Source organism: Lotus japonicus, chromosome 3, assembly GCF_012489685.1.
Source record: "Lotus japonicus ecotype B-129 chromosome 3, LjGifu_v1.2".
Taxonomy (NCBI): Eukaryota; Viridiplantae; Streptophyta; class Magnoliopsida; order Fabales; family Fabaceae; genus Lotus; species Lotus japonicus.
This window is the reverse complement of record NC_080043.1, coordinates 35,523,656-35,577,590: the sequence shown is the minus strand read 5'-3', so window position 1 is coordinate 35,577,590 and position 53,935 is coordinate 35,523,656. Positions and strand designations below refer to the sequence as shown.

Sequence of the window (53,935 nt, the reverse complement as noted above, 5' to 3'; positions counted from 1 at the left end):
TGATGAACAATTCTTAAACAATAAACTGAATTCACTCAGAGTTTAGAGAAATAGAATAGACTTATCCTGATGTGAATAGTTTATTTTGCTTATTCTGAATCCAAGTCACAGCTTGATTCTGAGCATAGCTTCCCCTGAATCTAAGACTTAATGAAAACGTTAGAAATGTCTAGATTCTGAGCTAAATAATATAAGAGTTCAGAGTGAAAATACATGACATAGATGAATTGAAATAATCAGAGCGCATAAGTATTCAGAGTCAAATAGAATCACTTCAAAAGAAGTGAAATGTATTCCTTGTATTTGCCCAGTGACACATCTATGGTCATAAAGGTGGAACTCTTAAATTCTCCAAAAGAAAAAAATCACACTAACACAGCTTACACATCAAAAACTTGGTGTACTCCCCCTTTTTGTCATAAGCAAAAAGCATGGCGTGTGAAAAACTTAGCTTGAAGTTCAAGGTACTCCCCCTTAGAGAAGGTCTAAGTTTTAAAAGGATGGAGATATAAACGATGCAAAATTAAGCGAATTAAAGAAGGGAGTTAATGCGAGTGAGAACGTTTACCACCGGCCACGGGAGTAAAGAGAAGCTTCAGTTACCAAGGACTTAACCTCGAGAAACTTGTGGAGCAATAACTTCCAAAGAGAGAATGAAGCTTATATAAGGCGATTAAGAAAAGGGTAAGCTTCACAACTCGATCAATTACGAATAAGAAAATGGCATCGTACAGGATTGCACTAGAAGAGCTTAGAAGGAAAGCTTTTGAGGAAGATATGTTCCTCAATATTAGGCACCCTGATGGTACAAGGACCATACAAGAGCTGACGAAGACACTGCTTGAAGAAGATCTTGGTCCAGAGTTGGAGAAAGATCTGTAGGAGTTTCTCTGCTTCGTGGAGGAGATTCAAGAGCTGTGCCAGCTGGAACTGAATCTGCTGGAAGAGAAAGAAACAGTGGAAAAGAGACTCAAGACGATGGAAGATAGTCTGGAGAGAGATGAGCTGAGCATCAAGCTCGGCAACATAGAGTATACACTGGATCGTCTAGAGAGGGAAAGAGTGGAGCAGCGCCAGGAATGCAGAAGAATGAGGAAGGATCCTCCATTCTAGATAGGAAAAAAAATGTATGATGTAATAAATATGATTCATATGAATAAAGAAAAGTTTTGCAAACACATATTATAAATAATGCAATGAGAAACAGAGAGTAAACAAAATATAACACATAAGGCAAATATCTTAAATAAAAAGTAAAATAAATTAAGGAAGAAAAACGAAAGAAATCCTAATAACTAGGGCTTTTCAGAGCGACGCAGAAGTTCTTGAATAGCTCGATTCATGTCCATCAGCAGAGTCTCATGAGAGTTGAGACGTTGTTCCAAAATGTCAAGTCTTGAAGAACTTGGCTGTGTAGAGGTAGAGGGAATATCCTGAGCAGAGTGAGGAGCTTGAGTGGAGTCAGAATCAGCATGTGTGAAAGGCACGGGTGCAAGAGCTTGACATCTGAGAGCTTCAGCTTCAGCTTGTAGCCTTTCAGCTTCTAACCTTGCATTTTCAATTTCTGCAGCCTCTTGACGTGCAGCTTCTTCTGCTTGTTCTTTCTTTCTTCAACAACCTCCAGTAGCTTTTCTCTAAGCTGTTGTTCATGCAGAGCCACTCTTCTGTTGAACCGCTGCCTAGCAGCCTCAATCCTCTGATCCCTTTCCGCAGTGAGAAGACTCGTCATAAAAGGAACTTGAGCAATTATCCAATCACTCAGACGATTCCATTCTTCAGCAACAGAGTCAGAATTCTCACTCAGGTCAGTGTGACCTTGCACATTGCGAATCATCAGTGATGCTTCATGATTAAAGACACTGATGCACTCAAGAAGAGAATTTGGCTTGAGGTAGGTATAGGGAACGATGGAAAGATTGGTTTCAGGAGAAGTGGGGTGGTTGCTGCTATTGGCCTCAGAAACACCTTGAGGAGAACCAACATCTAAGGTTTGGAAATTTGAGGTATGGGGCTCAAGGTTTGGCTCAGAGGTTTCAACCTGAGGGATTGGTGATCTAACTGGGGAAGGGTTAGATACTGAGTCTTCTGGTTCTGGTTGAATGGGTTGAGCTGAAGGGTCTACTTCATTCAGAGGGTCAACTTGGATAGGATGATCTGGGTCAACTAGACGTTCTGGTCTAGGTCCAGGGTATCTCCTTGGGCTAGGTACTGTGTGGTAGTACTCTGGAATGGCAGACTCTTTCTCCTTCGCAATTTGAACAAATTTGCGAACAAATTCAGAGTTATTGGAGGGTGAGGAGTCAGCAACATTGGTGGGAAAAGATACAGAGGGACAGGGTGTTATGGATTCTGTATCAGTGGTTCTGCGAACAGGACGTTCTGATGCTCTAGGGACAGAGTGATCAGAAGTTCTGGGTTCAGGTTCAGATTGTTCAAGGATGATGGGTTCAGAGGTTTGTGGGTTGTATTGTATGGTTATGGGTGAGGTAGGTTCAGAGGGTCTTGAAGTTTCAAGCATGTTCCAAAGAGGTGCTTCTTGTTGGGAAGGTTGGAAAAATGAAGACCTAGGTGAATTGGGTGGAAAAGTGGGTTGGTCAGCTGGTTGAGACTCTGGAATAGGAGCGAGTTGGGTGGTGGTGCGGTTAAGGAGAGCAGAGATGGGGAGTTGTTGGTCAATCTGCAAGTGTACAGAATCTACCCGGTTTTAAATATCGAACCACAGGGATTGTGAGTGACTTAATTCAGTTTAAGCTTTGAGTTTGAAGGTTGGTTTTATTGAATAAGAGATATGTTGAAGCAGTAATTAGGAAAAAGGAAAATAAAAAGACAATTCAGAAAATAACATGCTTAGGGTTCTTGTTCAACTAGTCAATCTAAGCACATCATTCTATGCACATGTTCTCATGGATCTCTCCTTGATGATATAGCCTAGTTACTCACTTATTGATTCCTCACATAAGCAATTCTCTCATACTAAAAGCTAAGCCCAGTTCCTTGTGTACTTAGTCATTTATATGAGGTTTTAGATCATGCAATTTCTGGTCATCAAACCCCAACCCTTCCTCTATTCCTAGTAGCAAGAATAGAAGGGGTAATCCCAAATCGGTTCCCTAATCTATAACAAACTTCCGTTCTGATTATAGAATAGTATAAAGCAAGCATGCATACAAGCTTAGATTGAAATTTAGAAAATGGGATTCAAGGGAAGAAGAAGAACATGTGGGAAAGAACTTAAGATTATAACTTAAACATGAAAAGTCTTACATGAAAACCAAAGCATAAGAAGAGAAATTTCATGCTTGGCTAAGAACCTGAATTACAAGCTTGGAAGCCCTCTCACACTCTCCTAGATGCTCCTCTACCTCTGAGTTTATGTAAAAATGAAAGTAGTATCCAAAATCCCCAAAAGAAAATGACTAAATCCTATTTATAGGCAAAAATCACGAGTTTGGGCTGTTCTGGGCGCTCAGGCGCCAATTCAGAGCGCCTGAGCGCTAATTTCATGCTGAAAAAGTGCCTCTGGAAGGTAATTGGCGCCTAGGCGCCAATTCAGAGCGCCTGAGCGACAATTCAGAGCGCCTAGGCGCCAGTTCCAATTTCTGGAACAGGGCAATTGGTGCCTAGGCGCCGATGGAGCATGCCCAGGCGCTCAGACTCGCTGGAAAGTCCCTTGATCTTCATTTTAACTCCTCTTTATGCCTCTTTAAGCCTCCCTTCAATTCACCAAGCTTCTTGACCTTCCTTCTTCTTCAGTTTCAGACCTGATTACCCTCATCAAAGCTCAAGGAAAAATATCAAGAATACCAACCATTTAATTGCACAAGGGACTCAAAACTAATAGCAATTAACAAAAGACTCAAAACTAAACTAAAATGCAACTAAAGTATTAAATAACTACATAATTACTAAACTAATGTAAATGCACAAATAAAAGTAAAAATGCATGAGAATGCATGAAACACTACATGAGCCATAAGAAAAAGACTCAAAACCTACAAGGAAAAACCCTAAAAACATCATATAAACCCGGGTCATCAGGAGTGCATCAAGTGAATTTAACTCATCATCAGAATCTATAATAGCAGACTTACTTGATGATCGCATGGCAGACCGAGTAACTCTGGCAGAAGTCTCCATTCTGATAACTGCAGCAGCTGGTTCCACATGGGTTGGCTTCTCCACAATCCTCACTTTCTTCTTTGTCTTCTTTGGAGGAGGATGAGCATCATCATTATCACCATCAGATGGAGCATCTGGCTTGGTGGTTTCCTCGTGCTTCCTCTTAGGCTTGTCAGCCTTCTTCTTCTTCTGAGCAGTGTCAGAGGGATCAGACTCTTCAGGGGATTCCTCCAAAATGATTTTTCTCTGAGTCTTCTTCTTCTTTGGAGGAGAGTCAAACTCTGGAGCTGGTGGCAGGTCTCTGAAGAACTCATCCACATCTATCTCATACCCTTGTCTCCTCAAATCATCAATGTAGCACAGAATTGCAGTCGGATCATCTGCTTGAGACCACAGAGGGAAGTCATCCAGAGGGATTCTTCTTTGTCTCACTTCATCAGAAGTGTCTTCATGAAAAGGAGCAACCTTTGTCTTGATTAACCCCATCTTCTTCAAGGATGTAAAGGTGAAGACATCATTGGCAATGGTTGACAGATCCTCTGTGCATCCTGCCTTAATCATATCTTCTATGAATTTGCTCTCAATGAATAGATCTGAAAGCAGTCTGCCAAAAGGGATGTACTTGATAGCAGACTTCAGAGAGGCAGTGGTTCTGGATTTCCTGATGCACTCTTTGAGGTAAGAGAACAGGAAGAAGGGAAGGCCGATCTTCTGATGATCCTGAATGAAGAACAACATCACTTTTTGACAAAAGTTGATGTAGCTGGTGAGCTTCCCTTTGGCCGCTGATTAATGCAATGAAGTAGAATCTTGTGCCATATCCTCAGCTTTGGATGAAGATCCACTACCTTGTAGTCACTTTTACCAGGCTTATATGTTGTGTATAGAGCCTTGTTGGTTTCTTCCTTTGTCCTGGGTTTCACCTTTGATTCCGACAATTGAAATTTGTACCCAGTGCCAGTATATGCACCCAGAAGATCAAGAATCGACTTTTCTGTGATTATGATTCTTCTGCCAGCGATGTAAGAGACCACCTGTGTGTCATCACAATCGGCGTGTTTCCAGAATTCCTTGACCAATTTGACATAAACTGGACCTCGAAGCCTGTTAAAGTACTCTTCCCAACCTTGAACACGAACTTCAGGGCGAAGATCATATCCATTAGCGGCTATGTTGTCCAGGTCAAATCTCCATTCAGTAAGAACCTGGAGTTATTCAGGAGCATAGACACAATGCACGGCACAACCCCGTTCTGCAATAGGAATCATCTTCCCTTGAGTTTGAACTCGAGCTTCTGGTTGATTTCTTTGATTAGTAGAAGCAGATTGCCCTGTAATTTGACCTACTTCCATAACTGGAAATCTGGTTCCTTCAGCAGTTTCTCCTCTGTTGGATTTCACCATTTTGAAGCGGTTGAAGGCTTTGGGTAGAAAGGAAAAGAATGAATAGAGAGAGAGAGAGAGATCGTGGGAAATAATGATTTGAAAATCGAAGAGAGAGAGAGTGAATCCGGAAGTGATGGAGAACGTGTGTGTATAGTGGGTTTTGGAAAATAACCGTTGTTGATCAAAAAGCAAAGTAAAATCAACGGTTAAAAATTAAAGACATTATAGCAACAGTTAATACACATATCACACACAGGAGAGAAGCACATCAACACTCATTACAACAGACTGTCACACGGGCACAAGGAACTATGTATCATAATTACTGACACACGTTTACTGTCTCAGCTTCAGAGTCAGCACCAATGGGTATTTATCCTCTGATAGAGTTATCTTCTGAACTAGACATCTTCTGATAAAGAAGCATCATAGTCAAAGGTTCTGATCCATCTTCATGCTGGACAAAAGTCCATATTCAGATTTTTCAGAATGAAATTAAATCTATCCTCTGCTAAGGGCTTTGTAAAGATATCTGCCCATTGATGGTCAGTATCAACAAACTTCAGAAGAAGTACGCCCTTCTGTACATAATCTCGAATGAAATGATACTTTACCTCAATGTGTTTTGCCCTTGAGTGTAAGATAGGATTCTTACTCAATGAGATTGCAGCAGTGTTATCACAATAGATTGGGATATTGCTCTCAAGGATTTGATAATCCTCCAACTGATGTTTCATCCAGAGCATCTGAGTGTTGCATATTGCTGCTGAGATATATTCTGCCTCTGCAGTAGATAGTGCAATGGTTGATTGCCTCTTGCTTGCCCATGAGACTAAATTGCTTCTCAGAAATTGACAATTTCCAGAAGTGCTTTTTCTCTCTGTTCTATCTCCAGCATAATCAACATCACAATAACCTGAAAGCTTATACTCTGATGTTTTCTTATACATCAAGCCAAGGTTAGTGGTGCCTTTCAGATATCTCAGGATCCTCTTAACAATTGTTAAGTGGGTTTCCCTCGGATCTGATTGGAAACGAGCACATAAATGAACACTAAACAATATATCTGGCCTAGATGCAGTCAAGTATAGAAGTGATCCTATCATACCACGATAGAGCTTCTGACAAACTTTACTACTTGCATCTTCTTTCTCCAGAATGCATGTAGGATGCATTGGAGTCTTGGCAATTGTAGATTCCAGCATGTTGAACTTCTTCAGAAGTTCTTTAGTGTATTTACTCTGATGGATATATGTTCCTTCTGGTGTTTGATCAACTTGTATTCCCAGAAAGTACTTGAATTCTCCCATCATACTCATCTCAAATTCAGCCTGCATCATCTTAGAAAATTCTTTGCATAGAGATTGATTAGCATAGCCAAATATAATATCATCAACATAAATTTGCACAATTAATATATCATCTTTGTAAGTTTTGCAAAAGAAAGTTGTATCTACTTTACCCCTTACAAACTTATTTTCCAGAAGGAATGAGCTGAGTCTCTCATACCATGCTCTGGGAGCTTGCTTCAGACCATAGAGAGATTTCTTCAACTTGAAAACATGGTCTGGGTTCTTCTCATCTTCAAAACCTGGGGGTTGATGAACGTAGACTTCCTCTGATATGTATCCATTTAGGAAGGCACTCTTAACATCCATCTGATGAAGAATTATGTTGTGATTCACTTAGAAAGAGATCAGCAGTCTGATTGTTTCTAGTCTTGCTACTGGAGCAAATGTTTCAGTGTAGTCTATTCCTTCCTGCTGACTGTAGCCTTGAGCAACTAACCTTGCCTTGTTTCTGACGACATCACCTTTCTCATTCAACTTGTTTCTGAACACCCATTTGGTTCCAATCACATGAACACTCTGAGGTTTCTTCACTAGGCTCCAAACGTCATTCTTGGAGAATTGATTCAATTCTTCTTCCATAGCCAGAATCCAGTCCTTGTCCTGAAGAGCTTCATCAATTGACTTGGGTTCAATTAAGGACACTAATCCTTTCAGACTAAGTAAGGTCCCTTCAGAGGGTCTGAAGGCTGATCTAGTTCTGATTGGTTCATCTTTGTTGCCCAGAATCAATTCCTTAGGATGAGCCGCATTGATTCTGCTCTTCTTCTGAGATTGTGAATCAGAGGGACCAGCTTCTTCTGGTTCATCTTCCTCTGGCTCAACTTCTTCTGGAGCTTCATCTTTGTCAGAAACATTTATGCTTAAATCTGCAAACTTCTCAACTAGCTTTGACTGATCAGAGTCAAGCTTATTATCAAATCTAACATGAATAGATTCTTCAATTATTTTAGCATCAGTATTATAGAATCTAAAACCTTTAGATCGATCAGAGTAACCAAGTAATAAGCATTTAGAAGATTTAGCATCAAACTTATGCAATCTATCCTAAGTGTTAAGAACATAACAAACACAACCAAAAGGATGAAAATAAGAAATGTTGGGTTTTATATTCTTCCACAATTCATAAGGATTCTTATTCAGAATTGGTCTCACAGAGATTCTGTTCTGAATGTGACACGCTGTGTTTACTGCCTCTGCCCAAAAGTGCTTGGCCATGCCAGTTTCTTGGAGCATGGTTCTAGCCATCTCCTGAAGAGTTCTATTCTTCCTCTTAACAACACCATTTTGTTGAGGAGTTCTAGGACAAGATAAATCATGTGCAATTCCATAGGAATCAAACAGACTCTCAAACTTTTCATTCTCAAACTCTCCACCATGGTCACTTCTGACACGCACAATCCTACAAGCCTTCTCGTTTTGCACTTGGGCTATGAAGGTAGAGAACACAACATGAGACTCATCCTTGCGGGTTAGAAATTTTACCCATGTCCAACAGCTATAGTCGTCAACAATGACCATCCCATATCTCTTGCCACCTATAGACTCAGTTTTCACTGGTCCAAACAGGTCGATATGCAGAAGTTCCAACGGCCTTGAGGTTGATACAACATTCTTTGCCTTGAAAGAGACTTTTGTGAATTTGCCTTTCTGACATGCTTCACAAAGAGCGTCTGAAGAGAACTTCAGAGTGGGTAAGCCCCTGACAAGGTTGAGCTTACTCAGCTGAGAAATCTTTCTCATACTGGCATGCCCTAACCGTCTATGCCATACCCATTGCTCTTCATTAACAGACAGAAGGCACTTCACATTCTGAGCCTCCAACTCAGATAATCTGATCTTGTAAATGTTGTTCTTCCTCTTGCTGTTAAACAGAACAGAGCCATCAATCTGACTTACAGCCTGGCAGGACTTTTGATTGAAGATAACATCATAACCCTTGTCAGCTAATTGACTTATAGACAATAAGTTATGAGTTAAGTCGTCTACCAATAAAACATTGTCAATGCATTGACTACTATCTACACAAATAGTACCAGTACAACCAATTTTACCCTTTTCGTTGCCACCAAAGCCAACTTCGCCTCCAGGCTTAAGTTTTAGCTCTTGGAACATACGCCTTTCTCCCGTCATGTGACGCGAGCATCCACTGTCCAGATACCATGATTGGTGTTTCAGTGGAGCTATCAAGGATATCTGCAACATAGATAATCTTATCCTTAGGTACCCACTTTTTGGGTCCTCTCTTGTTAGTTACCCCAGAGGTTCTGATCACCTTGGGTTTCTCAACATGGTAATGTAAAGGAATTTTTGCATGATATTTAGACATGGAGAAGGATCCCTTTTTGAGAGGGGGTTTAGCAACTTCAGCAGGTAAAGGGTCAGGCAATACAGTACCAGAGGGAACAAAGCATTCATATAAAGATTTAGCTTTAGGCATAGGAGGCTCATTTCTAATTGGTTTAGAATAGCCAATGCCATGCATTCCATTTCTGCTTACGCCATAGATCATTGAAGCCATTAAGGTTATGTCTACGCTTTTAGCCAGGAATCTTTGAAAGGATTTTTCATATTTAGATTCATGCTTTCTATCAGAGGCATCACAGGCAATAACTTCTTCTAACTTAGCAATTTGGTTCTTAAGCACAGAGTTAGAATTCACTAAAGCATGGTTATCATTTTTCAAATCAGAAATAATTTTCTCATGTTCAGAAGGAGTCTTAGAAGCAGCAGATAAGTCCTTTTTCAACTTTTTATGCTTAGACAATAAAGAGTTATACTTATCCATAATATCAGACAAAGCATGTTTCAGTTCAGAGGTTGAGAAAGAAGCGAATACCTCATTTTCATCGTCTGAGTTAGGATCTTCTTCTGATGCTGAGTCAGAGTCAGCTACATCCTTTGACTCTGCTCCTTTGTCTTTGACAATAGCCATGAGTCCTTGAACTTCACCATCAGAGTCAACATCCTCTGACTCTGATTCGTCAAAAGTCACCATCAGACTTTTCTTTGTCTTGAAGTGCTTCTTTGGTCTCTTGTCCTTTTTCAGTTTTGGACAGTCACTCTTGTAGTGCCCTTATTCTTTGCACTCAAAGCATGTGACTTCCTTAATTGAGGACTTCTTCTGGCCTGAGGATTCAGACTTTCCTTTGGCCTTTCTAGAGCCCTTGTACTTGCTCTGCTTGTGCTTCTAGATACGGTTGAGCCTTTTTGAAATCAGAGTCAGCTCATCTTCATCAGAATCTTCTGATGCTTCTTCAGATTCTTCTGCTTCAGCTTGGAGAGCTTTTGACTTCTCAGATTTAGCCTTCTCAGATTTGGATTTCAAGGCTATAGATTTCTTCCTCAAATCTTGCATCTCCTTGCGCTTCAGCTCATGACATTTCAGTATGCTGATGAGTTCTTCTAAACTCATACGCTCAATATCTCTTGTAAGCTCTATTAAAGTCACTAAAGGCATCCAGCTTTCAGGAAGACTTATGATGACCCTTATGACATGATCTTTTGTAGTGTAGCTTTTGTTGAGAGGTCTTATTCCAGCTACCAGCAACTGAAATCTGGAAAACATGTCCTCTAAAGACTCGTTGGGCTCCATGATGAAGGACTCGTACTTCTGGATCAAAGACAACACCTTTGATTCTTTCACTTTCTTGTTTCCTTCATGAGACATCTTCAGGGATTCAAAGATGCCCTTGGCAAACTCACGATCTGTAATCTTCTGGTACTCTTCATAGGAAATGGCACTCAGAAGAATAGCTCTAGCTTTGTGGTGCTGTGAGTAAAGCTTCTTTTGTTCAGCAGTCATCTCTGATCTAGAGATCTTCTTGCTTTCTTCATCAACTGGACGCTCATAGCCATCCACAATAATATCCCGGAGATCTGCATCGAAGCCCAGAAAGAAACTTTCAATTCTATCTTTCCAATATTCGAACCTTTGACCGTCGAACACGGGGGGCTTTGCATTGTAACCATCTTTTTGCGTTTCACTGGTGGTAGCCATTTGTATTTCACACCGGCCCGGATCACTGAACACTGTTAGGTGTGGTAATCAGAACTTGCGCTCTGATACCAATTGAAGGTATGAAAAACGGTAAAAAGGGGGGTTTGAATAACGTTTTCAGAATAAAACTTCCACCTTAAAGATTTTAACAAATCTTTCGAGAACAAAGTGCTTAAGATAAGAGATAGAAAAGCACACAAGGATTTTATCCTGGTTCACTTGATGAATTACTCAAGCTAATCCAGTCCACCCGTTAAGGTGATTTCTTCCTTCTTAGAATGAAGGCAATCCACTAATCAGGTACTTGTTACAACTGCACTTGAAACCTACAAGTGACTAACAATACACTGACTTAGCTCACACTAAGATTCACTCTCTTAGTCTTCTCTAGGATCCGATCAACCTTGATCTCCTAAAGGTAACTAAACAACTGTTTTAAGAAAGAATTTTTACAAAGAAATTGCTTCTGAAAAGCTAATGGTAAACACAATGAATTCAAGATGAAAGAATGCTTAGAAAGTTTGTATATAGCTTGCGCGTGTGAGATTCTTCCAACCGCATCTTTCAATCTTCAGCCTCTATTTATACTCCAAGGATTAGGGTTTGAACGCTGCATGGGAATGCTACCGTTGGAGGGCAGTTCTGGAAATTCCAGCTTCTGTTGTGGCTGAGAATGATAGGTAGGTCGTCAGGATAGTACATTTGCTTTTGTACTTTGGATAGTGACTTGACCTTTAACCTAGTAGACTTCTGATCAGAGGAATGCTTCATGTTGGAACTTGTGAAGCTCGTTGATCAGAGTCAGAGGGAAGCATGGATCCTCTGACCGTTGTACCTTCTGAATCTGAATTCAGCGGGAAGTACTTGGTCTTCAGAGCCATCTTGCTTCTGGACTTCAGAGTCTCCACTTTTCAGCTTCTGGATCTTCAGAGTCTTCTACACCATCAGAACATCTGAACCTTCAGAGTGTCTGGGTTGTCAGAACGTCTGGATCTTCAGAACTTCAAGTGACTGAGTCCATATCAGAGCTTGTTTGACTTCAGATCTTCTGAAGCTTTTCTACTGTTCAGAGTGAACATAGAGATTGCGAAAGCGTTGCTTGGGACACTCTTTTAGCATAGTGCTTCTGATTTGTGTAAAATTGAATTGAGGTTAGAGCCTGTAAATAGCACACTCAGAAAAACACGTTAGAGTACCATAATTGTTCATACTAAAATGTTAACTTGTAATCATCAAAACATAGAGTTGTACTACTCGATCAAAACTTGATCTTACACGGAGATGCCTCCAAACATGGCCTTCATAGGATTAAATGGAGTAAGTTGTCCTGTAGTAAAGTGGATGGTGGGCTTGGTTTTAGGGATTCTAAAGCTTTCAATACAACGCTTGTGGCGAAAAACTGGCGGCGTCTATATCGCAACCCAGAACTATTGTTGTCAAGGGTGTACAAGGTTGTGCACTATCCAAAGTGTTCTTTGTGGGAGGCGAAAAAAGGCAGTAGTCCAAGCTATACTTGGTCTAGCTTGTTTCAGTCACGTTGGCTTTTGGATGATGAGGTTCGTTGGCAAGTTTGGAGTGGTGTAGCCATCGATATTACTGATGAGCGATGGCTTCCACTAGGTTGCCCACTCATTTACAGAGAGGATTTGGCAAATGATCTGGGTGTCAAGACGGTATCAAACCTCCTCCGACCAGGACATAACCAATGGGACCGTGAACTGATGAATTTTCTCTTTTGGCCAACTACGACTAATTGTATTTTGCAGCTGCCTATCCCTCAGGTACAGCAGGATGATCTCTTGTACTGGCCCCATGTATCCAATGGTGAGTATGATACCAAGTATGGGTACGTCGTGGCTCGAGCAAGGGCAGATAGAAGTTCTCCTTCTTCATCATCTACTCACGAGCTCCCCTCAAGTTTCTGGAAACAGTTGTGGAAGGCCCCTGCAATTCAGCGTTGTATTGAGCTAGTGTGGAGAGGCTGCCTGAAAATTCTTCCGGTGCGGGAGGTGCTACGGGCGAGAGGGATGGATGTAGATGTGCTATGTCCCTGGTGTAAGGTGCAGCCGAAGTCGATATCTCATGTTCTTCTCCACTATCTGGTTGTCCAACGTTGGTGGTTTGCGTCGGATTTGGGTTTGCGGTTGACAGAGGAGGATGAGTTCCATGAGTTCTCACAGAAGCTGGTTGGTAGTCATGATCCACAAGTTGTTGCGGCCTTCTGTACCTTTTGCTACGTTATTTGGGAGGCCAGGAATGATCTTCTATTCAATGGGGTGGAGACGCGGGTGGAGAGGCTGCTGCAACGTGCGCATGCACTTCGACCACCGAAGGACGAGCAAAGGAGTGGGGGGAACATCAGACCTCTTGCGAGAAGCTGGCAACGACCAACTCAAGGCATCACAAAGTTCAATTTCGATGCAACATGGTTGCTAATGGTGGATCGGGTTTTGGCTGTGTGGCTCTGAATTTCCATGGCGAAGTGATGGCGTTGGCGACATCTCCGGGAGTGGTGGCTCTCTCTCCGCTGTTAGCTGAGGCAGCAGCGTTCCGGTGGGCAATCAATCTCGTTGTGGAGCTTGGCTTCCGTCGTGTAGCTTTGGAAACCGATTGTTTGGTTCTGTTCCAAAATTGGCAGAAAAATGCAGCAGGGTGTTCCTATTTGTTTTCAGTCATTATGGATTGTAGGGACTTAGTTCCACTTTTTGATTCGTTTGAGCTTTGTTTTGTTAAGCGTACTGGCAATAAGGTAGCAGACTTTTTGGCTACCCGTTCGGAGAATTTGGGCCATTCCGTTTAGATTGATGAGTGGACTGGGCGAGACCCCAGGGTCCCTCGCCCCAGGAGCACCAGCTTAGGGCGACGAGCGGAACAGGGACTTGGGCCTCCTCCCAGAGGCCCAACCGACCCATTAGGAAGTGTTAGAGGCGCCAAGCCCAACTCCACATCTATAAATAGGGGATGAATACCAATTGTAAGGGACTCTTGGCTCATTTGAGAAATAAAAAGATTGAAATTCAGTTACTTTCTCTCTCTAAAGCGGTTACGCTTACATTCTCTCTAGGAATCTCACATCACGTTCCTTAAACTCTAAGTACTATACCTCATCTCAATGTTCATCGATAGAATATTTGGCGCCGTCTGTGGGGACCGGTAGATTACGATTCTCGGACTACGTGGATTGTGATTTGGCTGAAAGAAGTTCGATTTTCCGTGCAATTCTCTTTGGTTTCTTGATTTTCGGTTAAATTCTTGATTCGCTAGTGACACTTGATGGAAGCACAACATCGACGAAGTAAAAGAAGGATGAAACACGAGCGTGATTCGCGCCGCGCGTATGGAAGGCGGCGCGGTGAGGAAGCGGAATCCTCAGTCTCCTTATTGGAACCTTCAGGAGAAGAACCGCCATCACCTCAGCCGTTGGACGCTCACAAGGATTGGAGGTGGCTGATTCGTGACGTCAATAGTCGCCTGAAGCAGCAGGACACAGAGGTCCGAAGGGCGAATACAGCAGCAGAGCTTTGGACATTGCAGAGGAAATGCTATTGGAAATCCTCGAGGGAGTGGAGGAATTCGTCTCCAAAAGGAAAGCTGGCGTGCTTGGACAGATCGTGCGAAGCAGAGAATCTCCGGGAACCACGAGCGACGCGAATGAGCGGCAAACCGGGAGGTGAATGGTGCGCCTATCACCAGGCCATGGGCCGCATCACAGAGGAATGTCGCACGTTGCAGCGCGAGGTGAGAAAGCTGATAGCGGCAGGAGAACCTATTAAAACACAGGGCGGTAATGCTTTGATACCTAAAGGAGTAAACACGATAGCTGGAGGGTTTGGAGGAGGAGGAGTCACAAGTGCAGCTAGAAAGCGCTACGCCAGGGCGGTGAACGCAGTCAAGGAGGTTCCTTTCGGCTTTTCACACCCAGACATTACCTTTTCATCCGATGACTTCTTCGGTGTAAAGCCGCATCTGGACGATCCGATTGTAATCCTCCTTCGCGTCAACCAACTCAATGTACAACGAGTACTTTTGGATCAAGGGAGTTCAGTGGACATCATTTACGGCGGAGTGTTTGATCGGCTCGGTTTGAATGAAGGAGACTTCACTCCTTATGCAGGGACTTTGGTGGGATTTGCGGGCGAGCAAGTATGGGTGAGAGGCGTCCTTGACCTTGACACCGCATTTGGCGAGCGAGAGAACGCTAGGACGCTGAAGGTGAGATACTTAATCCTAGGAGCGGAGGGACCTTACAACATGATAATTGGCAGAAACACCTTAAACCGACTGTGCGCCGTGATCTCGACGACACATTTGGCGGTTAAATATCCTTTGCCAAATGGACGAATTGGGAGAGTTGCTGTGGACCCGAAGACTGCAAGGGAGTGCTACTGCAACGCGGTAGATCGGTACGGGAAAAGGAGCGCCTCGGTAGGACACCGATGCAACGAGGTCGAGGCGCCGGAAGAAAACCAAGATACAAGGGGCGAAGGGCGAGTCAACAGGCCCACGCCAATCGAGGAAACCAAGGCACTGAAATTTGGCGAGAAAATGCTCAAAATAGGGACCAGACTGACTGACCCGGACTTGGGCGAGAATTTGGATCTTTTTGCTCGGAGTCACAAGGACATGCCAGGAATAGACCCGGACTTCATTTGCCACAGGCTGGCGCTGAATCCAGAAATTAAACCAGTGACCCAGACACACCGACGAATGGGCGATGAAAAGGAGAAAGCAATCCAACAAGAGGTAAACAAATTACTGGCGGCAGACTTTATCCGGGAAATTAAGTATCCTACCTGGCTGGCGAATGTGGTGATGGTAAAGAAGGCGAATGGGAAATGGCGAATGTGTGTGGACTACACAGACCTGAACAAGGCATGTCCAAAAGATTCTTACCCATTACCAAGCATAGACAAGTTAGTGGATGCGCGTCCGGAAATGAGCTGCTGAGTCTGATGGATGCCTATTTGGGATATCACCAAATCAAGATGCACCCGTCGGATGAAGATAAAACGACCTTTATGACCACCAGGGTAAACTACTATTATCAGACCATGCCCTTCGGACTGAAGAATGCGGGGGCGACGTATCAGTGGTTGATGGATAGGGTATTTGAGGGCCAAGTAGGAAGGAACATGGAGGTATACGTTGATGATATGATCGTAAAGTCAGTTTTGGGATCAAGCCATCACGAGGATTTAACAGAAGCTTTCGGCAAGCTCCGAAAGCATAACATGAGGCTCAATCCGGAAAAGTGTTCTTTTGGTATACAGGGCGGGAAGTTCTTAGGCTTCATGATTACGTCGAGAGGAATTGAGATCAATCCAGATAAGTGTAAGGCGTTCCAGGAAATGAAAGGCCCAAGTAGTGTGAAGGAGGTGCAGCGCCTGACGGGGCGGATTGCGGCCCTATCCAGGTTTCTCCCTCATTCGGGCGACAAATCGGCCCCGTTCTTCAAATACCTCAAGAAGAACGCGACATTTGAATGGAGTTCAGAGTGCGAAGAAGCCTTTAACCGCCTTAAAGAGATGTTGTCCGCACCGCCTGTTCTATCGAAGCTTGTCCAGGGTTTTCCTTTGCACTTGTATTTTTCCGCCAGCGATCGTGCGATCAGCTCAGTAATCCTCCAGGAGGTAGATGGAGAACAAAAAATAGTTTACTTTGTAAGCCATACACTTCAAGGGGCGGAAATCAAGTATCAAAAGATAAAGAAGGCAGCGCTCGCCGTCCTCGTTACCGCCAGACGCTTAAGACCTTACTTTCAAAGCTTTCAAGTAAAAATAAGGACTGATCTTCCTCTGAGACAGGTGTTGCAGAAGCCAGATTTGTCAGGAAGACTCGTCGCGTGGTCGATTGAGTTATCGGAATACGGTTTGCAATATGACAAAAGGGGGAAGGTCGGTGCACAGACTTTAGCTGATTTTGTGGTGGAGTTAACGCCCGAAGACGGTGAAAAGGTGATCACGCAATGGACGTTGTTTGTGGATGGGTCATCGAACGACAACGGAAGTGGAGCAGGGGTCACGCTACAAGGGCCTAGGGAGTTGGTATTAGAGCAGTCCCTCAGATTCCAGTTTAAAGCCAGCAATAATCAGGCAGAATATGAAGCTCTGATCGCAGGTCTGAAGCTAGCAATTGAGGTGCAAATCGACAGTTTGGTGGTTAGAACGGACTCGCTGCTAGTGGCAAACCAAGGAACCAGCCTTGATAAAATATCTGGAGCGCGTACGGCTATTGATGGGTCGATTGCAAGAGGTCGTAGTTGAGTTCGTGCCAAGGGCGCAGAATCAAAGGGCGGATGCCCTAGCAAAATTGGCAAGGACTCAGAAGCCTGGAAATAATCGAAGTGTGATCCAAGAGACGCTCGCCAGTCCTAGCATAGAAGGAGAGTTGGTAGCCTCAGTTGACCGCCAAGAAACTTGGATGGACCCCATTGTAGATATCTTGGCGGGAGAGCCTAGTGAGGTAGTGAAGTACTCAAAGGAACAAAGGAGAGAAGTGGGACACTACACGTTACTCGATGGGATACTCTTTCGACGAGGATTTAGTTCGCCCTTCCTGAGGTGTCTTCCACCTGGGAAGTATGAGGTTGTTATGGCAGAGGTTCACGGGGGGGTTTGCGCTAGCCACATCGGAATAAGGTCTCTGTTAAGCAAAGTCCTCAGAGCGGGTTTTTACTGGCCCACGATAAGAAAAGACTGTGCAGAATTCGTGAAGAAATGCGAAAAGTGTCAAGTATTTGCAGACTTGCCCAGGGCCCCACCGAAACAATTGGCCACAATCAGCTCCCCATGACCCTTCGCCATGTGGGGAGTTGACCTCGTCGGGTCACAAATGAAGTTCATCCTCATAGCGGTGGACTACTTCACCAAATGGGTGGAAGCCCAACCCCTCGCAAGCATTACTCCAGCCAAGATCGTAGGTTTCTACTGGAAAAGAATCGTATGCCGGTTCGGGGTACCAAGGGCGATCGTTTCAGACAATGGGACGTCGTTTGCAAGTAACCAAACAAGAGAATTTTGCGAAGAGATGGGTATTCAGAGAAGGTTCTCTTTAGTGGAACATCCTCAAACTAACGGGCAAGCAGAGTCAGCAAATAAGGTAATCTTGCAGGGTTTGAAGCGCCGGCTCTCGGAGGCGAAGGGAGCCTGGTTGGACGAACTCCTGGTTGTAATCTAGTCCTACAACACAACGCAGCACTCAACCACTGGGGAAACTCCATTCAGGATGGCCTATGGGGCGGACGTTATGTTGCCCGTAGAAATAGACAACAGTTATTGGCGAACAGCACCGCGGTTTGAGGGCGAGAATTCTTCCAACATGGCGGTGGAGTTAGATTTGTTGTCGGAAACACACGATGAGGCTCACATCAGAGAGGATGCGATGAAGCAGCGAGCTACGGCAAAGTACGACTCGAAAGTACGTCCGAGGGCGATGCAGAAGGGGGACCTGGTGCTTAAGAAACGAACCGGGAACACTGGAAACAAGTTGAGTCCAATCTAGGAAGGACCCTACAGAATTTTGAAGGCCTTAGGAAAAGGGGCTTATCACCTGGAGAGCTTAGACGGAAGGCGAGTGCCGCGTTCCTGGAACGCGGCGAACCTGAAATACTATTACAGCTAAAGGATTGACAGGGAGCTGGCTTCGGCGCGAGGATGATCAGCTGGGCACGTCTCGCGAAGATTGAAGGGTTAAAAACAAAGAAGCATATTCTTGTTCTCCATTTCGGGAGTTTGTTGGCCAAAGCGCCTAAAATAGTAAAAACAAAGACACGTTCTTGTTCTCCATCTTGGGAGTTTGTTGACTATCACGTCTGATTGAAAATACAAAAATTGTATCCAGCAATTTCAATCACAATGAATTGCGGCGAGAGCTAGGTGGGAAAAATTCCCTAAAGATGGTGATCCCAACACGACCTTGATGTCTGGGGATCGCTCCGGAAAAGCCGACGCAGCTCGCCGTCACTCGTTGACGACGTGTGCGGATAAGCTTTTTATCCTAAAAAACTCCCCGAAATATGGGCGAGCGAACCTAACTAGGCATAAGTCTGGGTAAACCTATATGGCCATTGGGTCCCTAGCAGCAATAAGTCCTCGACAAGACAAAATTGGCGAGGCTGCACCTGCTCTTACGGGAAATATGGTGTGGACAAAGCCTCGGTTCAAAAACGGAGCAAAAGTCCTAGTTAAACAAGGCACACCATCAATGTCGTCAGACGTAATTCAGGAACAAAGGAACTATGGAGGGTGCGAGAGAGAAAAACTCTAAAAAGCGCTAAAACAAGCATAAAACATAAAGAAGTAAAGCTGAATCGATTAACTTGAAAGTAAAATACAAACAAAAAGTTTAAACGAAGTAAAGAGGTACTAAGCGTTACAATAACTCGAAATAGGTTAACATTATATCTTTTTCTCTTATTCCACAGCGTCTCCAAGGTCAACGCAAGCAACTTCCGGCGGATCTTCTGGACCCACCATTCCGGTGGGGGTAACCTTCTTGAAAGCCCCCAGGAGGTCAAGGTTAATAGTAGGATGGAGGCGCTTGACTTGAGCCTTGGAAATTAGGAAGCCGCGGATACGCTCATTAGCCGCCGCGTGAGCAGCCTCCTTCCTTATCTTCTTCTCCAAGGCGATGGCCTGGGCATCCTTCTCAGCCAAGAGTTTGCATTTCGATTCCAAATCCGACCGGGCCTCAGCAAGTATCTTACCTTTTTCCGCCAGTCTTTCGAGCAAATCAGCAATCTCCTTGTCCTTAGCAGCAAGGGTTTCCTCCTAAGAAGTAATGATGGCCTCCTTGGTGCCAAGGTCCTTACGGAGCTCCTCGATCTGGACTTCAAGCTTCCTCTCTTTCTCGTCCGCCGCTATCTGTGCAAGCTTCGCTTCCGCGAGTTTCTTCTGCATCTTCTTTGTCCTATCCACCTCAGATGCCAACAGGTTGGACAAATTGGAGCAGGTCTTGTTGGCTTGAAGGTTGATAGAATGCAGTTTTTCCACCTCCTGGCGAAGCCCTGCAATTCCGGTGAGGGGCCGAGCCTTCCAAACCACTTGGGCGAACAAACAACCGGCACGGAGAAGATTCGACACAGCTTCTTGGGCAACGTCCTGCGGGTTTTGGCTGGGAACTTCCCTCAATTTTTCAAGATAAGGGTGAGAAAGCAAGAAGGAAAAAGGGTCGGTGGAAGGGCTGCTGGAAGGGTCCTTTGGGCGGTCCGAGGAAAGATTTTCTTCCCCACCACCAACCCTAGGAGAGCTAGGGGCTGATGAACCATGAGTAGTCTGGACGGGCGGAGGAGACGGAGGGCGGACAGAGGACGGTGGCTGCTGGCCCGCCGTTGAAGTTAGGGGACGAGATGTACCCACGGCTGGGGAAGCGATCACCTCGCCGTGCTGATCGGGCGCCAAGGAATCGTGTGCGCTATCCAGGACAATGGGGTCGGGCGCGATGGACCCATCGCCCGAGACAGTCAAAGGTGCAACTAGAGAGCTTAGCTCGCCTAGCTTCCTCTTCTTGGGAGAACCATCGCCCACCGGCGAGCTTCGCCTTTTCTCTCCAACCTGGACCGGAGAGGGCGCCTTAACGTTCCCGCAGAGAAAGGCCTCCAGCAGATCGACCGTAGAGAACTTCATACTTCCTGAAAAGCAAAAAGGGAAAATCATCAGAAACGAAGAGATTCGGAGGAAGGTGTGAAGAAGACGGTAAAAGGGGAAACCTAATCGAGGGAACAACTTGGAGCCCGGAGGAGCGCCAAGTAGTTCAGCGCAACTAAAAAGGGGAAGCTGGGATAAGACCCCAATGGCGAAATTTTCTCTAGAAGAGGAAGACGTTTTGGGAGAATCGGATATGGGTCTGGGACACTGTGTCCAATAAAATGGAAAAAGGGCTCTCCCTTCCTTCTGTGTGAATGACGAGGGGTAAGCAGGGTGGACGACGACCCGGAAGTACCGGCGGGCCAAGTAAGATTCGGAACCAACCTGATAAGGGATAAATCGTTCTCGACCCAGCCGGGGCACCAGAACGACCCAACCGTGGGTCCCCAGGGATCGAGAATCTGCTTCAAAGAAAAAATAAAAGAAGGCAGGAGAAGGCGCCACATCAACACTACGGCAGAGAATTTCAAAGCACCTCAGATAGGTCTAGGAACGAGGGTGAAGTTGGCAAGGAGAAACGTTGATATCGCACAGCACTTGGGTAAGAAAGGGTGAGAAGGGGAGTTTAACGCCAAGATCAAGAAACAAGTATTCATATACAAAGAAGAAGTGGGAGTACTTTGGGTCATTGAAGACGCGGTGTTGCCAAGGGCGGTCTTACCCTCGGCATCCGGTGGTACGAAGAAGGTCCTCCAATAACGGGGAACAGCAAAGCCCACCAGCCCTGCGGGCAAGGTCAGCGATAGAGCCGCTGGTAGAAAGCTCTGATGGTTGGTCAAGGATCCCTTGTTCAGGAGCTTCCGAGATGGGGGAAGGGAGAGTGGCAAAGGTTTCCAAGCGATGAGCTTTGATTTCCTCCGTAGAAGAAAGGGCCCCAACAGAGGGCATCGTAAAAATGGAATAAGAAAGAGGGGATGAAAAACTAACCAAGAAGGGACTGTGAGAAGAGGAGCAAGAAGGGTCGGAGCTTTGAGTTCGCAAGATCGGCGAAAGGAACCAGTATGAGAGCCAGGGACGAATATGGGAACAGTTGACAGTAAGTGATGAATGATGGAAAGAGGAAGAATTTAAAGGCTAGGTAGAATAGCAGTTGGGAATCGTGCCTCGACATGGCAAGATAAAATGATTACTCGAGGGAGTGTGACGCGGATTTCGGGAAGTGGGAACAACGCGTTAAGCGGAAGGTTACAACGGCTGAAGCTCATTGGTTCAAAATCAAATTGACAGGTTCAATTGTGATTTGAAGGGGCATTTCGGGAATAACAGTTGAGGTTCTGCAGATTCATTGACCTTTGCATTGTTTCAGGACATTACATGTGGTGTACACGCGTCAAGACATCGTGGACTCCGGCGGCCACAACTAAAATCAAGGCGAGGGAACCAAGCGTCATCGCCGCAAGCCCGCTTGTGGACTTGAGCCGCCAGGGGAACGTGGAAAGACATTCAAAATGTTAATTTTAAAGCTTTAATTACCAAGCCATGTTGGCCACTGTTCTTCATTATTAAACCCTAAGTTTTAGCATTAATTAGCTTCTCATGGCCGTCGCCTTAGTTTTTTACTTAAAGACACACTTAGCTCTCATGCTTCGAGCTCGGTGTCTTGTGGACTTGTGGACTGGGCGAGACCCCAAGGTTCCTCGCCCAGGAGCACCAGCTTAGGGCGACGAGCGGACCAGGGACTTGGGCCTCCTCTCAGAGGCTCAACTGACCCATTAGGAAGGGTTAGAGGCGCCAAGCCCAACTCCACATCTATAAATAGGGAATGAATACCAATTGTAAGGGACTCTTGGCTCATTTGATAAATAACAAGATTGAAATTCAGTTACTTTCTCTCTCTAAAGTGGTTACGCTCTCATTCTCTCTAGGAATCTCACATCACGTTCCTTACACTCTAAGTATTATACCTCATCTCAATGTTCATGGATAGAACAATGAGGTCCCTCCGATAGTGGAGTCTTTGATTCGCGATGATGTAACGACTTCTTACTATCTTTCAAAAAAAAATTAAAAAAATCTCATATTTATCTATATTTTCTCAGTAACTCTACCGAAATGAAAACATGGCGTTTGCTATTAGGGTTTTAAGGAGAGTGGGAAAGAGATTTGAGTAGTTTCCAGTTTCTCAGCAGCATTCCTTCTTCTGCAAACATGCAAATTTGAATTCAAATAATCCCCTTCTCCTGAAACTAGTTCAGGTCCCCAATTCACGCATCAAAACGACACTGGATCAGGAAATACCTTCCCTTCAAAGCTCACAACTATCCTGGGATTCGCTTGTTACATCTCTCACCCCTTCTTCTTCTCATAAAGCTCGCCTGGTACTATTTTTCTCAACTCTCGGTTTTCACTTTTTGGGGTATGAATGAATTGCTTAAAAACAGTACTAATTGGTTTAGTTCAATACGAATAAAAATAAGTAGACGGGTTTAACATTTGCAAGTATTAATTTGCTAAATTGTAACCAAATGGAGTTTCTTAATGGTAACTAACTTAACTGTGCCAATAAACATTGTGGTGAATTTTATGTACAATGTGGTTTCAGCTTGTTGATAGTACCCGTTTGGGTCCCCATTGGATAGCTCAAGTGGTAGGAATTGAGGGATATACGGGTTGGATAGGAGAGGTCCAGGGATCGATTCCTGGCGAATACAATTTATCTTTTCGATGTACAAAAAAAAAGATAGTACCCGTTTGGATGTAAACCAAAGAGCACTTATTTAAGAGTTTTTATTGAATTTTCTAGTGGATAAGTTCCAATAATCCCAAAGAGCACTTATTTAAGAGTTTTTATTGAATTTTCTAGTGGATAAGTTCCAATAATCCCGTATCCAAACAAGCTCTTATCACCATCAGGAGTTATACTTCTTCTTGGGCTGCCTGCCTCTATAGTTTGTTTCATAACAGAGCAGCAGAGCATTATAGTCTTTTTTTAATTCTTATGAAGAAAAAGGGGAAAAGAGTTTTGTTGTTGTTGCTGTTGCTTGATGCCTATAGAGATTGTGATAATCAATGCACTTACATATTATTTTTAACTGGTCAGGTTTTGGAATGGATTTTGGAGAAAATGGTGAAAGAGAATGTAAAAGACCATAGTCTCTTCTCTGAGCTCATCTTGCTATGTGGAAAGCTGAAGAATGTGCCACTAGGAATGCGCGTGTTTACTTCTATGGAGACTATTGGAGTTAAACCCTCGTCCTTGGTTTTTAATTCCCTTATTAGTGCTTGCTTGTCTTCCAATGACATTGTTACAGCATATAGTCTATTTGAGATCATGGAGAGTTCAGAACGTTATAAGCCCGATTTTCACACCTATAATATCTTCATTTCATTTTCTCCAAGTCAGGGAATGTTGATGAGATGTTAGCTTGGTACTCGGCTGAGAAGGCTGCTGGACTTGGTCCTTCTCTTCAAATTTTTGAATCCCTTATATTAGGCTGTGTTAATTCGCGAAACTTTGAGATTGCTGATCAAATTTTTGAAGAAATGATGGTTTCTGAAATCATACCTAGTGTATCCATACTGGAAAGTATGCTTAAAGGGCATTGCAAACAAAAGAGTTTGGGTCGAGCTGAGGAGTTCTTTAGGTTTGTGATTGATAGGTTCAAGCATGTCTACTTAGAAGAAAGGGTCTACTCTCTACTCTAGAAGAAAGGGGCTACTCTAGAAGAAGGGGTTCTAATGTGAAGTGAATTAGATTGGGGACCTAGGATGTAATTAGTATTAGTTGGTTAAATAAACAGTTGTTGCCAGCTGTAGGTTGTTAGAAGCAGTTAGCAAAATTTTGTAGTATAAATAGGGGATAGCTTGTTGGTGAAGTCATTCGGGAAATTAGAGTTAGTTCTGGTTGTGGAACCAGTTGAGATCGTGGGATCTCAAGGGAAAACCCTAATCTCCATTGTTCTTCCCCAAATCATCTCAGATTCTTTGTATTTCTTAGATTCCAGATCAATTTGCTATTGATCTTCTACGTTGTAATCTCTCTGTTTTATCAATAATAATCAGAGGAAAATTACCAGTTCTATCAGTGCTAGATACCAGGTGGGAAGTCAACGAAACCATGGCTGATATGTTAGTAGCATTGTATCTTGAACAAGGGCATGTGGAAAAGATGGAGGAGCTACTCGAAACTATGACAAAGTTGTGTCCATCAGTCAAAACTTGTGTGCTCTGACGAATCCATTGTGGGATTGTGAGGATGTATGCCATGTTAGATAGGTTGGATGATGTAGAGTTTGCTGTGGGCAGAATGCCGAAACAAGGGTCGGCTATTATTCCCTCAATTCCAAAATGTAAATTGTTTTAAAATTTGTACTATATTCCAAAATATAAGTTGTTTTGTAAAATCAATGCATTTTTTTCTCTCTTTCTTTCTTATATACTCTCATTTAATATTATATCTCTTAAATACCACCTTCAGTTTTCAGTTTTCACCTATCACAACTCTCACTATCCACTCAACCAATAATGACTTTTCTCTCTCCTTAGTATAACACAACTTTAAATAGGGATATTTCAATCAAAATATTTATCAAATGATGAGTTCTTAAACAATATGTACAACCTAAAACAATCTATATTTTGGAACGGAGGAGTAACAAATTGTTGTCACGTGAGAAAAGCCCATGGCCAAACACTTCTGCCACAACTTTGCCACTATTTCCCAAATGTGTGATACGTGAGCATGGCCTATTGTAATACGCCACGGTTTTCCAACTTTGGCCACACTTTGTTGACAAATGTTGGTTGAATAAAGAAATTTAAAACTTTATGTAAAAATATTTAGTTGACCTTTACTATTTTATATAAGGCTTAATAGCTCTTTTGATCCCTCACTTATCACGGTTTTGCACTTTTGGTCCCCAATAAAATAATTATTACTTTTGGTCCTCCACATTGCTTATTTATTTGCAAAAATGATCCCTATTTGAACTAAAACCGCAAAAGTGTGTAAATGTGAGGGACTATTTTTGCTAATTTTTTCCTAGAGAGACTAAAAGTGCAAAATTGTGATAAGTGAGGACCAAAAGAGCTATTAAGCCTTTATATAATTTAAAACATTTATGTCATGAATCATGATTATGATTTGAGGATGAATCATCTTGAAGATAAGGGAATGATGCATGCTAGGCAGAAACTTCCATTAACGAGGGTTGGGGTAGCTTGTAGGCACTTGTTGGACTGACTACAAGGTCCAAGGCAAAGAAGGCTAGATATTCACTACATTCATATATAGTCTCTTTGCCAATTCTACCTATTTTTGAGTATACAAAGGACATGGTACTCTTAGGGTTCTTGATAGCTTCTTATGTGTTTTTTCATTTAGGGATTTATTTGGTTGTTTTAAACTTGTATTACGGCTGATAGGCTTAGGGTTGAACCTTTGTACTCATGGTTCACAATGTTAAGAGGAGTGAATAGTCTTGAGAGTAGGTATCTATTGGACATGGGCTTGGCCCATTTAGGTGGTGTATGGTTGAGTTTTGTCCTCACCTTTGTACAGGAAATGCACACTTAGTCAAGTGCCAAAAATAAGGTTTTGGTAAACAGAGTTTTCGGATGGCGAAGAAGACTCAAATGAAGCCCACGAAAAATATCAAACTTCCTCTCTCATCTTTACTCCACCGTCTTCAAGCTCTCCTCTTCGACTCGGACGTAGGTTAAGCTTCACCGGAAGGTTCTCCATCGCCTAATAGCGTTAAGCGCCCAAACAACAGGTAGCAAACGGAAATGTTTAACTCCACAAAATCACTTCACATAAAGGAAAAACATGTTATTCAAATTTAAATCCATGACATGATAGATAAGCTAACAACTTAATTCAAGATAGATGACAACACACCCAACAACATAGAATCAAATGAAATATCAACAAAACTCAATGTTAGTGTCCTATAGTGCAACTGTATGCTACTACCAAGATGGATCGATCAAGAACGTCTCTCAAGATGGAACAATCACGTGAGACAACACCACCTCATTGCCACTTCAAGTAATTCAAAACATTCTGAAGAATAGGGCAATCTCATGGGACAAATAACCATCTCATTGCCACTTCAAGTGATCCAAAACATTTTGAAGAATGGGACAATCTCATGGGAAATTAATCATCTCATTGCCACTTCAAGTAATCCAAAACATTCCGAAGAATTGGACAATCTCATGGGACAAATTATCATCTCATTTCCACTTCAAGTCTCAAGCCCTACATGCCCAAGTTAGCCAACAAAATATCGTGACCTCTATAGTCACTCAATCAACAATTTTCAAATTCAATAATCAAGTTAGGATAACCACATGTTGCTCCAAATTTCGGCAAGCATAAGTCTTATTAGATATAAGAACTCACCAAACCAACATTAACGACAAGGAGATTCACATAGGATTTTCATCAAGCAAGTTATTGAACAATTCATGTCATATACACAATAAGGTGATCAATTAAACCAGCTGTATTCTTCAAAAATTCAGCAACATAAGAAGAGTTTAAAGCATGCATATACTCCTTCCAAGGTTCTAGAATAAAAAAGCCCCGATTAAAAATCCCTAAAACTCAAAATTGTGCTTTCTCCAAAATTGATTCCATACAACTCAAATTAAAGGTTATATGAGCGATAAATGTGAAGACCCTTAGCATGCATCAAGCTCTAACACAATTAGACACCTAAAAATTGCTAACTTTGGGTATTTTCAACTTTTTCATGCATCAACTATCAAACTATATCGATCAAAGACCACATTTTGACCGTCGAAATATACTCCCAAGCCTATCAACTCAAAGCTTGGGCCCAAGACTAACCTCAACTCAAGAAAACACAAGAGAAAGTGTTGAAGAAAAAGATGATAAAGCGGTTTGAGAAGCTCTTGACAACCTCCAAGCACTTCACCTTCAAGCTCCAAGGATTCACTCTCAAGATCAACAAGAACCAAGAAGAAATAATGTTTTTTTTTTCTCTCTTCCTCTCTCTACTCCATGGCCAAGACAAGAAAATGGGAAGGGAATAGTACTTTTTCTCTTTAAATAGAGAAGAAGGGAAAAAAAGATGAGTGGGTGCGAGTATTTTCATATTGTTGTTCACTCATTTAAGCTAAGTATCCCTCCATAAAAGGTTGATACTTGCCCCGGATTCACAAAAGTGAGAAAATATTTTGGAAGCAGTTTGCTCCAAAATCTGACGGAGAACTGATTAAGATAATCTTCTCCGATGAGAAAACTTCCTTCGCGGAAAAGATTCCTTGCGGAAAAAGGGTCAAGACTAAGCGGACTGAAATTCCGCAAGGATCCCGGACACTCTTATCTGTGGCCCGAAATTCTCTAAAGTCTCTACGGAGGTTAAATAATTCTCCTTCAGGGTTCCGAAAGCAAACCCTAGCAATATTACAGCCGAAAGTTCCGGAATTGCACGCACATCCACAAACAATACCCTGACGGGTCTTATTCCCGCTCCGATTTTGAATCAGGGCTTAATAAGTGTTCTAGCAGTGGGAAATCACTTTTCGTGTAATCCGAATCGTAGTCGGGGATGAATATGACTCGGACCAGCATTCGAAGTGACTATAATTATATATATATAATATATATATATAATATTTTAATGTTAATTCTCATTTAAATAATTTTCATGATTCGCAATTAAATTTAAGTCAAGAAAATAATATAAAAAATAGTAGAATATAAACACTTAACTAATTAATATATGAAAATTAAATAAATAAACTAGTTATTTATTTCAGGGTCTTACATTCCCTAATTCCACATAAATTTTGAAAGCATTTCTCTCATAGTATGAAACCATATTGGGCATGAGTAGATATTTTCTCGAGACTAGCACAAAGTTACATATCAACATAAAGATGGGGAATTTGTAAGCCTTGAAGCTAATTTCGCGAATGCATTGATGAACAAACTCACAATCAACCAGTTAATTCCAATCAGACAATTAAAATACATTACAAACAAAATTTCGTAATGCAAATAAAGGAGTGAAAACAACGAGAGAGCACCTTAGTCATGATATAGGTTGTATTCCGTTAAGGTTTGTTGCGGTGGTCGAGGTCTTTGTGGTGATCGCGAAATTGGTGCTTTTTTAATAGGCAAATGTTAGTTGTTAGAAATGTTAGTAAATTAGTCCCTCCTCCGGGTTCGAACCCGGGACCCTTCACCCTCACCCCACCCATCCCTTATATCCCTACCTCTTACCACTTGAGCTATCATTCGGGGACTCGCAGAATTGGTGTTACCGACCAAAATATTGGAGCAATGACGAAGTTGTCGAAAATCGTTGTGGTGTTGCTGAATGATTGAATCTTGTACTTCATAGACAGATGAAGGAGTTCGCAAATGGCTTCAATTCAATCCTCAGGCAACTGCATGCAGTAAGGTTACGATCGACGAAGGCGAAGTGAGTGACAATAAAGATGAGCTTCCACCGTTGAAGAAGAGACTAAGGTAGATTAGGATTCTGAATTTGAATTGAATTTTTTAATTTAAATTGGGATTAGATTTGTAGATTAGGGTGTCCAAATATTTATTGGAATTATGTTTTGGAATAAAAAATTTAATTTAATAATTCATTTTCATTTTTGGTAAATAAATAAATACAAAGGTATAATTAAAGGAAAATGCGGAGACGAAACTGCGAGAAGTCAAACGATGACAAAAGGCATGAGATGACACCGAAAACCAAAATCGATTCCTAACACAGCGGATTCACACCTTTGAGGTGGGCTTCTGACAAGGCAGGTTGACCCATTTTGTCAACCCTAATGAAAAATGCACTCCAAAACCCTGACACCCTCAAGTATAAAAGTCGGCAAAAAGTGACAGAGCAAAATATTCCGGAATCTAGCGCCTGCAGAAAAGAAGATTCTAAAACGAAGCCGAAGGAGAAGCATTTGCATTTCTCTGTGCGAGAAAATGTCGAACGAGATTCAATTCTTCCAACTCAACACCGGAGCCAAGATCCCTTCCGTCGGCTTGGGAACCTGGCAGTCCGATCCCGGCGTCGTCGGTCAAGCTGTCGCTGCTGCTATCAAGGTTTCTCATTCATTCTGTTTGCATTTCTCTATATGTTGTTTTAGGACTACAATTTGAAATTCGATATAGTGATCTTTGATTAATGAAATTTGATGCAGATTGGTTACCGTCACATTGACTGCGCTCAAATCTATGGCAATGAGAAGGAGGTAATTTTCACTATTAGTTGATTGATAGTATTGACTATTGAGTTCATTTCGTGTCGTGGTATATCGATTTGAATAGCTGTTTGATGTAAACGATTAAGATGTGTTTGTTTTAATGTTTAGTAATGTTAGGTTTTGGTATTATCAAATTTGAGAGAACGAATTTATGTTTGAAAATGGTATTGTAAAAACAAGTTTAAAAAATGGCTTTTGTTTATATGAAAAGATAGAATTACTTTTGATGTAAGTCACTTGTAAGCTTTTACTCTATGGAAAAAAGGTATTCAAACACGAATTTTGTTAAACAAAATTAATTTTAACATCAAAATGTAATTATTTTCAATAGTAGTCGCCGATCAAAGAACTCTAAAAGTGATATTTGATAATTTCATGTGCCCTTTTCCATCGCAGATTGGCTCTGTATTGAAGAAGCTATTTGAGGATGGTGTAGTGAAGCGTGAGGATTTGTGGATTACGTCTAAACTCTGGTTTGTTCTAGATTCTAGAATAATTAGTTTGGTTTCCAAATTTGAGCTAACTTAATGATGCTTGTAGATTCATGGATTTGATTTCAAACCCAATGATTAAATATGATATGCAGGAATACTGATCATGCCCCAGAAGATGTACCGCTAGCATTGGACAGGACTTTGAAGGACTTGCAGCTTGATTATGTTGACTTGTATCTTGTATGTAAACATCACTCAATCTCCAGATATTCTCTTAAATTGTTTAGTATTAAATGCTTATGCATCGTCGATGTTTTTACTACATTTTTGTCCTGGTTGAAACCAGATGATTATTTAGTCTAGCTTTAATTTGTTTAAAATTTGGATTAGAGATGTGAGAGTTCTGAAATATGGATTTCTAAGCAATAGCCTTTTGATGTGGTCTTCTAATTATGAAGTTATAGGTAATTAAGCCATCCTTTACTGCAGGTAAAATAATTTGATAGCCAGGACTTGTGGTTATCAGACTGCATATTGGTTTGGGAAATGCTGTGTATTTTCCTAAACTGTCCTTCCAAAATAATTGGGAGCTAGTTGTTAAACTATGTTTATCCTCCAGATGTATCTTTAGTCCAGGGAAACTAATTCTACACATCCTGCTTATGCTGCATTGTTTAGGGGCTTCCATTTTATTATGTTATCTTTCCAATGTATGAAAGATTCATGTCATCTAATGATTTCAGAATTTGGTGGGTTAAAATTTAATTTATTTATGACATGCTCAATTGTAAACTGATGATTCTGCCTTTTCAGATCCACTGGCCTGCTCCAATGAAGAAAGGATCACAGGGCTTTAAGCCTGAAAATCTTGTACAACCTAACATACCTGCCACCTGGAAGGCAATGGAAGCACTCTATGACTCTGGCAAGGCACGAGCTATCGGTGTCAGTAATTTCTCCTCCAAGAAGCTGGGGGATTTGCTGGAGGTTGCTCGGATTCCTCCTGCGGTCAATCAGGTGGAGTGTCATCCATCATGGCAGCAGGACAAACTGCGTGATTTCTGCAAATCCAAAGGTGTCCACCTCTCTGTAAGTTCACAGATATCGGATGATCTTTATTTTGATTCTGCATTGTAGTTGCTATTTTTACAAGGGCTTCCTGTTATTTTGACACAAGCCATTATTTTTGTTATCAGAATTTTTTGAAGTTTAATTTGTTTTTTTTTTCATAAGCTTTATGTATAAATTGTGATATTTTAATTGCATTTGTTTAGGGATATTCACCTCTGGGTTCCCCTGGAACAACCTGGCTTAAAAGTGATGTCCTCAACCATCCAGTTATAAATGTGATTGCGGAGAAACTAGGCAAGACTCCTGCTCAGGTAGCACTTCGCTGGGGACTGCAAAAGGGCAATAGTGTGCTTCCCAAAAGTACAAATGAAGCAAGGATAAAACAAAATTTTGATGTTTTTGACTGGACTATACCTGAGGACTTGTTAGCTAAATTTTCTGAGATTGAACAAGTAAGTATTTGGTGGTTTCCCTCAGTGCTTCTAGTTTTGAGACATGATCATTTTAACTAAATTTATATTTTGCTCTACCTGTGAAGTTGTAAAGCTTAAAGAAATCATTAGGAAACCCTTCCATCAATCAACTATATATATGACTAGATTTTAGACATCTTGCAAAACCCCTACTTATTATGATGTTGAAGATCTACTTAAGGAAACATAGTCCAGTTTTATGACAGTGGTTTTCATTGCAGGCTAGATTACTCAGGGGTGCCTCATTTGTCCATGAAACTTATGGGGGCTACAGATCTCTTGAGGAATTTTGGGATGGTGAAATCTGAGCGGACTGGAGCTGATTTGGCAAGTGGATGATGAACTGTGGTGTAAGAGAAAGCCTTCTTGTCTTTGGGTTATACAGTTCTTGGAAACCATTTTCTCTCTCACCTCAATTCCACTCACTTTCTCTTATTTCTCTCTTATTTTTCTATCACAGACACTTATATGTCACGCTTTTCTCTCTTTTCTTCTTATATTACTTAGGTGGAGTTGGATTTCATATGCCATGATAATTTTTTTCCAGTGAACTATAGACTCCAATTTTGTCAGCAAAACCTGGATGTTGCTACTTGCTACATTTTCGACTCATTAAATATTAAATTTTCTCATATAAATAACTTTCACATCATGCTGATAGAACTGGACCTGAAGTTTGGGAATATCAGAATTCAGAATGAGAAATCTAATTATTTTGTTAAGTATATTCCTTTAACTCTGGGTCAATATCTGTCCAGGGTCAAGTAGAGTTAAGAATGGTGCACAATGATGCCTTCCTATTTTACCAACCTTGGTCTAAGTTCAGGATTTCATCAGGCACAAATGCATCACGACATGCTCATAAAACTGCATTTCCTACCTATAATGGTCATAATGAGTTTGATAATACCTTCTCAACAATGCTCCTTTGCAAGTTGTTACGAATTCTATAGTCTATCGCTGTTACAAAAAAACTGTTAGTATTTTTTTGATGGCATCAAAGTATAGAGCCCTCGTTGGAACATCCATTTGAACATGTTAGGACAGCTTTTCAAATACTTAGGCAACATCAATTTACCATAAAATGAGGAAATGTCTTTGGGTGGGGGCGTAAGGAGTTGGAATATCTTGGTCAAATTGTTACACCTTCAAGTGGATCAAGGAGAAGTCGAGGCTATGCTTGATTGGCCCTCCTACTAATTTTCTTTTTTTGAATTTTGTGGTTTCTTAGGCCTTAGAGGTTATTACAAGAAAAATGTTAAAACACTTCAAATTAATGAACCAGCAATAAGTGAACTCTTTGACAAAAAACAATAGGTCTCAATTACCATGAATCATGATGAATTGATGATTGAGTTCACCTAAAACTTGGCCTAAAGAGTATTATTGACATGAAACTTACTATTCAGATCATTTTAGAGTCTTAAAACCCCCTTGTGTTGGTGTATTTCTTGCACATACGTGCATAGATTGAAAGCTACCAATTAGAGATTTAACAAACACAAGATGCACAGGGTCCGAAATGGACACTTACACATGCAATGATCAGCATGTCCATTTTGGCCAAGCCAAAATTTACCTAGTCTTTCATCACTGAAACCGGTGTCTGCTATAGGAATTCTTTCTCAACAAGGTCGACCTAAAATATGCTTGCAATTATCCAAGCTATACAAATATGAAGTCCAAATTTACTGTGCCACAAGTTGTACATATTTGATTCAGTGATCACTATCACAGTTCAAAGGAAAGCATCCATTTATTGTGAGAGAATTACTAATGGAGACATTTTACATTTCTCAGCACATAGGCCATCATACAAGAAAGTTGAAAGCATTACATGTACATTGCCATTGTGCTTTTGTTGATTTTTCATTTTTCGCATATGAACAATAGGGAAAGATGAATTTTGAGTTTCCCCCTAATACAATGATCTGCGTCACACTAATGCATCCCTAACCAAGAACATGATCATATGATGATTGCACTAAGATCACATATATGGCCAAGATAAAGTGATTAAGCACATCAGTAGTTGACTGTTGATTTAATTGCATCCAATATCTGCATCAAATGATTGACAGAAGCTCGTATTAGTCGAGACCGCATTTCACCATTTCATATATAAAACATTTTAACAGAATGAAGATAAACAAGTTACCTTATTCTTGGTTGGCATGTAGAAGGGTTCAAAAACCAGAGGAAAAGGAGTGTCTAGACCGCAAACTCTTGCAACAGGGGCCTCTAGCTGTACCACAAAACAGAAAGACAGGCTTGAGACATGTCCTGGTTGAACTTGGCTAATCTTCAAGGCATATATATAACCATTTCCTTGAAGTTTGCTTCAAATAAAAAGTATGCACAGTTTTACACCTTAAAGAAACACCCAAGCCTTTATAAATTTGGTTTTTAGGTCCAATTGTTCCTTTTCATCTCGAGTGAAGTGTTCTTCCTTGCTCTCCAGTTTGGGTGTGGTGAATTTTGAGATTTTACATGTTTGTGAGAATGCTAATGAAGATGAACATAGCCCTATTGTTGAGAGTAGAATTTGATTGACGAAAAATATGTGATGATAGTATTCTTTTGGAATTGACTTACACTAGGATATATATCCCTATCTTCTCACATGCAAATATGTGATGACAAGTTAAAATTTTCTCATGATATTATCAAAGATATATTTGGCTATTTAGGATATAGGGGCAGAGTGTGGTGGAAATAGCAATAAAAAATTGTCTCCAAGCTTGTCGGAAATTATATCATGTTGGCCTAAAAAATTTGTACATGGAGTTATGAACTAAAGGTTGGAGCATACCCTTGAGAAGCAGCGCTCAACAATGGAAGCCGAGATTTCAGCACCAAAACCTCCAGTTATAGGAGCTTCATGACTAACCTACACAGTAAATTGAATGCATCAAGCAAGGAAACACCAACCAAATTACAGTATTACAATAAACAATTTACTTACAAGCAGTCTTCCTGTCTTCTTAACTGAGGCCTCCACTGTTTCCTTATCCCAAGGAATTAGTGTCTTCAGATCTATCAATTCACAAGAAATTCCCTCCTGCAGAATCTCATAACAAAATTACAATTCAATAGATATAAAAATCTGGATTTCTAGATAAGAATCAAATTCCTCAAATGCAGGTTATAAGTTATCATAGAAATAGGAAATTAATAATGTCAAACTTTCTTTTACAGAAATATTAAGCCTCTGTTCTGAAGTAAATGCATAAATTATAAATTGAGATTAAGTAGTGTAAAGTTGTCAAGTCATTAGAAAATAAGATAACCTGTGAATGAGATCCTCTTGTTTTAGTTAGATTCCCTACATATTGTTTTTTTTTAATACATCGGAAAAGAATCCCTACATATTGTTGTGCTCTAATGAATAAGATCAAGTACAAGTATAATGAAATATAATATTTTTCTCAATACAAACCATATCTTCTACTAGCTAGTTTTCTGCGTGCATTGACAGACATTCTGGGTTCATAGGATGGAAACGATGATTCTTATATTTGATTGAATTAAAAATAGCTAAGATGATGATTCCAATCCAAGCCAAAATGCTCAAATCACAATTCTATCCTTAACAAGATGGACTGGTGATTCTGTGCAAGGTGGAACAACAGTACGTAATTTATTTTCCTGCTTACTCTGAGTGTAACTGAAAAATATAGAATAACCCCATTCCAAAATTGACATTGTACTGAGCTGCATTAGGCAACAATTTCACTTTGACATGTGTTAACGGACAATGATTCGTAGACATCTACATAGCACATACATTCAAGAGACACCCGGAGTAAGAAAGAAAGAGAAGAGAGAGAAGTAATAAATGTGTTATATGATAGATATGTGATAAGAAGAGAGATCGAGAGAAAAATAGGGTGTCTACTCTGTTTGAGTATCTAAGTATCATTATTGTGCATTCATTTACATGACATAAACTAATGGGCTCATTTTTTTTTGCCTATTTTCTCTTATTTTTTAATAGTTCAGGATTCCTAAATATATAGGATAATTATAATTCGTGAGTATATTGATTTACATCACAAATTATTAGGCATATGTACATAATTTAAATGTGAAAAATTATTTTCTCGTTTATGCTATTTAATCACAATTTCTTATCCTACTTTATCCTAATTTATCAATCTGCGTACTGAACCAGTTTCCCTTCCATATCTAATGCAATCAGGAAAAGGGTGAATAATCATCAAACTCCAACCTCAATCATTTCGTGTGTCCTTAGATTTTAGGTTGTATCACTATCAAGAGAAATCCTCCAGCGTTTGCCCACCATAATCAAAAGTAAACACAAATATGGTGTAGAAATGCAGACTATGTTCTAAGCGCTTTCACTTGCAATGCAACAGCCACTTACTTTTTCAGCATCAGCGCAAGCTTGTTCCATTATAGATAATTGGGCTCCCCATCCAACAAGTGTAATATCAGATCCTTGCCGAACCACCTGAGCACAAATTTTAATATTCATCAGAGTAAGCGTTTTAGAGGATAATCTGTCAATAATCTTATGTAGAACTTCTTTTCCTTCTTCCATTTAGTTTGACTTGTGGTGTACCTCGGCCTCAGACAAAGGCAACATGTAATCATCCTCTGGTACTTCTTCAACAGCCAAACGGTAAAGCCACTGAAACCGAGAATCGCACAATTTAAGTTCCAAAAGTCACATACTATAAATATGTACACACAATCCATTAAGGTTATTCTAATAGAATACAACCTTTGGCTCAAAAAATACAACAGGATTTGGATCTCGTATACTAGATAGCAACAATCCTTTTGCTTGCTGCGGACTGCGAGGGATAACCACCTATACAAGAAACTCTATTCAGGCAGTTGAAAAAAAAGTATCAATTATGTAAAAAATTATAAAGTGAGAAATTTAGTTTTCCTGCAAGCAATGTGAGATATACAATAATTTTCATGATATCCCAAGGTGCACAAAGAATTAGCCAAATCTATGTGCATTGTTCCAAGTAAACTACACCCAGTAGGTATATGCAAGTCACTGGTCATGAATTTGACTGCTTCCATGTTTATAGGAAGGAACCCCATGGAAACTTATATCCATGTACATAACTCAGTAGAATATATCCATTTCATTAGCGTGAAATCCGTGACTTCAATTACCCCTATTCAAACCTGTTTTCACTACAAAGATAACAACCAACCAGAGCCTTTTCCTACCACGCAATCAGATAAATGGATAAAACAACACCATATTGCCTAGTTATGAATCAAATCTCATGATAGAATGGCTTGACCTAAGTTTTCCTCAATCTTTCTCTATCTAATTATTTGACTATATGTGCAGACCCCTTTTGTTCACCTGATAATATTCTTAATCGCATGAGTGAACTATTTTGGCTGGAATTAGATTCTTGACGCATAGTACTAGACATTTTATAATTTCAATAGTCTATAGAACTGTCAAACACCGCATTTTTGCAAGTGGCCTTTATTGTTCGAGAGAAGGGACAATAACAGTATAGTAAAAAAAAATAAGGTTCTAGTTAATAGACTGAAGTCAGAATGAAAGCACCATACCTTGATACCAGGAACATGGCAGAAGAAAGCCTCAGGGGATTGAGAGTGGTAATGCCCACCATGGCCCACGGCTCCATAAGGGGCTCTAATTGTTAAGCCTATACAAATGTGTAAAAGTTTTTAACGCAACAAGTGAAAATAGAGATAAGCCAGTAACTATAACACTAAACCAGTAAAAGAAATTTACCACCACAATTAAATTGGTTTCCACTCCGATATCTGAATTTAGCAGCTTCATTGACAATCTGGAAACAAAAATTGGTCAATTACTGATCAAAAGATGCTTTGACTAAACCAAGCCATGTGAAGGGAGCATGCCTGGTCAAAAGCAGGAAAAATGTAGTCTGCAAACTGGATTTCTGCTATGGCGCGATTACCCTGCCATGAAAAATACATAAAGAGCTTAAACTCAGATATATGAAACCATATTAATCATATCAGACTGTAGTAAGGATTGATGGAAAAACTGGAAGTGAACTTTTTAACCTCTTAGACTCACCATGGCTGCTAGACCAATGCCAAAGCCAATGATACCCTGTCAGTAGCATTTCAGTATACAATTTTCAAGATAATGGTTAGGGAATAGTAATTACAGGAATAGATAGAAAGAAATTTAGCAAAAAAAAAAAAACCAGAAATTCAGTAAACCGGCCAATCAAATTATTAGGGTACAATTGCAGGGGAAGATTACACCAAACCATGCTCTAGAAAATGATCTTCTCTATTTATTTTTCCCCGGCCCTTTTTGCATACAAAAGTATTTTTTCATCTTTTGTTCCATTGCTAGGATTTTCTTGTGGCTTGTGAAATTTTAGAATGGTGTTTCCACACTTCTTAAATATATAAATTTACAAGGGGAAATGGGAAGAGAAGAGGAAGAAAATAGGGAGTGCAGAGGCATCATGAAAAACATAATTAAGTACCTGCTCACAGAGAGGAGTATTGAGAACCCTATTTTTCCCAAATCGATCTGCTAATCCAGTCGTGCAACGGAAGACCCCACCAAAGCTTACATCCTCTCCGAAAACATAAGCACTAGGATGAAGTGCAAGAGAAGATAAGGATGCATGCAGAATGTTTATGTTGACAAATATAGAATCAAATAAGCCACAGATGTAGTTTGGCTGTTTCAAACAGTGAAATTTGAAAATAAAAAACGACTTAAAACATTGCAACTTACAAAATTTTAAATTAGGACATGTAACAGAGACACTTGATATCAATCTCAGATTGGTGGTCTACCAATTGAACTCATATTAAAAGAAGCATGCCAAAGCTGAGATATATAATATATGATGAAAACTGGAACAGTTTTTGTCCATTCAGGTGCTCAAATATAAAGCTTCAAATAGCAACCTTAGTTGCAATTCCAATCTCGAAATAAAGGAGTTGAGACTTAGGATTTACAAGCAACTATTTTTAATCCTCCCAATTCAATACTATATAGATCCTAGATATACAACTCCCTGATTGAAGCTCAAAATCTAAAGTAAAGAACAAATTTTGAACACTAACTAAATAAGCCCAGGATTTGAAATAACTTGGAATGATTTTAGATATTACAATTGAATTGAATGTTTCTTCCCCCCTTGATCTCTAACCCAATTTCTTTTCTGTGATTTTGCAGTTGGAACAATCAATTTTACCTTACAGTCTTAAAAGGGCACAATTCAAATGATACTCACCAAAAGAAAGAAAATTGGAAAAATAATGACACTTTCAAACCATTTCATCACCCAATTTTATTTACTAACTGCAATAACTCAAAAACATATCTAATAGACAAAGGGAAAAAAATTAAATCAAAAGATTGCAACTCAAAAAGTTAGAAACAATTATGACTGATAAAACAAGTAAATTGAAGGGTACCCACCGAGGATCAGAGTCCAAGGCAATGTGGAGAGCTTGGTTAATGGCAGAATAAAGGTTCATTGATTTCAAACCTTGCTCAGCTGCATCCTTCTGAGTGCAGGAGGTGGTGGTGGTGGAGAATCTCCTCCGGGAAACCAAAGAGGCGCATCTTCGGAATTTCCCAACACAGGTTGACATGTTTATTGATGATGATGTTATTGAGATGTTGAATTAGATTAAGCTTTTCTTTTTCTCTTAGATTTTTGAGTGTTGGGTGCAAAGAATCCAAAATTGAAACATGCCAACAGCACGTGTTGTTATTTCCTGATACTGGATAAACAGACAAGAAAAATAAAGCAGATAAGTTCTGATCTGTGTATGACTCAAGCTTCCTATCCAACTCAGCTACCTCTATTAATTCTTGTAATATATGGTTAAATTGATTTTGGCTCTATCGCTTAGAGCGCCGCCGGATATGTCTCATGGCTATCAGCTGTGTATTTAGATTTCTTTTGAATTCAATGTGAATTTATGTTGAAGTAAACGTGTTCAAATTGTGTTTTTTTGGATCCACACAAATTATTTCTTCTCAATTGTTGCATTGAAATACATTATTGCAATTTTCTCCCAACCTTCGAAGCATGAAAATACGATCTCACCATCACCCGAGAATGAAATGGGTGATCTCAGTTTTTCATTTATCACGTTTGTCTTGATTCCGACGTGTAAACAAGCTTGTGCCGTGACACATGTGCTTGCAATGGACTTGGTGGTTTTCGTGGCAATTAATCATAATCACTACAAAATTATTAAAAAAACTAGTGGGAGTTGATTTGTCAGTTTATTTTTTACCAACTCCTGTTTTGACTATTGGAAAAATTAAGATATTATGCATGTTTAGTTGAAGATTTCTTTAAATATACATGGATCATTCCCTTAACATAAATATGCTTTTGTATGCTCACATAGCCTTAATGTTAAGTTTGTAAACTGAACATTTGTTTAACAAGAAACTCAAGGTTTTACACTCTTATGTAGAGGTGATTCATTAACTTCAAACTAGAACTTCATTTCTGATTAACATGCCCCATAACAAACAGTTACGACTAAAATGGTACATTTTATAGTACATGAACAAAGTATTATATTGTTCCACAGGGATGCACCTTTCTTTCATCACCAGCTCAATAACTATCCTAAAATACTCCTAATCCCTTTAAACTTTCTCTAAATCTACTCCATAATGAAGATCAAGAATGAAGATAATTTGTAGGAAGACTTAAAGCATAGTTGTTTGATAAGATTATTGCACCCGTTGTTAGGGGTGTTCATCGGACCGGATCAATCCAATGAAATCAACAAACCGAACCGAACCAAAGTAATTGGATTGGTTTTTTTTATTATTCGGTTAAAAACCGATCCAAACCGATAAAAACCAATGAAGATTGGTTCGGTTCACGGTTTGAAAAATTAAAAACCAATGAACCGATAAACCGAACCGATGATGTATATTTATTTATAAAATATTTAAATATATATAGGTATTTATTAAAGTAATGTTTTGAAGAAATATTGTTAATGTTAAACTTTTTATGTTTGTTAGACATATTATGTTTTTTGTTTTCTATTATTAATTTGTAATGATACTAAACATTGCTTTTCTTTTCGGTGTACTAAGAAAAACACTATTTTAAGCATTTCTACATTGTTGAGTACTTAAGTTGTTGATTATGAATTATGGATTTATGAGTTATTGATTTGTCATTTTTATGCAATGTTAAGTTGCGAATCATATGTGTTTGCTATATATTTAAAGTTGTATAATTGATATTTACCAAAAAAAAAAAAGTTGTGATACCGATGAACCCAACCGATATCATCTCATTGGATCGGTTTGGAATTTTTTTTCTAACAATCAATCGAAACCGAACCAATTAATTTTGATTGGATCGGTTTTTTGTTTCACCCAAAACCGGTCCAAACCAAACCACAAACACCCCTACCCGTTGTGTTTTGAAATTGTGATCTACAATACGGTGGTGCCCACAACTCCAATATTGTGGCAGCATCATGTGATGCTGTCAACATCATGTGATGTTGTCCATAATTCTAACATGTGTATGGTAAATGTTAAATGTCTACTCAAATGTGCAACTCCTAGGATCGACTTGACCTAGGCTAGGAGTTCAAACAACAACTTTTAACCACTACGACTGACAATCGTTGGGTCCAATTTAAACAACTATTGATAGTTTTGGATCAGAATTTAATTTCAAATTAAAATCAAACCAATTCAATGATAAAATAAGAAAATTATAAAGGTTTCAATAGGATGGCTTTACTCTTACAAATCGAGCCAATCCACAAACACTGCACTATAACAGGGATGCTTATTTGCTACTACATTACTCACTCAATACACAGCACGTTTAAACATTGACTGTCAAGTTTCTATACTCTTAGTTACTAGGTTACAAAGGCATGTTAGATAACCACCTAGTGAACATGGCAAAAGCTTCATCAGGCTTGTACTCAGGAGCAGTATGTCCTGCACCCTGCAATTAATCAAACAAAAATCGATTTTAGATAATCCCAAAAGAAACTTGAAACATTTTACCAAATTATGAGTTTTTTTTAAAAACAGAAGAGCAATGGTTCTTTAAAAATTAAATATTCTTACCTTCACAGTTGCAAATGTCATTCGATTCGAGTAAGTCCTCGTGTATCTGCATGAGTGAGAAATTATTCACCAGCTAGTATACAGATAGATTATGTGTCCTAGATTCGCAAATGGAGTATCAATTTTTTTCCTTCCAATAAAATCTGATATGTCAATTAAAAATCACCATGTAAGTTTGTAACTGCACTACTCATGTCTTTTTCTTAATTTACATGACAAGATTTCATTGGTGGGACAAGAAATTATTGACACACCATTAGGGGACAAAATATCTTCATCCAGGATTAAAGATTTGGATTTCTTTATACATCCATGGTGAGTGGAAAGTAAGGTTAAGATGTATCTCCTTTTCTAGTAATTTTCCCCCATACAATGTACATGAACTGAAGAGTTTCATGCGGATTCTGCTATCTGGTTTCACTGGTAACTGAAAAATATCAAATTAAGCAAGACTAAAGTTTCATGCATACCCTGCGACTTGGCCATTAACAAGCCACGACCTCCAATCGTCCACAATGGAGTAATTTAGAGCCCTTATCCACGCTTGAGTAGACATGAAAGGAACTTCTGCATCATGATCCCCACTGTCAAGGACACAACAATTGCCATATGAAATCAGCTAGTTGAATGAACAGCCCCAAGAAAGTTAAAAGAAAAACACTGCACATATGGGAAAACATCAATTTTCTAAGAAATAAAATCTTTAGAATAAGAAATTGTTCACCTGTAAATCAAGGAACGGTAACCTTTCGCACTGAGATTTACATGAAACTCAAAGCTATCATGGATATCATACTCAAAATCAGTAGTGTAACAACGTGTCCATTTCCCAATAGTTCCCTGCAATATACTGGGTTAGGTACACTAAAATGATATCCATTTGGCTTCAATGGTCTATTTGTAATTTTTTTTTTGATAGGCTATAGAAGATATATATTGAATAGAAGTATAAGGGGTACTTCAACCCAAAACAAGAAGAAAAAACGTAGGAAATAATTACAGAAAAGAACAGCCTAAAGAGTAAAAGAGAAACCACGCTGCAAGCCCACCCCCATCCCCTCCAAGGAAGAGAGAACTTAGGGAGAGCCTCAATAAAACCTTACTAGGAAAAATCCCCTTGGGATAACCTAGTGAAGGAAAAAGAGTACCCCTCGCTAAGAACAAAATGTTGTAATTGAACATAGACTTATGTATTTGTTGCCAATTGTTAGGCAGCATTAGCAATCCACTAGATATAATATGATAGGTTTATTACATCAAACCTCTCGAATATGCAGCGCCTTGCGAACACTCTCATCATTAGCCCACTTAGTGGCGAGGAAAAAACTATAAATCTACAAAAAATGAGAGTGAGGAAATCAAATTTGAAACATATTATAGACAAAAATGTGCGTGGATCTATACAAGTTATGCAAAAATTACTTGGCAGCTTAATTCTGGCACTGTGAGATGAGAACTAAGAGAGGCCTCCAAATTCTGCGTCAGAGATCTCCGCCAGAGACGCGAATCATCTTCACATTTGCTATCCAAAATATTAAACGTATTAATTCCTGAAAGACACTGAGGATAAGAAATAATAGTTTACTAGCATGGCAAATGTTAGGTACCAGAAAATATGAAGGAAACTGGAACTGAAATTGTATTGATTATACTGAATTTCTGGTATGAAACCCAGAAATTGTGTTAGAGAATACAAGAAACGAAGGAAAATAAACAGAGCAATTCGAGAGTGCTCTTCTCTCCCAATCCTAAGCCCAAAAACAAGCCTACCTCATTCTCTCACCATAACTAACATATATTCCTCTCACTCCCTAGTGGTCCCCCCCCCTAGCTGTACTACTAATAATAACACCTCATCAGGTGGTTATTTAGGAATCCTAACATTCTAGAAGGCCTTGTCATTTGACAGAATGCCAGTGGACTTGGGCTTCCTATTGTAGACTTTGCCAAACCTGGGCCTGGCCATAGCAGGTGCAACATCTCTCCCCCCTTGAAGATTCACCTTGTCCTCAAGGTGATGGTCTGGAAATTGTGCTATCAATCTGTCCAATTCTTCCCAGGAATCTTCAAAAGCTGGCAGATTCTTCCATCTCACTAGAACTTCTGTGGTTCCAAGGTCATTCTGTCTGGCATCCAAGATGGTTTCAGGTTCTACTTGAAGCTCCCACCCTTCATTTAGATCTTTGGGCAATGGTTGGCTGACGATCCCCTCCTTCACTACTTTTTTGAGCAAGGAAATGTGGAATACTGGATGAACTTGGCTGTCCTCTGGTAATTGAAGCTTGTAAGCAGCAGCATTGATCTTCTCTATTATAGGATAAGGACCATAGTATCTAGGGCTCAACTTTTGATTCTTCCTCCTGGCCAAACTCTTGAGTTTGTAGGGTTGAATCTTGAGATACACAAGATCCCCTACCTCAAATTGAATGTCTCTTCTATGTTTATTTGCTTGCTGTCTCATTCTGTTTTGAGCCTTCTCCAAATTTTCCTTGAGTTCATCTAGCATAAGGTTCCTTTCAGCAGTAAGCTTCTCCACTTCCTCTACTGAAGTGACAGAATCAGTTCCCCTGATGATAGCAGGAGGGTCTCTCCCATATAAGGCCTTGAAGGGAGTGGTTTTGATGGCAGAATGATAGTTGGTATTATACCAAAATTCTGCCCAAGACAACCATCTTGGCCATTGCTTAGGTCTTGTTCCTGTCACACACCTGAGATAGGTTTCAACACACCTATTTACTACCTCGGTCTGCCCATCTGTTTGAGGATGGTAGGCAGAGCTAAATTTCAGTTTGGTTCCAGCCAATCTAAAGAGTTCAGTCCAGAAAGTGCTAAGAAAAACTCTGTCTCTGTCAGAAACTATGGTATTGGGAAACCCATGTAGCTTTACTACCTCCTTTATGAATATTTCAGCCACTTCCTTAGCATTATAGGGGTGTGAGAGAGCTATGAAATGGGCATATTTGGTGAACCTGTCAACCACCACAAAGATGGTGTCCTTCCCCATTGCCTTAGGAAGGCCCCCTATGAAATCCATAGAAATATCAGACCACACTTGTGATGGTATAGGAAGAGGTAGTAACAAACCTGCTGGATTCAATGCTTCATATTTGTTTCTCTGGCAAACCTCACAATCTTGCACAAATTTCTGAATGTCCATCTTCATCCCTTCCCAGTAAAATAGAGCTGAGATTCTCTTATAAGTTCTAAAGACCCCTGCATGGCCTCCAAGAGCAGACTCATGGTATTCTTTGAGTATGGTGAGAACCTTGCTGGACTCCTTTGGTAACGCTATTCTGTCCTTATAAAATAGTCTTCCCTTCCTTAATTGATACCCTGCTAGAGATTGCCCTTGTGTCAATAGCTCTTGCATGATTTTTTTACATTTTTCATCAGCCAATAACTCTTCTTCTAAGTCATTCCAGCCTTCACACTGAATAGATGAGATGGCAGAAAATTGCATTTTTCTGGACAAGGCATCTGCTGCTTTGTTTTCTACTCCAGGTTTGTACCTGATTTCAAAATCATAACCCATCAATTTGGAAACCCATTTTTGCTGATCTTCACCCATCAATCTCTGGTCAGCTAAGAACTTTAAGCTCTTTTGATCTGTGTGGATTAGGAACTTGCTACCAAGTAAATAGTGCCTCCATTTCTGGATTGCGAAAACCACAGCCATTAATTCTCTTTCATATACTGATTTTGCCTGAGCTCTGTCAGATAAAGTCTTGCTCATGAATGCAATTGGTCTCCCTTCTTGCATCAAAACAGCTCCAAGCCCCTTTCCTGATGCATCAGTCTCAAGCACAAATTCCTTGCTGAAATCTGGTGCTGCCAACACAGGAACAGTAGTCATTACCTCCTTTAATTTGGCAAAAGCTAGACTGGCTTCCTCATTCCATTCAAAGTTGTTTTTCTTGAGGAGGTGGTTTAGAGGTTGAGCTAACTTGCTGTAATTCCTCACAAACCTTCTATAATACCCTGTCAAACCCAAGAAACCCCTTAACCCTTTCACTTCTTTGGGTTGAGGCCAATTCAGCATGTCATTGATTTTAGAGGGATCAGCAGCTACTCCTTGTTTGGAGATTACATGACCTAAATAGACCAATTCTGGTTGGCCAAATGAACATTTCTTTTTATTAGCTACTAAGTGATTTTCCTGCAAGCTTTGGAGCACCAACCTCAAATGTTCCATGTGCAATTCTAAACTCTTGCTATAGATTAGTATATCATCAAAAAAAACCAAAACAAACTTCCTTAAATGAGGTTTCAAAACCTGATTCATGAGGGCCTGAAAGGTTGAAGGAGCATTAGATAACCCAAAAGGCATTACTAGATATTCATAATGTCCTTCATGAGTTCTAAAAGCTGTTTTATGAATATCCTCCTCTTTCATCCTTATTTGATGATAACCAGATTTTAAGTCCAATTTAGAAAAGATAACAGCAGAACCTATCTCATCTAATAATTCATCGATTATAGGTATAGGGAACTTATCTGGTATAGTAACCTTGTTCAAGGCTCTATAGTCAACACAGAAACGCCACCCTCCATCTTTTTTCTTCACTAGAATTGCAGGGCTACTGAATGGACTAATGCTGGGCCTTATAATCCCATTCTTGAGCATGTCCTGCACTTGAGTTTCTATCTCATTTTTCTGGTAGAATGGATACCTATAGGGCCTTATGTTTGGTGCTGCTGCTCCTTGCTGCAGTATAATAGCATGATCAGTAGGCCTCTTAGGAGGCAGCCCATGAGGTTCTTGAAACACCACAGGGAATTTTTCAATAACGGTTCTCAATTCAGCAGGGACCTCAGCTACTGCTATGTTGATACCTTCTACAAACTCATGAGAAAGACAGAAATCCAGGTCTTTGTTCTTCCTTGTGCTCTTTATGTTTTTGCAAGCTTCCTGAATTTTATTACCCTGCGGTTCTCCATGTAACACAAACTGCTTGCCCTGAAGGTTCCACTTAATAATAAGTTCTTTGAAGTTGGCCTCAATGTCCCCAAGGCTGGCTAACCAATCCATTCCCAGGACTAAATCAGTGCCCCCAAGCCCAAGGATAAAGAAATGTTGAGTGATAGGGATTCCTTGCACTACCAGTGACAAATTCTTGCACACTCCTGAATTTCTCTCTCTGGCCCCATTTCCAACTTCCACCACATATTCAGTGGTTGCTACAACAGCCAAGTCTAGTTCATTCACAATATTTTGGGAGATAAAATTGCTGGTTGCTCCACAATCTACCAGAATCCAGATTTCCCTTGTTCCAAGTCTTCCTCTAACTTTGAAAGACCTGTTAGATGTTAAGCCCTCTTTACTATTAAGAGACAATTGCAGTATTTTGCCCTCCAAAACAAACTCACCATCTTCAGCTTCTTCAAATATGTCTTCCTCTTCTTCCTCTTCATCTCCCTCAATGAGAATGAATTGGAAATGTTTCTTAGCACACACATGTTCTCTTCCCCACTTCTCACCACATTTAAAACACAATCCTCTTCTACTTCTCTCTTGCAACTCATTTTGAGAGAGTCTTTGTCCCCCTTGCCACTTCTTCTCAGGGTTCTTAGTTTCATTCCCTCCATCGTCCTGGGTCTCTTTTGGTTTGGTTTCCTGTCCAGTATTGTTCTTCCCCTGATGACTGGAATTATAACTTATGTGCTTTCCCCCATAACTTGAAGATTTGCTTCCAAACCCACCCTTATCCTTCCACCCACGTTTGTCCTCATCCTTTCCTTTTTCTCCTCTGAGAGCAGAATTTTTTTCCTCAATCAACAAGGCCCTATCCATCAATCCTGCAAGATCAGCAGCAGGGTACAATTTCATTTCAGCTTTGATTTCCTCCTGCAATCCATTAAGGAACACTCCTTTCAGGATCTCCCTATCAGCACCTCTCATGGGTGCTGCTGCCTCTTCAAAGCTTTCCCTGTAGGCCATGACACTCCCTTTTTGCTTAATGCTAAGCAAAGGGCCAAAAGGGTTCTGAACCAAGGTGGGTTGAAATCTCCTTATCAAGGCTTGCTTGAAAGGTTCCCAGGTTCTCTCCACAGCTTGCTCTTCCCACCATTGAAACCATCCCAGTGCTTTCCCTTCCATGGCAATCATCACCATCTCCAACCTCTCCTCCTCCCCTACACGACTGAGTTGGAAGAACCGTTCAACACGATTAATCCACCCATAAGCATCGCTTCCATCAAACATGGGGATGTCGACCCTTCTTCCAGTCACAGCACGCAAATGGACGCGATGGGGGTGATCGAATCGCTCCCTGCTGTGGTCTGAGGTACGCGACCCGGTTCGCGACCCGGTTCGCGACCCGGAGTGCGAAGACGAAGCGTCGCGATCTCGCTCTCTGTCTCGCGATGGTCGCCGGTTTCTGGGTGTGTTCGATCTTCCTCGCGTGCGCCTCCGTTCCCGATTCATGATGAGTCGCCGGAGCTCCTCAAATTGCTCCGTGGCCATCTCCTTCATCGTGGTAACAGATCGCTCAAGGTCATCAACTCTGGACTCCATTGCAGCTCGCGTAACCACCATAAAAGCTCCCTCAGGATCGGGAGCTCTGATACCAATGTTAGGTACCAGAAAATATGAAGGAAACTGGAACTGAAATTGTATTGATTATACTGAATTTCTGGTATGAAACCCAGAAATTGTGTTAGAGAATACAAGAAACGAAGGAAAATAAACAGAGCAATTCGAGAGTGCTCTTCTCTCCCAATCCTAAGCCCAAAAACAAGCCTACCTCATTCTCTCACCATAACTAACATATATTCCTCTCACTCCCTAGTGGTCCCCCCCCTAGCTGTACTACTAATAATAACACCTCATCAGGTGGTTATTTAGGAATCCTAACATTCTAGAAGGCCTTGTCATTTGACAGAATGCCAGTGGACTTGGGCTTCCTATTGTAGACTTTGCCAAACCTGGGCCTGGCCATAGCAGGTGCAACAGCAAACAAGCTCAACTGAGCTGAATAAAATGAGCAGAGATGATCATCATAGTAAAGATGGGATGGTCATTACTTGCCTCATTAAAGTACTTAACATCTCTCGAACACAATTCATTCCTGGAATCTATGTCTTGATATTCTCCTTTACAGTTTTTCTGCAGTGCCTGTTCATAGATGGTAGAAGATTAATCATCATCAGCCCTCCTTTTAACGTGATTTTTAAAAATGAACTATAAATAAATTGCTGATGTGACTCTATGAAATTCAAGTACAAACACATCAGCAATACTAAACATGAAAAGGAAAATAAAACTATTACCTCATAGAGTTCATCAGAAATAAGACCCATTCCATGAGCAAATGGGATTTGATAATTTAATTCTCTGTATGTTGTAATAGGGTTCCCAAGCAGATATCCCTGAGAATATAAAGATAACCACTAGTTCATATGCTAATTTGAGAAATTTGTTGAAATAAGATGAAAATATATTACATGTAAGCATAAACTCTTATTCATAAGTTAAGCTGAACAACTTACGAAAATAAGCTCGAAACAGCATATAGGTGAGTCAAAAGCTATTTACATAAGTTCTCTCAAACAGTTTCATAAGGGCTTATGCTATAAGATAAGCTCTTCCAAACAAGGCCTAAGACCACTTAGGTTTCATAGTTCACATGATAAGAGTTATTGTTAAACCTACCATTCGAAAAGGCGAAAAACTTGCTTATATATTTGAGAGTTTTCGAAAATAGTATTTTGGGGTATCAAAACCCACTTTCTAGATATGTTTTGTCAGTAGTAAAGCATAGACAGATAAAATGATGGGAAACCTGGAGATTTATCCATGGTTGGAGACCTTTTTCATTTCCTGTTAATCAATGAAATTGAAAAATAACAGTCAGCTTTATCATAATTAAGCGTATGTTTCCCTTTTTACATGTTTGTCATTATGGACCCATCGTCATTATAAGTTACAAAGAAATTACCTATTACATGAACAACTGATTCATCTTAAAAATTGAACCATTTAAGAGTTCTCACTTCTCACCATTTGAAATTTCTTGAACAATAGCAGGGGCAGGAATGCCAGAGTATGAATCAGCTCCCATATAAAATTCATTTGAAAGAAATTCCGGGTGATCAATCAGCCACTAGAAAGATTAGGAGATAATTATTGCATCTTGATACGAGAATGATCAAAACTACATGAGTTATTTTAGCTATATTTTGAAGATTGATTCTCTCAAAGTAAAACATGAACAAAAACAGGATGACATCTACATGAACATAAGCATAGTAAGTAGTAACTGTACCTTCCTGAGAAATTGATGGGCATGGTGAACTAATTTCCAGTCACTTCGTTGAGCAGTGACATTTTTTGCATATGAGAAGCCGGTTCCAAGTGGCAAATCTACAAAAATAATGCTACATAACTGACAAAAAAAAAACATTAGCATCAGAAGCACTAAACCACCCTTTATTTATACAACTATCTAGACACAACTTACACGCATTATAAATGAAATCAGTGATAAATTATTAAGGATGCACTCTATACCTTTGTCCAGGACTGTGACCTCAAGACCAAATTAGGCACGCTCCCATCATACTCCTTGATTTCAAATTTAAGTGGACCTATTACACCCAATTGATGAGAATCATTCTAGGAAAGTTGTTAAGTGGATCACTTTTTGTAGTGTTAATTCTAGTGAAAACCTTAATCAACACAATGAAATAGCGAAAGCACAACATTGCTGTCCAAACTTTGGTGCAAAATCTATACCAGACAGGCTATAATATGAAAAATTATTGTAATGAGTCATCTTTTTTTTGATAAGCATAATGAGTCATCTGGTTATTCACTTATACAGACCTAGTAAGGAGAGTAAGGCATGAGAATAATAATAGTGTAAGTTACTGCTTAAATTCAATGAACTAGGCCTTGGTCCTACATTTGGATGTAGCAAGAGAGGTTAAGGGGATAGGCATGTCGTTGGAGGGCATGGCCACAAAGGCTGACATACATTACTTATGCAAAAAACACTCCTTCAGCTAATTTGTAGCCTAAGTGAAAAGTGGCGAAATCAGCAGCAGCAAAAATGTAAATCCTATGTAGCCAATGGGTACCTAAAAAAGAGTACGGTGAAGCTGAAATAACTGAATGGTTAGGAGTTCAAATATCTGCTTCAGTGTCAACATGGCATCTTAGTGTAATCATTCTCCATATTATCACAGTTGCGTTGTCGAGTACCTTTCAATTTAGAATAAAAGACTCAGCCCTAATTCTTATTTATAATATTAATAGACTTCTAATACAAATTAAATAAGAAATCAAATCGTAAAATGTTGAGAAAAACAGAAACAAGTCCTGAAAGTTAATCTAAGATGTTCTAACTTCTAAGATACAACCCAGATATTGTGAGATACTTTTATACTCTAACATAAAAATAGACTGAATTCTTCGCTCAGGATGTTTCCATCAAAAGTGTCCAAAAGATAATTGGTTTACCACTAACAAGAAATAGATGGAGGTAAGTTTCAAAATATAGCGCAGTTGGTTCCCTTATTTATGTTCTGATTTGATCCAGACCAGGTATCAGATGCACCATGAGAGAACTCAGCATATAGATGTCAAGTATCAATTTATCTAGAGGTCATTACAGAGGGTTTATTTGACAGTCAACAAGTTTGAGCATTGCTAGAATCCATTAATTCAAATTTTAAGAGTATATATTTGTGCCTAATCCTGTTTTTCTATCAATGTGATACACAAATTCAGACCTGCATTCATGACAAGGCAACGAAAATTGACGAAAACAAAGTTGCATTTTGATAAATACCTATCTGGAAGGCAAGGCCTGAAAAGGAAGAACAACCAGGACCACCAGTTAGCCAAAGCATAAGAGGGTCCTTCTGAGGGTTGTTCTCTGACTTGATGAAGTAGTAGAACACTTGCATGTCATCATCATCATTTTCTCCCAATCCCACATACCTGTCAAATGCACATCACATTAATGAATTATGAATTCATCAAAAATAGAAGATTATAGAAATTAATGGAAGATGGAGTTGACCCTGTTTCAAGTTGAAATGGAAGAGGCCCTTGAAAGCCAGGAAGCTGTTCAACTTTGGTTTGGAGCTGAGATGACAAGTGAAACTGAAACAGCAAGCATATTGCAAAGGCAAGTAGGATCTCACACTTAGAAACCATGCTTCTCTTTTGCTGGGAAGGGAAAGGACAGTGCGTTTGTGAGATGAGAATGTTCTTTTTTGAAAGATGAGGTGAAAATGGTAATCATTGGTTGAGCTAAGTTGCCTATCAAAAAAAAATTAGTTGAGCTAAGTTGACCTGTAATACAGTATATTACTAGAATAGGTACCCACGTGAGAGATTTTTCTTGCTTATCAAAAAAAAAAAAAAAAAAAAAAAAACGTGAGAAATTTTTCTTAAAAAAATCAATAACGTGGTTATAAAATATAACATGTTATTCTATGATTTGAAATTATTAGTTGGGCCTTATTATAGGGTGAAGGATAAGGTGCAATAGGTTGTGGGTCTTGCACCGGTGCAAAATAGGTGAGGCCCAATTAGATTATGCCATCTGGCTAAGTATGGAATTGGTTACCGAATTTGACTGTTAAATGATAAATAAGTTATTTTTTTAATTAAATGTGCATATGACAAGAAAGTCCCTTCATATTTTGGTTCCTGGGTCGGGTATCATGGGTCAGCTTTCATGGGGTGAATATGGGTTTGATGTTTCTGGTTGAGATGGCTTGACGTCGTGCAATCCCTTCCCTTCTCTCTTCCCCCTCTCATCTCCCTTCTCCAAAAGCCCCTGCAGCACATACTCAACCTCCACTTGAAATCCTAAAACACTAAGTGATAGACTTTCGATCTCAAATCTTTTTGCAATAAAATTCAAAGATTAAAGACTTGCATGATTTTTTATTTAGCCAGATTGAAATGAGTAGGAACCATTTGGTGCCCAAGGATCATATAATTGTATACTATTGTTGACGGTGCTCAACTCAAAGTACCCATTTTTCAGATTATTACATATGAATTTTGTGATTCACGCAGATGGGTTAATCTCAAACCTTGCATCAACCCAGAATTTGAACACACACTAGATTAAGATAAGATGAAGAAACACTCAAAGGTTTCTCCTTTCCCTCCTAGAACCACCACCACCACCACCACCACCAAATCTCATTCCCACATACAACATTTCAGATCTGGCCACTACCGCGTCTCTAATTCAAGAAGGCATTTTTACATCTGCAACCTCTTTGTGTTCGTCAAAAAAATGAAAACTTTATCTTTGATTTTCCTTGCATGTACGTTTCAGAAGTTGAAATGGCTAAAGGAAGTACTAAGATTTCAGAAAGTGGAAGAGAAATGGTGATTGGATGTCGCCGGAAAACACGTCGGAAACTGGATTTCGCAGTGGTTGGTCGTTGGAGTTGAGAAAGATTGGTGGTTCTCTTTGCTTGGAAATGATAAACATGATGGTACGAGTTCCAATCGGTGGAAGTGTCCCACTTGGTCGGAAAACACTGTTACAGCAAGGATGAGTTCTAGCACCGGTGGTGGGTGGAGAAAAGGCTTAACCTTTTTTAAATCATAACTCATAAGACAACTGCAAAGGGTGATGGGGTTTTCATGATTTGGAGATGGAGGTGGGGAATAGGAGGCACGGTGGAGGCGCAGAGACAAGGGAGAAGAACACATGAGGATTCAGAGGATATTTTTGTTTTTTTTGGTGATAGAGGATATTTTTGTAATATAGCTTTTTATTTATTTTTAATTTTCTTCTCAGCAGGTAACTAATACCTGTTATAGCAGGTATTTTTTGGTCTTGCATGGTGCAAGACCTAGGATGCACTTGCACCCTAACAGCCACCCCTTATTAGTTTAACATTAAACAAATCAGAATGAAGCTCATGGCTGCCACTTTTCATATTATTTTCTCTAATGTAAAGAGACAGGTAATAATGATTCTCATGTCTCGCTTCTCTTAGGTTTTGTTTGGTTGGGGGCAAGGGAAAGGAAAGAAAACACTCCTCGATTTCCGTGTTTTCCGTGTTTTCTTTCCTTTCCCTTTCCCCTCCCTCCAACCAAACATAGCTGTTCTGTCCTTAGATGTGCTTACATGAGAAAAGGAAGGAAAAACAAACCCTAGCAGAGCACTAAAATAGTAAAGAG

The 53,935-nt window shown here is 40.1% G+C and overlaps 4 protein-coding genes across 4 annotated transcripts; 2 read left to right on the top strand and 2 right to left on the bottom strand.

Moving 5' to 3' along the window:
- The first annotated feature begins 12,165 nt into the window (after positions 1 to 12,165).
- On the top strand, positions 12,166 to 13,321 carry LOC130744045 (uncharacterized). Its single transcript, XM_057596238.1, has 3 exons — positions 12,166 to 12,170; positions 12,214 to 12,526; positions 12,620 to 13,321. The coding sequence occupies exons 1-3, from the start codon at positions 12,166 to 12,168 to the stop codon at positions 13,319 to 13,321; spliced, it is 1,020 nt and encodes a 339-aa protein (XP_057452221.1).
- Positions 13,322 to 29,151: 15,830 nt separating this feature from the next.
- Positions 29,152 to 32,269, top strand: LOC130749759 (NADPH-dependent aldo-keto reductase, chloroplastic-like). Its single transcript, XM_057603133.1, has 7 exons — positions 29,152 to 29,531; positions 29,630 to 29,680; positions 30,089 to 30,165; positions 30,279 to 30,366; positions 30,940 to 31,215; positions 31,401 to 31,649; positions 31,892 to 32,269. The coding sequence occupies exons 1-7, from the start codon at positions 29,412 to 29,414 to the stop codon at positions 31,976 to 31,978; spliced, it is 948 nt and encodes a 315-aa protein (XP_057459116.1). The 5' UTR covers positions 29,152 to 29,411; the 3' UTR covers positions 31,979 to 32,269.
- A 1,035-nt stretch (positions 32,270 to 33,304) lies between these two features.
- On the bottom strand, positions 33,305 to 39,490 carry LOC130749758 (2-oxoisovalerate dehydrogenase subunit beta 1, mitochondrial). The gene is made up of 13 exons (XM_057603132.1): positions 39,118 to 39,490; positions 38,168 to 38,279; positions 37,744 to 37,779; positions 37,563 to 37,622; positions 37,432 to 37,489; positions 37,245 to 37,342; positions 36,418 to 36,507; positions 36,256 to 36,324; positions 36,058 to 36,144; positions 34,636 to 34,731; positions 34,483 to 34,560; positions 33,829 to 33,915; positions 33,305 to 33,731 (listed from the first exon to the last, which is right to left on the bottom strand). The coding sequence occupies exons 1-13, from the start codon at positions 39,291 to 39,293 to the stop codon at positions 33,696 to 33,698; spliced, it is 1,083 nt and encodes a 360-aa protein (XP_057459115.1). The 5' UTR covers positions 39,294 to 39,490; the 3' UTR covers positions 33,305 to 33,695.
- A 1,857-nt stretch (positions 39,491 to 41,347) lies between these two features.
- On the bottom strand, positions 41,348 to 52,038 carry LOC130749756 (serine carboxypeptidase-like 11). Its single transcript, XM_057603130.1, has 14 exons — positions 51,801 to 52,038; positions 51,567 to 51,718; positions 50,285 to 50,361; positions 50,040 to 50,159; positions 49,775 to 49,877; positions 49,557 to 49,594; positions 49,045 to 49,143; positions 48,803 to 48,889; positions 43,198 to 43,335; positions 43,038 to 43,109; positions 42,500 to 42,615; positions 42,246 to 42,359; positions 41,776 to 41,821; positions 41,348 to 41,650 (listed from the first exon to the last, which is right to left on the bottom strand). The coding sequence occupies exons 1-14, from the start codon at positions 51,935 to 51,937 to the stop codon at positions 41,567 to 41,569; spliced, it is 1,383 nt and encodes a 460-aa protein (XP_057459113.1). The 5' UTR covers positions 51,938 to 52,038; the 3' UTR covers positions 41,348 to 41,566.
- Positions 52,039 to 53,935: the final 1,897 nt, after the last annotated feature.

Coding starts and splice junctions, on each gene's coding strand:
- LOC130744045 (XM_057596238.1), top strand. Junction 12,527..12,619: donor ATGATCTGGGTGTCAAGACG/GTATCAAACCTC, acceptor TGTATTTTGCAG/CTGCCTATCCCTCAGGTACA.
- LOC130749759 (XM_057603133.1), top strand. CDS start 29,412: ATGTCGAACGAGATTCAATTCTTCCAACTCAACACCGGAGCCAAGATC. Junction 29,681..30,088: donor TCTATGGCAATGAGAAGGAG/GTAATTTTCACT, acceptor TTTCCATCGCAG/ATTGGCTCTGTATTGAAGAA. Junction 30,166..30,278: donor TGGATTACGTCTAAACTCTG/GTTTGTTCTAGA, acceptor TATGATATGCAG/GAATACTGATCATGCCCCAG.
- LOC130749758 (XM_057603132.1), bottom strand. CDS start 39,293: ATGTCAACCTGTGTTGGGAAATTCCGAAGATGCGCCTCTTTGGTTTCC. Junction 34,561..34,635: donor AGAAGACAGGAAGACTGCTT/GTAAGTAAATTG, acceptor TTTACTGTGTAG/GTTAGTCATGAAGCTCCTAT. Junction 33,916..34,482: donor TTGAGCGCTGCTTCTCAAGG/GTATGCTCCAAC, acceptor TTTGTGGTACAG/CTAGAGGCCCCTGTTGCAAG.
- LOC130749756 (XM_057603130.1), bottom strand. CDS start 51,937: ATGGTTTCTAAGTGTGAGATCCTACTTGCCTTTGCAATATGCTTGCTG. Junction 48,890..49,044: donor TTTCTGATGAACTCTATGAG/GTAATAGTTTTA, acceptor ATCTATGAACAG/GCACTGCAGAAAAACTGTAA. Junction 41,822..42,245: donor GTTAATGGCCAAGTCGCAGG/GTATGCATGAAA, acceptor TCACTCATGCAG/ATACACGAGGACTTACTCGA.